This window comes from Mesocricetus auratus, unplaced genomic scaffold (assembly GCF_017639785.1).
Source record: "Mesocricetus auratus isolate SY011 unplaced genomic scaffold, BCM_Maur_2.0 Super-Scaffold_100014, whole genome shotgun sequence".
Classification (NCBI taxonomy): domain Eukaryota; kingdom Metazoa; phylum Chordata; class Mammalia; order Rodentia; family Cricetidae; genus Mesocricetus; species Mesocricetus auratus.
Window position 1 is genome coordinate 18,622,066 of NW_024429197.1, and position 71,600 is coordinate 18,693,665.

The window sequence follows — 71,600 nt, forward strand, 5'->3', positions numbered from 1 at the left end:
TTAGGGCTTTGTGATCCAGAGAGCTGGTATGTAGGATGGAAGTCTGCTCTGGGCCTGGAGTCTGCTGGACTGGCAGTCTGTGAGTGTAGAGAAGATGGGCAGACAGAAGAGGCACATGATCTTGGAAGTGTGGTTTGCCAAGGAGGTGCGAGATCAAAGCAGACCTGTCAGAACCCATGGCAGATGCTCGCCGGGCTCTTGTCAGCCTTCTGCTGCTTCTATGCTCCAACAGATCATAAGACAATACGCAAGACAGATTGGCTGCTTCACCCTGGAATTGCATACCTACCTAGTCCCGAGTTTGGAGAAGCTAGAGGGGGACATCCAGGAGAGTCTGCTCACGGGTAAGCCAGCCGCTGGGCTATACTCACAGCAACAGGGAGGCCTCACTTGAGTCCATGTAGATTGAGAGTACAAGCCTGTGTTCCACTTCCATTTTCCAGGTCTTCCATGCCTGCCTCTGGTGGCTTGACTTGATGAACCACTGTGTGACGTGGACAAGTCCTAGACCTGAGTCTCAGTTCCTTCATCTCTACTGTGAGGAATGGAGTTCACAGCATGCCCTATTTCAGTGCTAAAAACAAACTGAAAAACAAAAAACCAGAAACATTCTAGCATAGTGGTACATAGTCTAGTTCCAGCACTGGGGAAGCAGAAGCAGGAGGATCATAGCACGTTTGAGACCAAACTGATCTACATAAAAGATTTGAGGCAAGAAAGAGGTGCATAGAGAGAACCTGTATTATAAAAAAAATCAACAGCTGAGTAAGGGTGGCACACACTTTTAATTCCAGCACTCAGGAGGCAGGTGGATCTTTGTGAGTTCAAGGCCAGCCTGGTCTACAAAATGAATTCAGGGCAGCAAGAACTGTAACACAAAGAAACCCTGTCTTAAAAAACCAAAAATGAATAAGTAAATAAATATTAAAAATAATAAATAAAAACAAAACAATCAAAATAAGAAAAATTAAAAAAAAACCCTGACCAAATAAAAAAATTAAAAACAAAGAAAAGCAGTTTGCCACAACAACAGCAAAAACATCAAAAGGGAAAACAAAATTAAATATTAGAAAAGAAACAACAGCAAAAAAGAGGCAAGTAGCCACAGTGACCTCCCTCTTCTCCCCTTTGTATGCAAATAGTGGACATGTGGTCTCCTTGAAATCAACCTGCAAGTGCCCAGGGCCCCAGGACCACCACATGGATGTTGTCAGGATTGGGACAGGGCTCGGTGTGCTCAGCAGGCTTTCTGAGTTACCGTCAGCCTTTGGAAAAGTGCTGTCTGTCTGAGGTCAGGAGGATGACTGGCCAAGGGTCTCTTCCTCCGGGAGCTGTCTGGACTATGAGGAATCAGCTGATTAACAGTATGGAGACCTGGGGAGGCAGGGAACGGATGCTGCTGAGAGTCTGTTACTGAGGAATGAACCTAGATGGATCTGGGAAAGGACAGTCAGAGACAGGGAAGGGCTGTGATGCTGCAGTGTGCTTACGGTCCTGGGCAGGGGAGAACAGTCACAGTTACCATCTGTGTGTAGGGCAAGTTGGGGAGGGGTGCAGCAAAGAGTTAGCTGTCTGTGGTGCTGAAACAGCAACCAGTGAGGCTCAAGACTACAAAACTGGGGGATCACCCAAAGAGGAGCCGCTGTCTCTGCAGCGGGTGTTCCTATAAGTGTTTCTGGGGGATCCCCAAGGGTTTCTGTTGTCCTTGACATTTTCTGTCCATACTGAGTACTTGTTAACCTGCCTGGAGACCTCCCAACTCTCATCTTCATTTACTGGTTCTTAAGCTCCAGGTTGGACCTCTCTGATTCTGTCTGCTCAGGGAGAGTCCTCTAGTCTAGGGCTGTCAGGAGATCCAGGCTTTTACTAGTGGATAGGGTGATCCAGGGGGGCACTTCCAGGTAGCTACTGGCTTCCCACACAAACCAGCAAAAGCTACAATGGATCTGCGTACACTTCATAAAGGAAGATCTAACATTTGGTCCTGAGACCCCATCAGCCAAACCTCCTCCATCTTCTGTCACATTGTTACCATTTTCCTCTTCCCAGAACTCCTGGTCCATTCCCATATCTCTCAGGTCCTTTGGAAACTCCAAATTCTAAGCTCTGTCCAATCCTTTCTTGACATTTGTATCCCTTTCCAGGCCCATTGTGTCCCAAACAGGATTGGTGTTTCCCCCCCTCCCTGCCCCTTTTTCTTAGAAGACTGTTATGTAGCTGCTTCCTCTGAATTGAAGTATTCCCTCCTGAAGGGAGGGACTCTCATAAATCTCAGGAAATTCCTGAAACTTACAGGGTCAAAAAAATCTGGCTCCAATGAAAAAAAAATGCTGGACAGAGGAGGCATTCAGTGGTACTTTCTGCAAGTTGTAGGAGTCCTAGGATTACAGTTTTTATGAGTCAGAGAGACCTACACTGGAGTAGGCTTCCTGGTGACATATATGACTTTGATTTATTTAACTTTTAAAAAATTGTATGTGCATTGGTGTGAAAGTGCCAGATCCCCTGGAACTGGAGTTATAACTGTGAGGTGCCATGTGGGTGTTAGAAATTGAACCCAGGTCCTCAGGAAGAGAAGCCGGTGATCTTAACTGCTTTGCCATCTCTCCAGCCCCCACAAATGCCTGGAAGTAACCCCTCATCTATGCTCCTTTAAATAATAAACACATTGGTTCACTAAGTTAGGCTTGGGTGCCTTGTGTATGGGGAACAAACATCTGCTAACATCTCCACAGAAAAAGTATCACACAAACAAAACCCCCCCAACTTCATATAGAATAACTTTGTATAGACTTGTTTTTCTTTCTGCTACACTAGTTATAATCACCAGATGGGTCTGAAAATTAAGTATGATAATTGAGATACTTACAACAAAACCGAAAATCCTTACAGGTACACATTGAGATTTTGTGCTGTCAATGCTAGGAGTTCTGTAGACACATTGATCATGTGTGTGTATATGTATATGGTGGCACAGTTGTATTGCTTGTGATAAATACAGATATACCCTAATTCCCAGCAGTAGAGGGAGAAGTGAAATAACCTCAGAATATGTAGATGATACACTTGTGTATGCTGACCTAGAAAGATGTTCACAACATCATCAACTGAAAAACTGCAAATAGATTATGTGTATAAGTACAACCCCCCATACACAATCTTCCTCCCTCCCTCCTTTCTTTCTTTTTTAGCGAGACAGGGTCTCTCTGTGTAGCCTGGCTGTCTTAGAACTCTCTATATAAACCAGACTGGCCTCAAGTTCAGAGAACCGCCTGCTTCTGCCTCCTGAGTGCTGGGATTAGAGGTGTGCACCACTATGGTCCAGCTAAATTTAAGATCTATCTCAGCCTTCTGAGGGATTACAGATTAGTGCCACTATGACATTAGGGAAAGACATTAGGGAAAAAAAAGCTTTTAAGTCTATGTAAGTGTGTGTGTGTGTGTGTGTGTGTGTGTGTGTGTGTGTGTATTTATAGATGTAGAAAAAACTTCAAGAGGACTGACTTTAAACTGTTACAGGTAGCAATCTTAGGGATACATGTCTATGGAGAGAGGGGACATGTTCCCTATATTTCTAAGCTTGCATTTCTTACCATGAGCACATTTGGTTTATCCAAATCTTTATATCTATGACTTCTAAAAAGAATGTTTAGTGCACAATGCCAAGGACAAATGGTAGAATGTGAAGTGCTTACACACAGTGGTCAGGACTTAGCAGAAGCCAGAAGCCAGTGAGAGGAACATCCCAGCAGAAGAGACGGGAAGCTACAGCAGGTGCCCAGGGATAATTCTCTCACCTCTTCCAGAAGGCTGGGGCATCTTGAATTCCTCCCAGTGCCTCCTTCATTCCACCCCAGCCCATGTTCCCATCATTTAGAAGTGGCAGTGGGTATCAACTATTCAATTATTTTCAAATAGTTGAGCCAGGATCTGGATTGAATAAATCACATTGATGCCAATTTCCAGGGAAGTCCTTTCATATTTTATGATTCCCTCCCCACCTTTCCCCTGCCTGCCTTGTGCTCCTGTTAATGAACCAGGAGACTGCGAACGCTGCTCGGACGTCCCCACTGCTAAACCCCGCATGGAGATGCCACTGCAGAAAGCAGTGTAGTTCTGGGTTTTTTCCTTTCCCTCTTCACCATCCTGGGGAAATTGATATGCAGGCAGGATTATGCTTTGTTTAAAGCTCAGCCCTGGCTTCTGAATGAATACATTATCCAAATCGGCTCATGCGGTTGAAATTCTACAAAACTCACTTGTGTCACTTGTGGCTTGCCAATAAGATGTCCAGCCAGGTCTCTGGCAGCATAAATGCCCTGGAAGAGAAAGAATAAGGGTGGAAACCCACCCAGGAGGCTCACCGCGGGAGTCAATCATTTATCCGGCTGAGGATGGAAGGTTGGCCCAGGCAGCCACTGATGAGCCACCAACACCCAGTCATGGGACAGGCTCTGCTTCTGTCCTAAGATTTGTTTAAAGAACGGATTGACTGGGAACATGGAAAACAGAGCCCCAGTGCCCTGCCCCGTTTCTTTCTTTTTGTGAACAGATTGCTAAAGAATTAGGTCCGTTTTTGAATGTGAGGCTGTGGAAGCCCAAAAGCTGGAGGTAGGCTTCCAGTACCTCCAGGCGTCTTGAATCTGGTCTGTCAGGAGTGCATCCAGGTAACCACTCATTGGTGACAATTTGGGAGTCACTCAGGTTTGTCCCACTTGCTCTTTAAATGTTAGAGTTTTAATGATTTAGGAACCAAAAGAATAGCTAAGGAGCCCAGCAGTCATTATCTCAAATAATGAGACTTTTTAATGCAAAATCAATGTTTGTTATAATGAAAATAGATTCCTGGGCTCCTGCAGGGCCAAATGTACAAATCTTTTTCTGCTGTTAAATAAAATGTGACGGCTCATTTTCAGGACGGTGGTGAGCATTTTTATTCAAGAGTAAAAATAAAATGTCAGAACTTATTTACTTTTATTAAGTGCTCATTCTCAATCAGACGCTCTGATCAATATCTAATTGGAGGTGAGGAAACGGAAAATCATTTTCATGGCAACTTGAGAGAAAGGAAGGAAGCAAGGAAGGAAAAGAGAGGGAAAAGAATGCAGAGAAAGACACTTAGTGTGTTTCTAGTTATAATAATAGGAAATATCTATCAAGTATGTGCTTCATGCCCAGACTAAGTGCTGAACTCAAGTTGTGTCTCAACACAGCAATCTGATATCCAGTGACCCATGTGAGGTCAGCCCATCAGTGGTCCCTTTGTAGGTGACAAAGCTGAAGACTCTAGAAGACACTTGTTTCCGGTGAGACAACACCAAATCTGTGTGACCATCTGGTCCTAGTTCTTGACTTACCTGCCTATTCCCATCCACATCTAACATTTTCATTTTATTTTTAAAAGATACTTATTTATTTATGCAAGTACCATGGAGTTCATATGGAAGTCATGTGACAACTGTGGTAGTCAGTTCTCTCCTTCCATCACGTGGATCTTGGGAAGACTTGGTGGCAGGTGCTTTCACCCACTGAGTTATCTTAGATACTTTTTGGTTTTTTTTTGTTTTGTTTTATTTTCTGTATTTGACCTTTTGGAGTAGGGTCTTGCACTGATTCCAGGCTCACTTCAAACTTGGGATCCTTATGCCTCAGCATCTCAAATTCAAAGATTACATGCTCAGCTTTTATTTTTTGTTTCGCATTAATTGTGTGCTCGTGTGTGCTCGTGAGTGTGTGTGTGTATGAGAATGTGCATGTGTGTGTGTGCGCATGAGTGTGCAATCCTATAAAACTCAGTTCTTGCCTTCCCCATCTGAGACTCAGTGCACTCCAGGTTTGCTACCCTGAGACCTTCTGGCTGATTCTCCCTGTCTCCCTCTCCCATCTTCCATCTTCACTTCCTCCCCATAGGAGTGCTGGGACTGCAGATGCATATCACTTGCTGGCCTTTTAGCCTTTTACCTGTGTTCTGCGGATGGGATTCAGGTCATCAGGCTTCCTTATCTACTGAACCATCTTCCTGGTCCTGTTTTATGTTTTAGACAGTCATGAGGCAATTTTTATCAATAGCAAACATTTTGCTCTTTTTGGTTTATTTGGTCTGTTTTACTGAGACAAGGGCTTAGGTAGCCCAGGCTAGCCTCAAATGTGTTATGAGTCCAGGATGACTTTGAGTTCCTCACCCTCTTGCCTCTACCTCCCAAGTACTAGCATTACAGGCGTGTGTGCCACCATGCCTATATTAAATGTTTTACTCTTATTATTAGCATCAAAACCATAAACTTTAACTAGTTTTAGAGGGTAAAAACCTTTTTCAAATACATTACAGACTTCTCAGTCATGGCAAACAATACACACACAAACACACCCAACTTGTAATGGCTTGACTACATTTTAATTTCACAGTACTGCAAGAGTGATACATATTCAGTATAAACCATACTTTAGATTTTGCATTCATATCTTTTCCTGGGCTGATGGCACATAGTCACTTATTCTGTCATGATGCAGGGTGCGTCAACTCCTGGTTGCCCCTGGGATGATGGGGTAATGACTCCCACTCTTCAGTGTGCTATGACACTCAGCAGGCTATGTTAAATACGGTGATGATTTGTATTCTAGTTGCTTCCTGTTGCTGTGATAAAACATCATGAGCAAAAATAGCTTGGGGAGGAAAGGGTGTATTTCATTTTACAGGTTTCAGTCTGTCACTGAAGCCAAGGCAGGAACTCAAGGCAGGAGCTGATGCAGAAACCATGAAGGAATATGGCTTACTGGCTTGTTCACCATTCTAGTTCAGCCTGCTTTCCTGCTTTTCTAATCTTAATTTTTATTCTATGTGCATTGGTGCTTCACCTGCATGTAAGTCTGTCTGTGTGAGGGTGCTGGATCCTGGAGTTACAGACAGTTGTGAGCTGCCATGTGAGTACTGGGAATTGAACCTGGGCCCTCTGGAAGAGTAGTCAGTGTCATCTCTTCAGCCCTCAGTCTGCTTTCTTATACAGCTGGGACCACCTGCCCAGTGATGGCACCACCTACAATGGGCTGGACGCTCCCACATCAACCATTAATCAAGAAAAGTATCCCATAGAAATGCCCACAGGGAAGTCTGACGGAGGCAATTGGCCGAGGTTTTCTCTTCTGAGGAGACTAATTTGTATCCAGTCAACAAAAGCTACCCAGCACATTTCACAACATTCACAGTTTATGATGAACTTACGGGGCATAACCTCATCAAAGGTTGAGAAACTGCCTCACAGGGAACTCGTTTCTCTGATGCAATGGATCTGTAGTCTAACAGGAAAGACCAAAGGGTACAAGTTGGTTGAAATTCTAGCCTTTTGCTGGCTACTGTGTGCCTTGGGCAAGCCTCCTACACTCTCTGTGAGACACTGGATCTTGTAATGATTTTGATTTTAAATGACATCACTTTAAGGAAGAGCCTTTGTGTATGCACCATGTGTAAATATGGAGGCCAGAGGACAGCCCTGGGTTTTGTTCCCAGGTAATGTCCACCATATTTCTTAAGACAAGGTCTCTCATTGGCCTGAGGCAAATCCTGTCTCCACTACTCCGGTGCTGGGATTACAAATGTGTACCACCATGCTGCCCTTCTTATGTGGGTCCTGGGTCTTGAATCTTCATGTTTGCAAGATATATATAGTTTCCGAGACAGAGTTTCTTAGTGTAACAACACTCTGGCTGTCCTGAAACTCACTTTGTAGACCAGGTCGGCCTTGAACTCACAGAGATCTGTCTGCCTCTGCTTTCTGAGTACTGGGATTAAAGGCGTGCGCCACCACTGCCTGGCTTGACATATACGTTTCTGACTGAGCTCTCTCCCAGTTCCAGGAAGAACCTTTGAAACACCAGAGCTATCTGCACAATGGCTGGACTGCCTCAGGGAAGCCAGAACACCCTCCCTGGAGGTGTTCAACCATGACCAGAGAAGGAGATGAATAGATAATAAGGGTTCAGATCAGCCATCTTCCGGGGAGGTCAGTATTTTTCATACATCACACTGGTACCAGCTAGTTTTATGTCATTTTGACACGAGATAGAGTCATCAGAGAGAAGGGAACCTCAATTGAGAAAATGCCTCCATAAGATTTGGCTGTAGAGCATTTTCTTAATTCTTAATTAGTGATTGATGGAAGAGGGCTTAGCCCAGTGTGATGCCATACCCGGGCTGGTGGCCCTGAGTTCTATAAGAAGGCAGGATGAGCAAGCCATGAAGAGCGAGCAGTAAGCAGCCCCCAAGGGGCTCTCCATCAGTGTGTACCTCCAGGTTCCTGCCTTGACTTCCCTCAGTGATGGACTGTCCCCTGAGAGTGTACGCTCAAGTAAAGCCTTGCCTCCTCAGGCTGCCTTGGGTCATGGTGTTTCGTCATAGCAACAGAAACTCTGACTGAGACAACACCATCCTGCCTCCTAGCACCACATGAGATCATTTCTGTTACTATTGGCATCTGCGTTTAGCAGAGAAAGAAACGCAGGCTTTGATTTATGAAGCTGCTTACCTGAGGTCATAAGTAAGAAGTGGAGCACAATTTGGCACCAAGAAGCCTAAAGCTAAATCTCAGGTATTAACCCTGTTACATTAGCAAGGCCCATTCTCTTTCACCTGCAAACCCCTCTTCAAACCCAACTCCTTGTCACCTCTATGACTCCAAGTCTGGGTCCAGATTCTTCCAAGACTCTTTGAACTAGTTTCTCCCACATTTTTTCTTGCTTCTCTACCCTTCTGTACCCCTAATTTCTCCTAAAAATAGCAATCTGATTCTTTAAAAAACATTGGCTCTACTGAGATACAATGTACATACAATAAAATTCTCAGATTTTTAAATGTACAATTCAGTGAGTTTTGACAAACGTTAACAGTTAAGTTCATTGTCTCAGTCAAGTTATAGAATGTCTCCATGTGTGTGTATGTGTATGTTTAATAAACTTTAAATCACATCATGTCATTCTTCTGCCTAACTCATTCAGATGGTTTCCATCTCTCTTAAGTGACAGTTAACATTCTTAAAGTGTCTCCCAGGGTCATGAGGAAAGAAAGGCTGTTGTGGGTTTGCAAAATGTTTTCATTTTTTTTCCTCCTAGGGCACAAAGGAAGACTCTATATGTAGTCTTTATGTATAGGTAAGGACATGTGACTAGTTCTAGACACTGGAAGTGGGTAGCAGTGATATCGATACCTTACAGACCTGGGCCTACACCCCTATAAAAATGCCTGATGTTTCTCTCCTGCTTGATTCAAAGTCCCCAGGGAGCCTCTAAGCCTGAAGGATCTTAGAGCTGCTTAGAAGAATTGAACTTCCATTGGGTAAGTGGCCTTGAACACTTCTGAGTTCTGAGATTTTAGAGGGATCGGTGGCACAGCAGCTAATGTTAAACCCTGGCCTGTGTAAAAGCTTCGCCCACCCTGACCCTTGCCACAGCTTGGACCTCATTGTCCTCTGTCCAGCCCTACACCCTCTCCCCTACACCCTCTCCACAACAGCCACACCTCTGCCCTTACTCCTCAAATGCCCAGGTGCAACCGTGCCTCCTGCCAGCATGCCTGGTGCTTGTGGCAAGTTCAGTGAGGGGCCCTCCGTCCCACAAGATTTTCCTGTTCTAGTTTCCGGCACCTGTAGATGTCACCTGTGACCATGGAAGAAACTTTGCAGGCATAATGAAGTTAAGGATTTTGAGATGGCAACATGATTCAGTGGGTCAGTGTCATCACAAGTATCTTCATAGGAAAGAGGAAGAGGGAGATTTGACTAAAAAAGAGAAGGCTTGTGACATTGGAGGCCAACATTGTAATGGTAGAGCCAAAAGCCAAGACCCCGGTGTGGTCCCCAGGACAAGCCAGATGGCTAGACCTTGATTTTACCTTTCAGAGACTCTTGTTTACGGAACTGTAAGAGCGCTGCTTGACGCCACTGCGTTTAGGCTCATTTCTTCCACAGCGGCAACATGAAACTCACTGAGTGCTCCTTTTGTCTGAAATGCTCCTCCCTGGATAACTGAGTGGTTGTTCCTTACCTCCTTTGTGGCTTTGACTGTTGTCATCTTCTTAATGAGGCTTTTTCTAAGTGCCGCATTATGGAGAGAATGCTGGGGCTTCTCTTCCCTTGTCTGTATTTCTAGTCTCCAAGGAACTTCATAGACATTGCGCATAGCACATGGTCCACAGGTTCATTTTGCTTCTGCCCTTTCTTCATTAGAGTGCATGTTCCAATAACTCAGGTTCCTTACCAGTTCTGACCGCTGCTCTAGCTCCTAGATCAATGCCTAGCACATAAATTAGCCTGCAGTAAGTACTTGTTGGGTGAATATATAAATGGGTAGAAGGCTGAGGCCTGTGGACAGGGAATGCTTGGGCTCCCAGGGCCAGCCAGGTATCCACTCTTTTAAGGCCATTTGAAGAGGGCTGAGGTCCAGGGTTCTTTTCTTGTGTCTTTCCCTGGTATGGAATTAGAAATAGCAGTTAGGTGAGCTCTGAGGCCCAATGGTCTCACTCCAAAGGGCTGCTCACTTGAGTCAGGAAAGCAGACTGGAGTTACTTTTCCAGCACTGTGATAAGACACCATGACCAAGGCTACTTAGAAAAGAAAGCTTTTAATCTGGGGCTTGTGGTTCCAGAGCCTATGATCATTATGGTGGGGAGCATGGCAGTGGACAGGCAGGTATGGTGCTACAGCAGTAGCTGAGAGTTTCCTTCTTAAGACAGCAACAGAGAGAGAGAGAGAGAGAGAGAGAGAGAGAGAGAGAGAGAGAGAGAGAGTGAGAGAGTGAGTGAGAGAGGGGGATGGGGGAGGGAGAGAGGACTAAAGGGAGGAAGGGAGGAGAGGGAGGGAGGAGAGGAGAGGAGAGAGAGAGGGAGGGAGAGAGAGAGAGAGAGAGAGAGAGAGAGAGAGAGAGAGAGAGAGAGAGAGAGAGAGAGAGAGAGAGAGAACGGAATGGCATGGACTTTTGAAACCTCAAAGACCACCCCCAGTGACACATCTCCTCCAATAAGATCACACCTTCTAATTCTTCCCAAAACAGTTGCACCAATTGGAGACCAAGCAGCCAATTGTATGAGCCCGTCCCGGTGAGGGACATTCTCATTCCAACCACCTCAGGGTTGCTGATGGACTTCTGCAGAGTGAAGTCAGAGCTACAGGAAGGCCTGGCTGGGAGCTCACAGAAGGTCAGCCAATCCCAGGAGAGGGTCATTCGGATGGGCTGGGAAGGATCTGAACCTGAGGATACTAGGCTGCCAGGCAGAAGCCAGTGGCAGAAAGGATCAGAGTTGAAAATTCTGGGGTGTCTGTCCTTCTGCAGAAATAGAGAGTGGGTTAATTATGAGGCAGAGGCTGGGAAGGTAGGCAGGTGTGTGATAAAGAGAAACCTGGGTGTACCTGTCCAGCAGACATCATGCCAGGGACTGGAGCAGTTTAGATTAGCAGAGAAGCACTGAAAACAGGGAACAGCTTACTTGTAAGCTGTTGGCCTCGGACCATCTCGACTTCTCTGCTGGCACTCCCTGGCACGTACCTGTACACGTGAATGCTCCATGCAAGCCCTCAGAGCTTTACAGATTCCCCACCCTTTGACCAACACCCTTTTGGCTCTCCCTCCCTCAAGAGGAGGCTGGACCTTTGGGGACCTCAGTATTCAGAGTGAGGAAACTGATTCTGGGCTCAGACAGACTTAGCGTGACCCGTTTGCACATTGACAGAATCACTGCCCACCAAGCATACACTAGGTTTCAGGCACCTTGTAAAGGGGTTGGCTCACTAAATATGCCTTTAATTTCCAGAACTACTGGGCAATGTCACAGACTTCCCATTTTCCAGATGAGGAGTCTGTCACCCAGAAAGGTCACAAGGCCAGTGAGTGATAGTGCCTGGACTGGAAGCCAGGCTTCTGATTGCAAAGTTCAGTTTCTCACTACAGTGTCATATTCCACTCTGCACAGGGCTTCTTCATGTGGGCCTCATGGATACTGGAGGAGCCATGGGTAGATGCAGGGGCTTCTGACTGGTAATGGGCAAAACAACAGTAATTTTTTATGTCAGCAGCCTCCACTCTGAGCACTTCCTTGCATTATGAATGTAGGCAACACACTACTGTAGAACTAGTCATCCCACAACTTTGTCAACAACAAAGAGTGCAGATATCACAGTTCTTACAAAGTACAGTTTGTACAGGTTGAGCCCTAATTTGGAATGTTTGGGAGCAGATGTGTTCAGATTGTGGGGCATTTCAGATTTGGGGGTTTAGGGGTTAGAGATGGTTAGTTTGTACCTCCCAGATGTCACAGTTGTCAAGAACACCTCTAGATCATGTTGCTTAGTGTGGGAATAAAGTTACATACTTTTTTTTTTTGCAAAGCTGGGATCAAACCCAGAATTTGGCACACTGTAGGCTCTACCACTCACTTAGCATTTTTTGAGAGAGGGAGAGCAAAAGTCTCACTGTGAGGCCTGGGTTGACCCTGGACTCTGAATGCTCCTGACACCGTTTCCCAAGTGATGTGTTTATAGATGTGAGTCACTGTGCATGGCACAGACTTGATTCTTTGTAGTTTGTTATTTGGATTTCAAAAACTGTTGTCTCTTTCTATAGATCTCATTTTCTGCGTTTTAAAACACCCCAAGTCTCAGGTACCGTTGGAACTTGTGACATAAAATGGCCAAGAACCCCTGCATGGGGCTTCTCTGACACTTCACAAAGTTCTTGGTTCTTCTTGATTCCTGTAGGCCCGGTTGGTGATTTTCCTATGCTTCATTCTACTTGTGTCATGGTCACTGAAAGACGCATTGATTCTCCTCGATTTGAATATCCCCCGTATAACTGTTCAGTGAGGAATATATGTACACAATATGCTCGTAGCTGTACTGAATGAGTGAGGATGAATCAGGAGGGGTGGGGGATGAATACTGAGCAGTGGGGGCATTACTCACAGTGGGGAATGTCAGCATGCTTTGAGCCCCCCCATGCCAGTCACTACAAGCTTTCCTACCCATGATCACAGCTAACTGCCCAGCACTATAGCAGATATCCCGGCGTGCGTTTTATAGCTCCTGAGGAGCCCAGGTTTAGAGACATTACACTCAGTAAATATCACAGGTGAGGTTTCTTGGGTTCTGTTTGCTGCACCGCCTAGTGGAATGCTGGGGAGGCAGGAGGTGGCTCAAAGCCAGGCAAGGTAGAGCTGGTGTTACAGGGATGTCTGTGACTTGTACGTGGCAAAGGAGACTGTTCTCCGTTGCTCTCAACTGAAGAGGTCATTCCCCAGGTCACAGCCTGCATGGTCTAGTGTCCTTTTCCTGCTGCACCAAAGAGCAAGGAAAATGGAGGGGAAGCCATTTGGCGATGACTGACAACTGCATCCAAGGTTTTGTCAATGAGCTCTCTGTCCATTATGGTCTAGTCTAGAAGACAAACTGTTTTAGGTCTTTTTAATGGATACATGAATGGGGGAACCAGAGGGCTATGTTGCAGCTTCAAGAGATAAGCAAGAGCTGGAAGCTGCTGTCATTGCCCAGGAACACAGGGACAGTAGGAGGAGGTGGTCTCCAAAGCCTAGAAACCATTGCTAATGACGGAAGATGAGCCCCAGTGGGAGTTCAAAGGTGGGCACAACCTATCAGGAATTCTAAGGGTGTTACAGTCACTGCCAGAGACCCTCCATAGCCAGAATGCAAGGGGAAGAGAAATACCTTGGCTTCCTTTCTCTCACTCCAGTCTTCTATAGGCATCTTTCATTGAGTAATATAGCAGAGAGCTAGAGGGTGTGGGAGCTCGGGAAATGTAGTTTCCTGAAGTAAGGTGTTTCCTACTGTTGACACAGAGGCCTACAAGCGTAGGTCCACCAAGTGTGAACTGAAATCTGGAAACCATGAACAAAAATAAGGCTTTTCTATCCATATTTATTATAGTGACAAGAAGCTGACCAACACACTTCTAGACACCCACAAGTTTCCTTCTTTCACTCAAGTCTTACCATCATACCTAAGAGATCACCCCAGTTGCTGGGGCCCATAGAAATGGCTCTGTTCCGTCTTGACTTAAGGTTAGAGTTCAAACCCTTTCTTGTTCTTTCAAGGTTAAACAACAGAATATTTGACCTAAGGCGTGGCTATTGCCTGTCTTGCCTTGACAACAGGATATTTGGTTTAAGGTGTGGTTACTTGATGTATTGAGAAGGTAATTATGCTTGCTTGTTCTTTGTATCTTGGTAAGGAAGTCTTTTGTCCCCTCCCCTTTTGATTGGGATATATAAGAACTTTGAGTAATAAACTTGGGGCTGATCCCAGTATTCACTGGGTGCCCTCCCGACTCTATCTCCATCTCTAGCCTGTCTCCTCAAACCACACTCCCCTTCTCAGATAACAACTGGACAGGTCAGTTGGACCTGACAGATAGCCCCTCGATGTGGGCTATGCCACCCGGTCATGTTGCCCCCCCAATCTCAGACTCATTGTCTTAACACTCATTAACTACATTAAGTATACTAAACATCTTTTAACATCCTCCTTTCCTGTTAGCATACTGTCTCCAAGAAGGCGGGAACTGCTTATTTTCTGGATTCTGCACGCATGATGGATAGTTAGTTAGGCTGGACTGACAGTCAGTAAATCAGCACTGTCGTCCTTTGCACATTTTTGTATCCCAGGGGCTGGAGCCTGAGGACTACCTTCTCAAAGTCTCTCCCTTGGTTTTGCAATCTCATGGTTACAGCATTTAGAGAGTCAGCCTCTATGCTATGGGGACTCCAGCAGCAATGGGCTGATGCAGGGGCTGTGTCATGGTCACTGGGAGATTCCCTGAAAATCATTCACCTTTTTCCCGGAGGAAATTCCAGGCACTTGGGCGATTTCTTTTAAAGGAACTTCTTATGTAGCTTCCTCCTTAGAACTCGAGCAGCAGTTTCTGTCTTCTAAACAGAACTGTCTGAAATAAATCCCGGCACACAGTTGGTACACAATAAATATTCTCTAGCAGTTTCCTTTGACCTACTCATCTCCTTTCCATGTGCTCAGGCACAGTCTGAACAGTAGATGGGAAATTCCAGAAACAAGCAATTTATGTTGTATTTATTTCTTTATTTTTTTAGCTCTTAAGTTTCAAGGTATAAGATGTTCTCAGCAGTGTGATGACATCATGCACCACCCAGCTCTGTCCTCACTTGGGATGTATACATGTTCATCCTGCCTAAGCTACCCACCCGTTTCCCACTTAGCAGTTGCCATATGCAAGTACACCACTGAACTTCTGCCAGGGGGGGCTGATTTTCCCTAGTAACTGTCCCAAATGCAAGAGTGTTTTCTTGCCAGCCTGGTCATGCAGCAACCTCAACTAAAAATAAACACAGAGACTTATAGTAATTATAAAATTGTTGGCCGGTGACTAGGGCCTCTTATTGGCTAGCTCTATCTTAATTATTAACCCATTTCTATTAATCTAAGTATTTCCACATGGTCTTATTTTACCTGAGAAGGGTCTGGACCTCTAACTCCTTTGGCAGATCACATGGTGACTCCTGGTGGTTTCTCTCCACCTCCTCTCCCAGAATTCTCCTTGGCTCCTGGCCCCACCTATCTTTCTGTCTGGCCAATCAGAGTTTTATTCATCAATCAATAAGAGAAACATGTATACAGAAGAACATCCCCCATCACAGGAGTGAGGATGCTGGTGATTCAGCAAGCTAGAGAGTTGTGATAAAGTGCTCTTCTAAGTGAGAAGGTAATCATTTTCTACTTTAAACAACTCTTTACTGATGTTATGCAGATCTGAAGTGGTAATGAGTCTCCTGTCCATGAAACTGTGAAGAGGGGAAAGGAGGTATGTCCTCGCTTTGCTCTCAAAACTCTTACATCCTTTGTGTGATGTGAACTCAGCTACAAAGGAGGGGGCATTAAAATTGCATAGATATAAGCACAGGATATGCAGGGTTTGGTGCCATCCGCAGTTTCAGGTCTTCACTGGGGGTCTTGAATTCTGTCTCCCTTGCAGGGGTCCATTAACAAGCCTGCATGAACAAGCCTGAGTACAAGGATATGACTAGACTAGACTGAACTGTGGTGATATATTATTTTAAATATTTTAAACTGGATTTGTCTTTGTATATTGTATACAAATTCTGTGTATCTTTAATTTGGTTAAAACATACTGTATGTATGTTTCTAATCTTGTTCAAGGCATTGTACCTATACAGTCCATTTAACAATGCAATGCAAATTTCTAGTTCTTGAAAGTTATTATTGCCAACTATATGGGATGATAAGGAAATTCAGGTGAGCAATTAGTCAACTATTACAATTGAACTTATAGTCATATTAGGCATGTGATCAAGGTCAAACAGAGATATATTTTAGATAGGTTGTTTTCAAATACTTCAGAGATCTACAGAATACGGCATTTAAGATGTTTTAATAACATAGGTTCTTTTTTTATGACAATGAGACATGTCTGCTCCTGGCAGCACCAATCTACTACAGAGACGACAATGGGCATTAAAGAAACTCCATACAAGTTTTACTTTCTTTTTGGCAAAAGTTAGTCACTGATCAAGAAAGTGCCCTTACCTCAACTGCTGACAGAATGCTGTCCAAATTGGACAAACAGGACACAAAAGAGAGTGGCTGCAAACCTCGTCAAGACAAGGAGGGACAGTCCTTCAGAAAAATCATGTTTCACAGAAAAATCTGTTAGATATGCTAGGATTGTAGGCTGAAGATGGGTGTCCCAATATTGCAGCGGAAACTTGGATGACTGTCCAGGAAGCCAGCTGTTTCTGTCATTTCTCACAATTTTTGGAAGTCGATTGCTTGTACTTCCTGTTTACTCAGTTAATATTATTTTCTTCTTGGGTCTCTGAGGGAGTTGAAGACTGAATAATATAGTCATAATTTTCATTGTATGCCAGACTTAAAAAAGAAACTCACTAAAGTATATAAAGTTGAGAGACATAAAGATAATTTGATAATGCAAATTAGAATAAAAAGTAAATTAGGTACAAGACTTTGGACTCACCAAGATAGAATAGATAATGGAATATTTTCTCTGAATTCATCAAATGCAAGTGGACTAGACATTGTTGATGAAGACTGTATATAGTGTATATACTTACTATATTTATTGTATATAGTTTTTCTTATGTTAGTTATAGCATGTTTGTATTAGACAAAAAATAGAAATTGTGGTGATATAGTATTTATGATTTAATAAAGATTGCTTGAAATATCAGAAAGCAATGCGAACCACACTAGTTATCTGTAGAAGCTAGGCAGTGATGGCACATACCTTTAATCCCAAGACTCAGTTCAAGGCTACCCTGGACTACACAAGAGTGAATCAGTCTAAAAGAGAATTAGAGCTCACGCCTTTAATCCCAACCCTAGAGAGATATAGAAGGCAGGAGCCCAGTGTCTCAGGCTACATTCAGAGATTTAGTCTCCAGTCACACTGAGTTGAGGCAGCAGTCTGAGACTTGGAAGAAAGCTTGTGGAGACAGGATGAACCCTTTTGGTCTGAGGTAGAGGTAACAGCTAGTGGCTGGCTGCCTTGCTTTTCTGATCTTCAGCTTGAAGCTTGAACCCCAATATTTGTCTCTGGGTGTTTTATTTTTCATGTTACACTAAACCTATATTGAATACAAAGGAACATCCTCAGAAGTTGGCAACAGCGACTTCCATCATTTCTGTCTGGTGGTTTACTAAAGCTCCCATAAGGAGGGGCAGGCAAATTCTTCAGATGAATTGTTTGAAGAGTGTGTCCTGTCTATAGTAACACAGAAACCCCTGTAGTTCATTTCAGAGGTTGGTTTCATCCTTTCCCAGCTTAGGCATTTAAAAAAAATATTTAGGGACTGGTGAGGTAGTGCAGTGGATAAAAGCACTTGCTCTATGAAATGACAGACTATGGACACCCCCATGGAGGGCCTCACCCTCCCTGGGGGAATGAGGGGATAACGGGGGGGGAGGTTGGGGGGGGCACAGGAGGAGGGGAGGGAAAGGGAGAGGGACCTGGAACTGACTTGTGAAGCAACCTTGTTTCTTATCTAAATTTAAACTGGAAAATAAAATAAAATAAATAAATAAATAAAAAATAATTAAAAAAAAAAACCACTTGCTCTGCAAGCAAGAGGACGTAAGTTCAAATCCCACATAAAAGTGAGGCATGGTTATGCATACTTATAACCCCAGTTGTTGTGGGGAGTGCCATACAGATGGATCCTGGGAGCTTGCTGGCCAGCCAGTCTAGCCAAAATGGCAATGTTCTGTCAGAGACTGACATCTCAAGGCTATAAGTTAGAGACCAATAGGGAAGATGCTCAGTGCGCAGGAAGCATCTGCATACATGCACAGACACGAGCACACACCATGACTCACCACCTCATACCCACCTTTTAAAAATAAATGAATAAATAAGCAACAAAATAAATGTTCAGAGTCCAGAGAACTCCATCAGACACTGTTGAAGAAACACAGGTCAGCACAGGGCAGATCTGAACTCTACTGTCAAGGTTCTGGGTCAGACAGGGTGGGTCATGTCCTCAACCGTCTGAAACAAGGAGTGCTTGGTAGGAGTGGTGACGCATGCCCTGTGTCCTGTGCCCTGCTCTCTTCACCCTTTCATGAAGGAAGATCAGTACTCCATTTAAGATGAGGCTTTGAGAGCCTCGGCTGCCCAGCTCAAAGTCACCCAGCCGAGGCAGTCTAAGATGTAGATTCAGGTCTGACCTACAGCTCATAACTACCAACATCCAGGACTTCCCACCTGTTCTTTCTGATCCTGGAAATTAGATGATAGCCACCAAGTCTGTGTGCATTTGGTAAGAGTAAAGAGGGGAGCTTAGATCCCGTGTTCATCAAAAGTTCTTGGCCAACTTCTCCTACCATCTGCCTGGGAGGTCTTTCAGACTAAGCTCAACGTGCTATTTATTTGTCTATTTATTTACTTACTCACTCACTCACTCACTCATTCGTTCATTCATTTCTCCCTTCTAGAATATCCTTTCTCCTTTGTAGTCCTCATTTGGCCCTGTATGCTCCCAGGAGGAGATCACCAACACTCTCCTTTTACAACTTATGAGAACTTTCTACTGTTAATCAACAGCAAAACACTGTATATCCTCACCCTCAACCCTTGAGCCCCTCTGAGCCTGCTTGCTCTGCTGGAAACATAGCCGTCCCCCTCCTGCTGCCATGCCAGGATGTTGTCTACTGTGCTTTCCAAGTAGTGGCTGCTCTTGTTTCTTCAGCTCTGAACCACTAGGCTTGGGGTGGGTCTAGTGTCCTCCTCACTCCACCATGATGCTCTCGTGACACTCATTCCCATGCATTCTCCCAAACCGCTGCTTTGAAGCCACCAGACCCTTTGAGGCTTCTTATCCTTGCATTTATAGACCTCTAGCCACTCTCCTTCACTTTTCCTGAAGATGCTTAAGCCCTGGGAACTCTTTCTCCAACACTGCCCTGGCCCGGTTCCTGGTGGTTTCCATAGATGGAGACATGACCCTTCTCATAGCCTTGAGTCTCACTTCCCTGGTGTCCTGGGTTGCCTTCTAGTAACTCTCAGGTCTCAAGCATCCTGCTTTCTGAATGCTCCTCATGACAGTCTCTGCTGCGGGTGGTGTCACTTCATGCTCTCTGGGAGGCTGTTCTCAATTGACAAAGGGGAAGAGCTGTCTCTTCTGCCATAAAGGGTGTAAGAGGGACCTGGAGTTCAAGGCTTCCAGGCTTTTCTATATGAGTGTCCTCATGTACTGTGGTCAGGGTTTCAACTTTTACCTGTCAGAGTCTATAAATCATTTGTGAGACTAGGCATTCATTTTCTTTGTTGGGCTATCCCTTATAATTAGATTCTTGGTCCAAGTTTCAGCACATCCTACCTTGTGGCTCCTGGCAATGTGTATTTTTTTAAAATGTCATGGGATCCTCCCCCTGGTCTCCTAAGTATGTCCTCAATGATTAACTTCCCTACATCCACCATTTTTACTTTTGCGAGGCTTTTTAAGATTATCAAAAGTAGCCATTTCCCCTCCACAATCATTATAATTTCTTCTAAACCAACAAAAAATGAAGCCCTTCAGCTGTTGTGGAATATTATGTTAACTAGGCAAAGATGTGTCACATTTGTTTATGCTGCATTTGTTTAATTATGTAAAGATGTGTTGCATTTGTTTCACCTTGCCTGCCTAAGGCATCTGATTGGTCTAATAAAAAGCTGAATGACCAATAGCTAAGCAGGAGAGGGATAGGCAGGGCTGGTGGGCAGAGAGAATAAATAGGAGGAGAAATCTAGGCTTGGGAGAAGAACAGGAGGAAGGAACACACATGGGACCAGAAGCTAGGCAGTTGCTAGACAGACAGACAGACAGAAAGAAAGAGAGTAGGAAAGTAAGATATACAGACAGAAAGAAAAGTAAAAAGGCGCAAGCCAAAAGGTAGGTAAAGAGAAACAGGTTAATTTAAGTTAAAAGAGCTAGCCAGAAATGAGCCTAAGCTAGGTCAAGCATTCATAACTAATAAGAAGTTTCCGTATCATGATTTGGGAGTTGGTAGGTGGCCCCAAAGGGAGCCTGGTAAATTCAGCCTCTGCCAACCCATTTTTTCACCTCCCTCCATATGCTAATCAGATTTTTCATCCGGCAAGTACCGGAGAGGAACACTTTTACAGGAAAAGGTTAAGTTTAGCTTGTATTCCCAGAAGTTTCACATCATCATTGTGAGCTTTTTGTAAGATGGACAGCCAGGGTGGGAAGGGTGTAGTGGCAAAGAAATGGTCCCTCATGGTGGCCAGGAAGCAAGGATAGGGACTGAGAGGGGTAAGAGCAAGATATTGTTCCTGAAGACATGCTCCCAGTGACTTCATGCAGTTAGACCCTTTTAATTAAAGTTGCCAGCACCTTCCAAAATAGTGTCACCAGTTGGAGACCAAGCCATTAACATGAGAACCTGTGGGGGGACATTTCATATTTAAATCATGTACCTCCTAAACCTTATGATCTACAGTTAAGTATTTGCGAAACTGCATTCATAGGCAGTCACTGTCCCACCATCTACCAGCAATAAGGTCCTTTCCGTCTTTAGATGGATGGAAGAGGCAACTCCTAAATCTTATCTCTAAAACTACTCTCTAGGATGCTGCCTTACTATCAACTACATTAATCAAGATTCTCAGAAAAGAGGCCCTGGCTTTGAGCTTATTAATGTTTTTTGTACCTTGATAGTGTGTTTCTCTGCCGACATAGTAAGCCAGATCAAGCTGAATTGGAAAAGTAAAAGAACAGGTTTATTTTGAGCAAAGAAACTCCTAGGTGAGTCCTCCAGCCCCCAGAGAGTGGGGGTAGGGGGGAAGGGGCAGGAGAATCATGCCTCTGAACTAAAGCAGGGAGTTTAAATACCCTGTAGCCGAGGAATGATGACATGTCCTGTATAAGCTGGGTTTGTGCCCACGTGTAGTATGCTTTAGGTGGGCTCTTGGGCTGCTGGCAACATCAGGGGAAGAGCCACTGCAGCCAAGAATTCAGAACTGGACTCTTGGCACCTTTTCTTTGCTGTAGATTCCCTTGAGAGGGCTGGAAGTTTCAGCCGAGCACTTACCATATCACATTAGTGGGGTGTGTAATCCAGGGTAGTGAGATGGAGGAGAGTGAGGTAGGGAGAGCAGGTGAACAAATGTGGTGAGCGCAACACTGAGCCTGATTAACCCACGGCTTTGTAGTAAGTGTAGGCTTGGTCTCAGCACTTCTTCCAGGTGCCATATCTGAAAAGATAAGAGAAGAGCTAGTGACAGGGCAAGTCGCAGACAGAACTTATCCCCAGGTTTTCGTTTATCCGTGAAAGCTCGCCCCACGGCCTGCCGGCTCTCCTGCCCTGGTGGATGGTGCCGCTCATTCATTTATTTAGGGAGCCTGATTGCAGAATTCAAGCCTTTGGGTATGACATGCTGGGCACAGGCAGGGTATCCAGAGGCCCGGAGGAGTCTTAGGCTGCAGGTCTGGTGTGCAGCTCACTTGGAGCCTGTCAACACAGCAGAAGCTGGGGTAAATGAAACAGGAGTGGGGCTCAGGGAACTTGAAAACATGCTTAGGACATCCTGTGAGGGAGGGGTCATAAAGCATTGCTTGACCCAGAACCCTACAACCTCTCAGGAGCCTACAGCCCCGGCCTAGTCTGATGCCCTTTATTTCACTAACCATTCTCCTCTCAACAAGACCAGCTTTTTTCTAGTTCCCTGCATTTCCTCAACCATCCTTTCATCCAGGGATGGAGTACAGGGGTAGAGACTCTCAGCAAGGATCCCCAAAGCCAGCAGTTGGAGTTCTTGTCTTTAGGGGTTGGAGACACAGTTCAGTGGCTTAGAGCAAATACTGCCCCTGCAGAGGACCCAAATTTGGTTCCTATCGCCTATGTGGGGCATTCCCCCTCCTCCATACTCACTCTGAGGAATCCTTCTGGAGTCCCCAGGCATATGCACTTATGTATACTCAAGCTTTCCCACCCATGTACACATAGAAAAAGAGAATAACTCCTTGATTCTCGTCTTTGGTCAGAAGCCAGAGGTGTCTTTGGTTCTGTGTTGGCCCACGGCCGAGAATGCCAGAAGGCAGCTTTGGTTCCTGATCTGGTTTCTTGCCATTTTTCTTCTCCTCTTACACAACCTGAAAGATCTCCCCTGCCTGGAAATGGCGTGAGGATGTGACAGTCACAGAGAAACTCCAGGACACCTTGTGGAAGGGTGACTGGACCAACCAGCTCATCCTTCATGCTCACCTTGCCTCCTGCCTCCGTTCAGCAAAAGCCTTACTAAACCTTAGGTGGGGACACTTGATGGTGCCCCATTTCCTGGGCCCTGCTCCTTACACACAGGGAGGGTCTCTGTCTTCTTTTCTTCTCTCAAGTTCCCGCCTGTAGTTGTAAGATAGAAACCTTTATACTCATCCCCCTGTTCTAGAATTTCACTCTTTGAGGCAAGAGCACGAAGCCACTGACTCCAGGGGACATTTGTGTGATGTTTGTGTGACCATGACCTTCTGGCGTTCACCCATATTAAAGCCACCAAATCCTGGAAAGCCTCTGCCTGGTTAAAGGATCCTTTCTGCCATTCACCAGGGCGTGGGAACTGCTTCTCTCTCAGCCTGTAGCCCCTTACATACCTGAGTGTCCGTCTCCTTCATTTTCTTCAGGGTGCCTTCTCTGGCTACCGTAGAGAGGGTCATTCATTCCTGTCACCTGGCATGTCACTCTTTGCCTTTGCCGCACAGCCAGTGTTTGGGATCCCTGACTTCTTGTGGGTCTCTCCCAGGTAGAGAAGCTTGGGTGGGCGGAGCCTGTTGTAGCCCTCTCACTGCCTAGAGCAGAAGCACTCCTCCAAGCACTCCTCCGATGGATTGAATGAGCCTGTGGTGAGTGAGCCAAGAGCTGCCACACAAAGCCCAGGCCTGGACCTGTGCTGAGGAGACCAGATAGCTCTTGAGCTTCCCTTGGCTCCTCACATTTCCAGGGCATTTAGTGGCAGGCTTCAGGGATGGTGAGGTTGCCTTTTGGATCTGTAGATTTGGGGTGGGGCTGGTCTTCAGAGGCACCTCAAGGAGCCCTGTCCAGGATGGAGAGAAGTTTGTGCTGGCTCCACATTCCTCTGAGGTTCTGATATTATTCCAGGATCTTGTCATACCCTCACCCCAGTTTTTACTTAGCCTAAATGAAGTGGTTTTGTTTTAGCTTCAGTTGAATTCTTAGATCGTAAACTACCATGGACTGAATATTGTGACATGCAGCGTGGAGCGCAGTGCTTTGTGAGACCTGAGTGGGTCCCTTCTGCAGAGAGCCCCTGCACAGGGCAACCGGGTCCCTCACAGCACCGTGGCTAACACACAGCCCTGGTTACAGGAGTCTTCCCTCATTTCCAAAGCAGCAGCTCCTAGGCCGCCTTGCGGCTTCTTCCTGGCACCCAGGGTGTGCCCCAGCTGCCCCAGTGCCCCAGGCCTCTCTTCCTCACCCTGGCACATGGCACTCCCCCCCACCCCAGCTGTCACCACAGGCCCCCGGCTCTTTACCACCTCAGTGCCTGAGGCCCAGGTCTCAGCAAGATTGGAGCCTGGGCCTCATCCTTGCTTGCTGTCTCCGACCTCTGCATCTGGCTCCTTCCCTCCCCAAGCCTCCAGAGCTAGCAGTCCCCTCCCCCCACGCCTGACCTCAGAGCACAGAATCTATTGTCCTCCTCCATCCCAGCCACCCCCCAGCCCTACGTGACAGCTCCTCAATTACAGATGCACATTCACAAACAGCTCATTTACATAGAGCACTAGGAAAACTGCTCTGTCTTCAGAAAAAGAGGAGACTCCCACTGCAGAAGACCCTGAGGTGAGGGAGCCTCCTGCCCCTCTCTTCTTTCTGAAGGTGGGGGGGGGGGGGCAACAGAAGCCAGAGAGGTAGGAGGGCAGAAATCAGGTTGGTGTCTGTGGGTGAGGTGCTGAGCACATACTATTTAGTTTCTGTACTTTTTTGCTTTGGAGTAGTTTATTTTCTATCTATATATGTCATTGTGAAATCTTTAGGATTTGTGTATAACATTCTGCTCAGTCCCCAGCTTGCATTGTTATCCCTGCTCCCCCCCCATCACCACACGCGCGCGCGCACACAAACACACAAACACACACACCATCACCACACATACACACACACCATTACCACACACACCATTACCACACACACACACACACACACACACACACACACACACCATCTAGTTTTTATTCCAGTGACCAGCTGACCAAAGGTTCCATAGCTGAATCTCTTCCAGAGCTTAACCCTTGCTGAGCTGCAGAGTGGGACATGTGGACATCTGGCTTCATTTTCCCATGAAAAGTGGGGTGACAGTGAGTGGTCTGGAGGACGGCACCATGAGCAGCATGCTCCATGCACAGTGCTGGTTGCACTCGAGGGACCTGGCAGAGGTGAGCACTGATGACAAGTAGGAAACAGGGAAGTGAGGACAGATGCTTGGCCCACTGGCTTTCCAGGACCCCCAGTTCTTTTCTGATGCAGACAGTTACAGCCCACCCTGGCTGCAAGCAGAGGAGAAGGGTCACTTGTTTTTGTTCCCTTGTGAGGTCGTGTCCTTTTCTAGAAATGGTCCCTTGCCTTCTTGTTCCATTCTTAATCTGTTACATTCATCCCCCCACCACCACCAGTTCCACTAGGTGACAGGGTGGGGTGGGGCTGGATACGCCAGGGACCTTGTAAAGCAGCAGTGATGAATATGCCAGGTCTTAGGCTGAGCTCCATGATCCATTGTCTGACTTAATCACCCACTTTAGACTGTCAAGGTAGGCAGTTCCAGCTAATCCCAGTAAAGTTCTCCGAATCATGGCATGATCCATTAATGATGTCTGCCTCGGTGAAGCCAGGGGATCATCAGGACCCACTTGTCTTCTTAGCCAGGCACTGTTGAGAATAGGCAGGAGGAACTCTGAGATCAGGCTGGGGCTTTGGTGGGTTTCCAGGGGAAAGGACCCCTCAGTGGGCATCTGCAGAATGAGCCTGCTGAAGAAGGATAGGCAGGGTGCTCTGGGCAAGGAAACAACATGGGCATGAGATATGAAACACTGTGGTAGGCAGATGGGTGTTAGGAGCTCAAGGATGGAGGCAGAGAGAGATGAAAGCTGAAACAGAAGAAAGAGGCAATGAGTTAGCACATATGGCGTCTAGAATGCACCGTAAGGGACACTGCTACTGCTGCAAATGCTTCTTGACTGGCAGGCAGAGGGCAACACCCAGTAAGTACCTAGTGGATATGGCTCAGTAAATCCCTCATTGACTTATTGGCAGAATGATCAATAATCAGTCGATTCAGGGAGAGTCCAGACATAGCAGGTGACAATATGTCAGGGGGAAGACATGGTGGCAGGATGAACACTCTACCCCAAGCACAAATTCAGGTCATCTCTGCTTTTTATTGCTCTGGGTAGTCCTGTAGGTCCTCTCCAGCATCACCGAAGGACTACCCAACTAGGTTCTGATTCTAGTAGCCTCTCTCTGTCCATATGCTGGAGGGGAGGCTGCCTCCCCCACACAAGTGAAAACACAGAAAGGCCGAACAGAGCTCTGTCCACTTGTTCCTCCATCAGTCCCGGTGCCTGTATTGGGGAAGCTCAAGTTGGAACTGCATGGCCCTCTCTGCTTTCCAAAACCTAAGGACAGGCCTGATTATTCCAGGCTGAGGGGAGTGACACTGGGGCCAGGGGACACTTAGTTGAGTCATGGTTGTAAACCTTCACTTCTCTACCCCTATTCCAGTGGCTTAGTGTTCTCTCTCCAGTCAAATGGTAGGACACTGTTGTCCCCCTCCTCACTGAGGAGGGAGCACACAGCCTAGGACAGCTCCTGATACTGCCATTTCCTGCCTCCTCTGCTCGCTCTCCCAGGGCCTGCCCTGGAACCACCCCAGCTAGGTGCCCTTGGCTCCTTAACTTTTCAGGATGGAGCAGCTGCCTTTCCCCAGCCTCTCCAGGCTCTTTCACACAGGACGGCTTTCTGTCTCCTTCCTTCACTCCTCAGGGTGCCTGTCTCTGCTCCCACCCACCTCCCTCCCACCCTAATTGAAGAGGTTCCACCAGGCAAGGAAGATGAAAGCTTTATCTTCCAAGTCCATCCAGGGGGTGTGAAGATGATGGATGAGTTTCCAGACCCGCTTGCTCCTCCCAGTAGCATTAACAAAATTGGCTTTCAGGCTCCCAACTCCCACATTGGAGAGACGGGCTGCACGCAACGGGATGGGAGACCCAAGCTTTGGCACTTGAAGGTGAGCATTAAAATCATTTTAATGCTGCATTTAGACATCGGATTCACTGTACGTGAGTCACTCCCACTGCTGGCACTGCAGAGGGAGAAGAATGATGTTTGTTAAAAAGCTCTTTGGTGTAGTCTGGTTGGCCATTAGTGCTCAGTGTGAGCTGTAGTGTATGGGCCCAGAGTCTTTGGCTAGATGGGACTTGAGAGAGAACTGTCACTAAATCCCTACTGGATCACGACCAAGTCCCTTAGGTCCCTCCAACCCTGACTAAGCTCAGACTTTCAAGAGTTCTGAGACAACGTGGGTTTGAGGGTCCTGAGTTGGAGTTCTTCTGTTACTCTACTCAGTTGCTGGCTGAACTATGCAAATCTTCTCCTCTTTAAGGGGATACCTGGCCGTTATGGGTTGAATTGTGGCTCCCTAAAATTTGTTTGTTGAAATCCTTTGTTGTTGTTGAAATCTTAGTCCAAAATATCTTAGACTGTGTCCTTACTGGAAGCTTGGGTCTTTATAGAGGTAATCAAATGTAAATGATATTGCCAGGATCAGTCTTAATCTAATTTGACTAGTGTCCTGTTAAAAAGGGGAAATCTGGAGAGACAGAAACACACATGGATCTTGTACAAAGATGAAGGCAGAGGTTGGGGTGATGTGTGCAGGAGCCTAGCATTGCCCAAGATTGCCACGAACTACCAGAAGCTGGTGGAAAGGGGCCTGGAAGCTGCCCTAAGGGCTCCCTCACCATCCCCTAAAATCTTGATCTTGAACTTTGGTTTCTAGAAGCTGTCATTCAAGCTGTTCTAACTGGGTGCTTTGTCACATCAGTTCCAGGAAGCTAGGACACTGGCTGGAGCCACACTCATGAGAGCCTTCCTGAGTTCCATTCTAGGATCTAGCATTAGGGACCAGCAAGAATGGCACAGTCAATGCAGGGTGGTGGTGGTCTCTGCGGCTCTGTTGCTCCTGGGAAGCTTGGAAGATGAAAGCCAGGCTGATGGGACATGGGGACAGAAGCCACTGGCTATCTCTATCACTGTATGAAAATGGCTGTAAGGTCCCAGGAATCTGGGAGAAGCTGCTAGAATCTGAGGACAACTGGGTGAAGGATGGATGACATCCCAAGCAGATAAGTCTGGGCGGAGCTCTGGTGCTGGGTTTGGTGTCATCTGTGGTTCAAGGCTAAGGACCAGGATCCCTGACTTAGGAACTTAATTAAAATATCAGGTATGTTTGCCTTGTGCCAACGGGGAAAGGCTGAGCTGGGATGGGCTGAGACAGCCTCGGTTTCTCCATCCTTCCAAGTCAACTCTTTTCCTCCCAAACAAAAATTTTTCTCCCAAACAAAAATCTTTCTCCCAAACAAAAATTATTCTCAGATGGGCAATGGTGGGGCATGCCACACACCGGCCTTTAATCCCAACACTTGGGAGGCAGAGACAGGTGGATCTTTGTGAGTTTAGTTCCAGGGCAGGCTCCAAAGATACAGAGAAACCATGTATCGAAAAACTAAAAGAAAAAAAGTTATTCTCACTGGACTGGGTAGATAGTAACTTGTACAAACATGACTCATGTTTAATCCCCAGCACCCCTGTAAAAAGCTGGGCAGGGTAGCATGTCCTTGTAATCCTAACTCTGGAGAGATGGAGAGAGGCAGATTGCTGAGGTTCACTAGCCAGTCTAGCCTAGGCTAACTGGCAGCAGGTGGGGGGGGCAGTCTAATGATGGAGCCTGTCTCAAAAATAGAGATGACTCCTAAAGGAGCAACACATAGGTTGTCATCTGGGATCTACACACATACACACACACACACACACACACACACACACTTATCATTATAAGCAGACTTTCTACTTGAAGGGTGTGTCATGGGAAATAAAGTCAGAATTCTCCTACCTCTGGATATGTGGAAAGAGACCCATCAAACTGTTAAGCTCTTTGTTGCCTTCGTTCAATCAGTCCTGCTGACCCTTCTGTTTCTGAGTGTCTCCACTTACAGAGGAGGAAATGGAGGAGACACTGAGAAGCAGTCTGATTTATTCAAACAGACAGAATGAGGTGGTGCTTGCATTTGAACTTGAGGAGTCTGATCGCAGGTGTTGAAGTAGCTAAAGGCTGGCATCAAAGGACCTAGCAGGCACAGGACTGCACTTCGCGACAGGCTAAGATCTGGGAGAAGAGATGACATCACAGAGCCCCCTAAAGGAATGAGGGGTGATCATGATGCCACTGGAGGCTTGGTCCAAAGTGGCTTGGTGATTGCAGGCGGTACTTATCTGTGGATGCTGTTTATTTGGCAGAAGTTTGGGGGGCTGAGCAAGAAGAATATGCTCTTTGAGTCCCCAGAGGTGAGCTAGAAGTCAGTGTCTGCTTGTGGGGACAGGAGACGATAGGACTGGAGGGTGACTTCTCTGCCACCCCTCCCCCCGCAGCAGGTAGCTCCAGGTGTATTTGGCAAAGCCAGGAGGAGAGGCCAATCAGCTCAAGTGAGCTGGGCTGCGCCGGGGCTGGGGATTGCTTGGGATTGCTCTTGCAATCAGGGCATTTCACACAGCAAATTGTGGTCATTTAGGCTCCTCTACGGCGAGCTTAATTTCAGGCCCAAGCATGGAGGATATTCAGAGACACAATGAGGTAATTTCACATTTTAAAGCAGAGAATGCAGCGTAAATTAGTAGAAAAATCATGACACTTATAAACCCGTTCTAAAGATGCATTGTTCCCTTTTCTTCTGGGAGAAAAAAAATCAGCGTCTATTAAGATTGAATTAACCACTGGAGGAGAATTCCTCAGACGGCCAATTCATAAGGAGAGATCTATTTTAAACTTGGTCGAAAAGGCTTTTGCAGGAAGTGGTGGGAAGAGAGTTCCCAAGGAGAAGCAGGTGTTCTCACAGCAGGCCCTGCACCTGAGCAGGGAGCCCAGGGCCTGCTCAGGCCTAGGAGCCTGGGTTGACCCCCTCTGGGTACTACCTTGAGTGGCTCAACTGCTGAGTTCAGGTGCCCCCTCCCCCTCAGGATGAGGATTCAAGAACAAACAGTGCACTTGGGAGGTGAAGGAGGAGGGGGTGAGGATGCTGAAGGAAAAGCAGCCACTCCAGGCTGCGACAAGCCAGCTACCTCTCTCTACATCAGCTGCAGCTTTGCCCCACAAGACAGCCTGGGATCCTGCTGCGTAGATCATGTATCCAGTCCACAGGCCTGGTCTCACACCCATCCCAAAACCTTTGAGGAAGGCTGCCCCACCTGGATTTACTTCTTGACTTGACCTTGATGGTGTGAAGTAGGGGTGCAGCAGAGTTAGGGCTCCTGGAAAGAGGTTCAGGGAAAGTGTGCCGTGTTGTCGCTATCCGGGCTCCAGCCACAAGGGTCTTTCTTGGGGTCTAGCATTTCTTTTATTCTGGCCAATAGGTGCCATGTGAGCCTTTCATGTCACTGAGAAACAAACTCTAGAGTTTAAGTGTCAACTCCTTTTTCTAGCAGACTGCTGCCTTGAGCTCTTGAGTCTGTCTTTGGGTGTCTGGGTATTTGGGGGAGGCTTTTTTGAAGTTTGCACTGGAATGATGGCTTAGATGGCAGAGGAGGAGGGGAGGGGAGAGGTGATGGGCTCAGTCTGATTCTCTTGCCTTCCCCAGTGCTCAGCTGAGGCTCCCAGGCCTACCTGTTCAGTCATGCTTAATGAACAGAGCTGAACGTGGGGCTGAGAAGCATCGATCTGGACAGTCAGACAGGTCAACACCTGGCTCCTGAGAACCGGCGAAGTCAGCCTGTGGAGTGACTTTTCTCATCCTGAGTGGTGAACAGATAGTGGGAAGAGAGACGGCCCCAGGCCTTAGCTACAGTCTCAGGGCCTGGGATACCCGAATCTTGTTTTATTTTAGGATGATGTCTATCTTAAGGTGAATCCATCCCAAACCTGGTGAGTTTATTTCCATATGGCAAACGTTTGTACATAAGGCAGGGTACTCCTTCACTTCCCTGCTCTATTTTATCCAGTAGCTAAAATCAACCTTCTTAGTCTACAGACCTTCTCATGGGGAAACCCACAGTGCCAGACATTTCTTGACATGCCCCCTCCCTGCCCCTTTACAATAAGTTTCCAAGTCATATTTTTTTTTTACGATAAGTAAGTTTTAATGTTGATCAAAGGGTCTAGATGATAGAGCCCTGGAGCCCATTCCCAAAAGTGGGATGCAGAGGCCACCAGCTATCGGGTATGCAGTCCCTCCTGAATGCTACCTGTGCCTCCGCATCTGCCTAGCCAGCAGCCTCTCAGGGTCTCGTCCAGCCTGCTTGACAGCCAATGGCAGGGAAATGGCTTCTCCGAAAGCCGGCTTTCTACAAAGACAGAAATAATCAGGTTGACCAAAGGGGAAAAAAGGGAAAATTGAGCATTATGAGGGTGATAATTCAGTAGGTGTCAGCCTCAGAATAATCGAATCCGATGACATTTCCTGCTACAGGAAACAATAGCAGCTAGCCCGCTGCCCGTCTGATTCATGTCTGGTTCATGTTTAACAAAACAAGGGCAAGGGTCACGCAGCCACGAGCCCCATAAATAACCCGTTAATGGGATTTCCAAACAAGCTGTCCTCAAAGTGGCTTTCCGTCTCACTGAGAGAATATTAAAATGCAAATGGATTCGGGCTGTGTCTTCATAAACAACCGTGTTCATTTAACCTCCGACCTCCCCGCTTAACTGCCCATTCCAGCAATTTGTACGGGGCTCCTCGGCCGCCGGCTCCTGCGGTAATTCAGGGAAAGTGCATTAAAGGAAAGGGTTACAATTTGCGATGCTCAGTTAATCACGCTATTGAGATGTTTATGGACAGAACCTCTTCCCTCCTCACACTTGTCTCAGGCCTTCTGCCCCTGCCAGACCCAAGGCAGCTGGTCGTTTGCTTTTGTTGTTTGAGGAGCTGTTGGGTGGGTGCAGCATTGGCATGGGGTGGGTGGGTTTCTCAGCTCAAAGAGACTCCTCCTCTGTCCTACAGTTGGCCTGCTCCCTCTTAGATGTTCTTAGATACTTGGGGTCTAGGTCAGAGTCCTCAGTTAACTGCCCCTCCCAGTTGACAGTCTCCAGAATTAGTTTCCTGGGTAAAATGGCACAAGCACTCCTAGGCTACTGCCTGTCACTATGTGTTCCCTCCAGCTCTGCCCTGGCACAGGTCTGGCAAAGGGCTCTAGCCTTGAGCAGATCTCTGAGATGCTCCTAGAAGGTCTGCTTCCTCCCTGGGTCCTGGGCATGGTTCCTGAGCCTTGCTCTCCCCTCCATCTGCATGGTTGTATGGAAAGATGAGTCTTGCCCAGAGAGAACAAGGGTGAGAGGTGTGAGACAGTGAGCAGGGCATAGGAGGAGCTAAGCACTAAGTTGGCAGAGCGGCTTTGCTATCTCCTGGGGGCCTGGACAGATCACTTGTGTGTGCTGTTCTGATTGTGCACTTCTCAATCAGATGGTCTCAGCTACTCCATTCAACTCTGACACCTGCTGTAGAGCAGCGCTTCAACATTTCTGATGAAGAACGTTAAGATCCAAAGGAGCAAGGGCTTGTCTGGCATCACCTAAGAAGTAGAAGGTGGCATGAGCCTGTGAACCTGGTGTGCAGGAGATCCCAGTGCCTGTGACCTTTGTCTAGAGAGCAGGGAGAGTCTGTTGGAAGCTGGAGAGATCACTCTCTTGGTAAGAGGAGTGCTGAGGAGGGGGAGCTGTGGTAGGAACGGCCAATGGCTGTGGGGGGAGGTGCTTGTGCCAGGGTAACCTGGGCGGATAGCCTCCCTTTGCAAGGCTGAGCGTTTGTGTGGCTCTCCCAAGGCAGCATGCTTTTCCTCAGGTCTTTCCACGCTTTATAAGAAAGGGAGGGGCACCCGAGGCCGCTTCTCCAGGTTGCTAAGCAGGCTCCCACATAACAGCTCTCCCACGCTGCCCTGCTCTCCTGCTTGGTCAGCTCCAGCCTGCGTCCAGCCATCATCTATCTGCGGATACCAGGAAGAGGGAGTGGGCCACCACGCCACTGGGGGCTGGCCTGGGTGGACATGGCCCTGCCTTGCTCTTTCTCCCAGACCATGTACTCCTTCTGTCCTTTCTCTCTCCCTGTCTAACTCCCTCCCACTCTGTCATGCTCAGCACCTCCAGGTACCAGGAAAGATTCCTAGGAGGGAAGCTAAGCCCATTCTCTTGTTCTACATTTCCTGCTTACCTTCTCTCGGGCATTTTCTGTCTTTTGCTTCCTTTTTTTGACTCTTATATTCTGTTTTCTTTGTATCTCTTCTGGAATGCCGTGTGTGTGTGTGTGCGTGTGTGTGTGCGTGTGTGTGTGTGTGCACGCTGTGGGTGTGTACTTGTGTGCATGCATGCAGCAGCCAAAGGAAGTCATCATGTGTCTGACCTATCACGTTCCACCTTAATCTCTTGAGATATGTTCTGTCACTGAGCCTGAAGCTTGCTAGGTTTTAGCTGGATGGAAACCCCCAGGAATGCTCCTGTTTCTGCTCTGCCGCTGGAGGAATGGGTGCCCATGGTCACATCCAACTTTAATGTGGGTACTGTGGATTCAAACTTGTGTCTTCTTTGCTCTTAGCCACTGGGGCATCTCAACTTGGATGCTCTCTTCTTCTTGTTCTATTGTCTCTTTCCTTTTTGTCTCTAACCAGTTAAGTAATTAATACTTCGTTGCATTATGCTGTACAAGCCAGCCATGAACTCATGATCCTTCTGCCTCAGCCTCTTGAGTGTTGGATTTGACTTGTGTAATCCAATGCTAGCTCTCTTTAGAAACACTTTTATTGTATTTTATTTATTTGTTCTGTGCGTGTGTCTGTATCTTTATATACACATTGTGTATCTTGGGGGTAGGTGCTGAGATGGCCCAGTGAGTAAAGGAGCTTGCTTTACAAGCCTGGAGACCTGAGTTCAATCCCTGGAAGCCAGGTAAAGGTGGAAGAGAGTGGACCAACTCCACAAAGTTGTCCTGTGTCCTCCACACATGCTCTGTGGCACATGTGCCCCACCCCACACATCATTTGCAAACAATAATAATAAACAAAGATTAAAGGCAGGGGCTGAAGAGATGGCACAGAGGTTAAGAGCACTGACTGCTCTTTCAGAGGTCCTGAGTTCAATTCCCAGCACCCACATCATGGCTCACAAAAAATTAAAGATAGAAGAGCATCCCACTGAGGAAGAGCAATGACCCTTCATGCCATTTCTGTCTCAGCCATGCTTCAGAGGAAGCAGAGGAGGGCTGGTGACAGTATACTTGTGAGAAAGCCACCTAATGAGGTTAGACCATTTCCAGAAGCAGCTTCAGGAAGTGTGGGAAGTAAGAAAGTGAACGCTGGGTCACCAGGAATGGGTTTCTTTCAAGGATGGGATGGAAGGATGAGGGTGAGGACAGCGTGACTGCTGGTGGTCCTAGGTGGGATTGGGAGAGAAGGAGAGGCAGGAAGGGCAGAGCAGGGAGACGCGGGGAGAAAGCTGACAGTGGTGTGAACATGAAGAACAGTGCTGTGGGGAAGAGGGTGAGGAAGAGCAGGGATGGTGGCGCACATGCTCAATTGCACCACTGGGGAGGCAGAAGCAGCCATATCTGTACGCGTTCAAGGCCAACCTGACCTACATAGCAAGTTTGGGCTAGCTAGGGCTACATGGTGAGACTCTGTCTCAAAATCAAACAGACAGGCAAGTAAGAGAGTAGCAGAGCTCTGGGGCGTGGTGACAGCGAGGGTGGAGAAACTGTGTGTTTTGTGGGCATTGTACAGAACAAAGACGCAGAGCTGGAAGATCAGGGCTGTGCCCCAATGCACCCAAAGACCCAGAGACTTGAAGCAACCACTCTTGGTCATCATTCCCAGGTCTAGCCCCAGTTGGAGGGCTCTGAGCTCAGCTGATGTTGGCTACACTTGCTTCTGCATCTCAGGTATGCTGGCATGTTGCTTGGAGCTGGCTAGACTCAGTGTCACTCAAGTTTTCTAGGGGGCAGACTGGCCACTGACTGAGCTGAGGGTGACAGACATTATGTGTCACCAACCAGTTCAGCTCAATTGAGAATGTGTGTGGTATCACTTCTATCTCATTCCCAGTGAGTCTGAAAGCCACCTAAAAATAAAAGGAAGTGAAATAGACCCTCCGTCCTGGGGTGTAGAGCCTTGAGGTACCCATTTTCCCATGTACAGATGCTGAGGTCCTGGTGGTCAGGTAGACCATTGTTCTCAGCATTGAGTCTTAGAGGACACAGGCAAGCGTGAAGGTCTTCGCGGAGGGAAAAGAAATACAGAAGTGACAAGAGCAGTCAAGATGACATTGTCGAAGGGTGAGGAGAGGGTTCAGTGGGTAAAGGGCTTGCAGTGGAAGTGTGAGGACCTGAGTTCGGATCCCCAGCATCCATATAAAAACCTGAACACAGCAGTGTGTGCCTACAATACCAGTGCTGGGGTGACAGGGACAGGGCCCTGAAGGACCCTCTGGCCAGTCAGTCTAGCTGAGCTGGTGAGCTCTAGGTTCAGTGAGGGACTCCTTCCCAAATAAGGTGAAGTGGTTCAGGGAGACACCCAGTGTCAACCTCTAGTCCCCACATACATGCACATACATGTACACAGACCCAATCACACATGAGCGCACACAGACAATTTTTTTAAAAAAAGATGACCATATTGGTGGCTGAAGCCCTCACAGGGATATGAGTGTGCGTGTGTGTGTGTGTGTGTGTGTGTGTGTGTGTGTGTGTGTGTGTGTAATCTGGGTGTGTGAGTGGAGAAGGAAATCAACCTCTGATGGGGTGGGGAGGAGGAGGCCATGACAACCCTGGGAAATAATTTCCAGTGCTTTGCAGATTCCTGCATTAGCCATTCAGTCCCTTCTTCCCCGTGCCCCTTCCTCCCTGCTGGTAACTGACAGAAGGTCAGGGCCAGTCATGAGGCTGCCCAGGGGAAGGCTGCCACATCAGCTCTTTCTTATTGACTAGACTGTCTTCACTTTCTTTCACTCAACAAGTAATTATTGAGCATCAGTCATGCACCAGGCTCTTTGTGGGGGACAAGCCAGAAGACACTGTCTCTGTCCTTGGGTTACTTAAAATTTAGACATGACAGCTATGGGACACACACACACACACACACATACACACACACACACACACACACACCAGCACCCACATATATTTTCTGAATGAAAATATATTAACGTATCTCTGGCTGGAAAAAACCCACAAACTTTGAAATTGTCTGGATCATTTAATCTTTTTGCCTCAAATTCCGATGAGCTTGAGATTTTTCTAGAATAAAAATTTTTAAGTAGTTATAGGCTGAGGAGATGGCTTGATTCATAAAGTGTTTTCCACACAAGCATGAGGGCCTGAGTTTGGATTTCCAACCCCCACATAAAAGTTGAACAAGGTGTCACTCATCTGTTATCCTAATGCCGGGGAGATGGGGACAGGTGGGTTCCTGGAGCGTGTGGGCAGAGCCAAGTTGGGGAGCCAGGCTTCCTGTTTCATGCTTTCGGGGGCAGTCAGGATACTCTCAGCTTCTCCAGCCATGCACCTAGAAGCTGAAGATCATGGCCTCGGGTGTGCCCTGCGTTGACGCAGATGCAGAGATTGCATTGTCCCTTTTCCAGCAGCTCTGCTCTGAGGTAGGTGAAGGGCTACGCTGAGGACAGCCGGAAGTGGACACATCCCTGCTGCACAGAGCTCAGTTTGCTTGGGGGAGGCAGATACTGCAACAGATGACTGTGATGTAAGGGGCTATGAAAAGGACGAAAGGAGGAGATAGGGAGGAGACTCGCTGGGTAAAATATTCGCTTCATGAGTACAAGGACCTGTATTTGGCCCCAGAACAGGAAAAAATGCCAGGTATGGTGGCATTTACTCTTGTAATCCTAGGCTGGAGAGATGCAAAGAGGAGGATCCCTGGGACTCACTGACCAGCCAATACAGCCTAATTGGTGACCCTGTCTCAAAGCAGTGTTCCTGAGGATGACACACCTAAGGTTGTCTCCTGGCCTCCGCATACATGTAGACATACATGCATGTGATTTCACACTTATGTACGCCTTCATGAATACACACAAACATACATACACAAAAGAACGAGCTCCATATGGGACACCTACGTCACCCCCTCTGACGCTGAGGGAATATTTGAGAGGAGATGGCAGAAGGACTGAAGGAGTTGGAGGATGGAGAGAAGTGTGGTAGGATGCTGTCATTTGGATGCGACATTACTACTGCAGTCATGGACACACACACGGGCGACACCGGAAAGGGTGGGGGGAAGGGACGAGGGTAGGACAGGAGCTAGTTGGAGGGTGTTGGAAGGGATGCGGAGGGTAGTGCTGTGAATGCGATTACAGCAGATTGTGCACAAATAAGATATTATAAAATTTTTAAGTGGCCTGCCAGGCCCCACCCACCCACTCGGCACTGACAAGTGCTAGTCTCAGCCTTAGCGAGAGAAGCTTCTCTTTGTAATGAAAGGCAGTGGGTGGGGGGCCAGTGGCGGCGTGTGGAATGAGAGTTCTGGTGGTTGGGTGCTCAGTCTTACGCCAGCCCCTCTGAGACTCAGGAGCATCTTAGAAGAAGGGGTGGAAAGAATGTAAAAGCTGGGAGATACGCTGAAGAGCTGCAGGTCCTTTCCTCAGGGCACGACACAGCTGCCCGGTCTCACAGGAGCTGTGACCACCTGTGCGGGGTCTATACAAAATGGGGCCTGTCAGTGGTCAGTGACAGACATGGATCAGGGAAGGGCTCATAGGGACCTCATTCCTCACTGCTGACTACTGGCTACTGATGGATTCTGGGGAAGGAGAAATCATTGTCTTTGGTTGTATGCCTGCTGGGGAACCCACCAGGCTCCAGTGGACGGGTCCAACCCCAGGGTTGTTTAGACGGCCCTAGTTCCAATCAGTGGCTCATAAAACAAAACCAAAAGATATAAATGTGGGGTTGATGGGACATTAGAGAGTGTTAGGGATGACAGTAACAGACAAAGGACACATTTAACAAAGTTACTGAAATAGTTAAAAATAAAATCTTAATAATAATAAAAAAACAGCACTCAGGACATAGAGGGAGGAGGGTCACTGTGCATTCTAGGCCAGGGAGAGCATATAGTGACACCCTGTTTCAAAAACAAATAAATGACACAACAGCAAACAAAAAATAAAATGAGAGAAAGGAAGGTAAGGGCTGACCTGTAACAGAAACCAGGGGCCGGGAAGGACTTCATTTAGATAGGAGTGCCCTGGGCTGCACAGGTGGGCAGTCTGGCCAGCTGCCCACTAGGCAAGAGGATGAGAGTGATAAGCATGCTCAGGAAGGCGCCTGCATCAGGACATGCAAGCAGTCACGGCAAGAGAGGAGGCCCGAAGGGTAGGTCAGCGTGGACGGACAGCAGGCTTTCATGAGACTGGCTGACCAACCTGGGCAGCATCCTGACTAGCCACTGAATGGTCGTTCAGGGGACTCTAGAGCACGCCACGCTAAGCATGAGTTTGGTATATTTGATACAGCTGTTACTTAAGTGGCATCCATTGTGGAAGCACGGATCAAGATTCACGGGACAAAATAGGTTAATGTAACTTTATTCGGGGAGAATGCATTTACACAAGAAGCGGGTGACGGCCGCAAGTTCCAGCTCCAAGGATTCACCCAGGCTGCCCTCTGTGACCTGACTGGAAGCAAGAGAGAGCTATCTGTCCCAGACCCACTCTCCTTCAGGTCTGCACCTGTGACCACGCCCAAATGGGCGTGGTCGATGCTACAGGTGCAGGCTGGGTGGATATCTCACTAATCCATGTGACTGTCAATAGTTGGTATTGCTACATTGGGTGACTTCCAAATACACTCCACTGAACCTCCTCTCCTCTTCAACCCCCAGGTCTCTCCCATCTTTTCTCAGTCTCCCCCAGCCTTCCTTCTCAGGGAATGGAGCCCTGAGCTGTCCACCACACCCATTGGTTGTTCTGTAAGCCACATCGAAAGCCCCTCTTGGGATGGCTCCATAGAAACACGAGTCTAAGCGTCCTGGGATGATCGCAGGCACCAAACAGTTGCTACAGTCTGAGATGAGTTGCTGTGATCCATCTTGGATAGCTTCTGCTCCATCGATGGACAAGGGACCTGGGAATCTTACTCACTTCTGTAGGAGAATCTGATGGAAGGGGTGAGGGTGCCAAGAATGAACACCTAATCCAGCAGAGGGGAGATGGCCATCTTAGGTCAGGCTCCCTGGAGGTGAACTGTGAGCTGGAGATCTGCTGGGCTTGGGGTGGGGGGTGGGAATGGAAGTGGGGGTGGGGATGGAGGTGGGGGGCATTTCTGTGAGTCATGTGGACAACCATACCTGTGGGAGTCCAGGGAAGCAGGCTGGAGGGAGAGACTTGGCTACTATGCACCCACATCAGAACCCCAGCAGATTCCGCAGGGGATGACCTGAGTCAGGCTTTTATGTCTTATACTGCATGGCCCTTGGACAAGGGTGCATGGGTAAGAGGGCATACTCCAAGGGGCCTGCTCCTAGAGGCTGGGGGGGGGGGATGAATGCTATTGTTGTTTAGACCCTGAATGTCCCCTAAAGTCCCATGTGTTAATGGGGGAGAGAGATTTTAGGTCACTGTCTGCAAAGGGTACTGTGGGACCCCAGTCCCTTCCTCTTCCTTCCCATATTCCCTCTGGGGTGAATGGGTTTATCCTCTATGCAAGTCCAGGGCGTGCTGTCTGCCAGCCTCATGGGAAGCCTGAAGCCTTGAAAGGCCTCATTGAAGAAACCAGCTCCAGACACCTCACTGTCAGGAGAGGATACCATCTCAGTCATCTTCCAGGCCCACGCTAGTCATCCAGTGAGGGTGACAAGACCAGAGCAAGCAAGGACAGATTTTTGCAGTCCTGAACTTGTTATAAACTGTGGCAAAATAATGGCAGCAAGGCAAGGGCTGAAACAGGCAGTGAAGTGCAGTGGGTTTAACTTTCCTGACTTTGTACGTATTAGCCCCCCCGCACGGTTCAGGGCAACCTTAATATTACCATTACTATCTCTGTTTTTCAGGTGGGGAAACTGAGGGCTGAAGAGACGAAGAAACTTTCTGTGGTCACACAGGTGGCAAGTGGCAGAGCCAGGATTTAACAGATTTCCTTTTCAGTTTCTGGCTTGGTCAGTTGCGTAGATGAGTAATGGTAGCGTTTTGAGAGATGGTACATGCAGAGGACCAAAGTGACATTTGCTTTAGCTGGGCTGACCCTTAACCCCTGGGCACTGTCTGAAAAACCACGTTCAAAGGGCATTGGGCTACTTAGATCTGGCTCAGTGTCTGAGAGAGAATTGGGTTGGTGCCCTGGAGGTGATGGACAAAGCCATGAGAAGGTGGCTCAGTCAGGACGATGCTTAGGTGCGGGGGGGGGGGGGGGTTAGTCATCGTGGCAGCAAAAGGAAGGCTGTCGGCTGAGACAAAGGCAAATGAAGAAAAGACTCATGGCTGGGTGATGGCGGCGCACACCTTTAATCCCAACACTCAGGAGGCAGAGGCAGGCAGATCTCTGAGTTTGAGGCCAGCCTGGTCTACAGAGTGAGTTCCAGGACAGCTAGGGCTGTCACACAGAGAACAAACAAACAAACAAACCAAAAAAAAAAAAAAAGAAAAGAAAAAGAAAGAAAGAAAGAAAGAAAGAAAGAAAGAAAGAAAGAAAGAAAGAAAGAAAGAAAGAAAAGACTCATGGCTCTAGAGGAAACTAGAGTGTTGTCCTGACACCAGAGACGGTTGTGTGGTAGCAGGCTGGGCCTGCCATATGCTGCAGACAGTTTCTGCCGTGGGACTGAAAATCAGGCTCAAATCAGAGAGAGACTGATCATTCTCTACACCCATCGTCCTGAAGAGAATGGAGGCTGGAAGCTCAGATGTAACACTAGCTCCTTCACTATCTGTCTCCTGGCAGAAAGAGAAAGGGGCTTTAGTCAGCAGACCACAGATCAAAATGATCAAAGCCCAAACTTAGAAGACAACAAATGCTGGTGAACACAGAGAGGGGGCAGGGATAACTCTTCTACACTGCTGATGGGAATGTAAAATTGGTCTAGCCACTGGAGGTAGTGTGGAAGCTTCTTAAAAAATTAGGAAGAGAATGAACATATGATCCTAGTGTACCACTTGAGTATAACCCACAAAAGCAGAGTGCAGTAGAGACACACATGTGTTTATTGCAGCATCAGTCGCTATAACCAAGCCATGAAATCAGCTTAGGAGTCCATTAATAGATGAATGGACAAAGAGAATGCAACACACTCACACACACACACACACACACACACACACACACACACACGCGCACACACACAGTGGAGTACTATTCAGTCATAAAGAAGAATAAAATCATGTTATTTGCAGGGATGGATGGAACTGGAGGACATTATATTCAGCAAAATCAATCAGGCACAAACATACTATTGATGTATTTTCTCATGTGAAGTTAATAATAACAAATGGCCTGACAGTAGTAAAGACAGTACTAGGAGAGATTAGGGGATGGAGGCGAGGAGAAGAGTAAGCTAGGGTGGTTAGAGGGTACAGTCAAAGCATGATACATTGCATGTGTCATGTAAATGGCGCCACAAAGCTCATTGACATGTACAATTCATATGCATTAATAACTATGGAAATGTTATTCTAAGTATTCTTTGGAAAAAAAGAATTGAAGGACTTAGGAAACACACTCTTTGGAGACCAATGGGGCAAACTTTCTGTTTATCAATTCATCCTGGGATTTCCCGAGCACCTCTCCCTGAGATAGAAATCTGAGCCTTGTCACCAGAAGTAGGGAAACAGAGCCTGTCAGCCTGCACCTGGAGAGCCCTGGAGGTGACAGAGAGCTGGCGGGAAGGCGGTTGAGGGAGTGACCCCCCACCATGTCTGCTACTCCTAGGCTCCTGCAGGCAAACACCTGGAGCCCTCCTTGCAGGCCTAGGGCTGTCCCAGGACAACCCGGCCCCCAGTCTGATGCAGATCAGTGTGGCTGCACCAATCTATCCTCACCATGCATCCCCCCTCCTGAAGACACAGATGTGCATTCTGGGCTGCTGTGTTCAGGCTGAGTGGGTGGAGCGGGGGAGCGTGCTCTTTTTAGACCGACTCGCAGACTTTAGGGTAGCCAGCCAAGGGACCCTCAGCTTCCATTGGCATCTTTGCTTTCTTTCTGACCCAACAAGGACCCATTTGTTTCGTGCATCTGATAGCACAGTGGGGTCAGTTACAGAGCGCTGGGGACCAGGCATGGCCCACTACACACACGTTGTCACCCATCTGCCCCTCGCCATGGCGCTCCAGGCAGGCTCTAGCCTTGCTCCCGGCTCACGGAGAGAGGAGCCGTAGTGTCGAGCGGAAGTCTCTGCAGCTGGAGTCTCACAGCTTCTGTCTGAAAGAGCTGTGATTTGAACCCTGGTCACTGGAGCCTATGCTCTTAGCCACTTTCTTCTCTGGTTTTCTTTTCCAGCCCAGTGCTCACCAGGTGGCTCCTTCAGTCACTTATCTATCTGCCTTTGCCCAGCTTCAAGCACTGGCTGGCTTTTCTTCAGCTGTGTGAAAGGCAAACGCCTTTGGGCCTCTGAGTCCTCACATCTTGGCCCGGCACTCAGGCCTGGTGACTGAGGCTGTTGAACTGAGCCAAGGTGGCGTGTGCCCACGTCTAGGACAAAGTGGGGGTCCTGAGGTGCTGTGTTACTTTATACCTGAGCACTTCCTCCAACTCCATCTCCTCTCCCACCCTAATACCCAGGGAATGCTATGCCATGAAGAGGCAGTGGGAATGCCAGGAACAGTTAAACGGGACAGCAGTCCAGTCCTGGCAAAGGGCCACCTAGGAGATGGCAGATACTAACCTGTTTTGTCTTCATACCAGCAAGGAGCTGCGGCCTAACCATCAAAGCAAGAAGAAATCATGGTTGACCCCCTGAGGGAGGTGTCGTCTGCGCTGAGTCTCTAAGAGCTGGGGTGAGAGAAGGCATTCTGAGGCTGGGCAGAGAACACTTGAAAGTGCTTTGATGCCTCCCAAACGCCTGCCTCCCACAGACCCGTCCATGCCCACTCTGGACCTTTGCCAACCCTGCATCCCGGCAGGTGGGACTTCCTTTCATTGCCAAGGACTGGCTAGCCCCCGAGGGCCCTTCACGCTTACCCTGAGCCTCCCTTCCACTGCTCCATGCTGGTTCTGGGCCCCTGCTTGCTGTTCTCAGGGCCCCTCTCCCCAGGGTGACTTGTCAGGTTCTCTGGCTACGGCTTAGGGCACGCTTTGCTGGCCCCACAGTCTAGGCTCTGTTTGTCCTGCTTACAGTGGCACCCCCTACACACAACAGGTGCTCCATAAATGTCCATGGAATGAACGCCTTGAGTGCTTGATAAACAGCAGCTAGTCTTGTCACTGTCTTGTACACCCTGATCAACACCTCCTCCTCTGCCATTGGCTCCTGCCCTGGTTGACTGCCTGGGTTCTAGTCCCAGCCCAGCAATGAAGACCAGTTCTGGGATGGGCCCCAGGGACACCAGTAACGTCTCCAGCAGGGCTGTGGAAGCCACAGTGGACCTGATCTAGAGTGCTTGTCCCTACTAATTACTACGGACAAGCCTCCTTATTGAACCTCGTCCTCTTATTGACATTCGGATGCATGAGCCCAGGCTGTTGTTTTAAATGTGCTCATTAGCCACACAAATCAGTCCTGTTGACAGAGCGCCTTTGAATTAAGCATCCCGCCGTAGTCATTGGACAAGAAGCAATTTATAATGCCATTAGCAACGCTTTCGAAGGTTACAGGCATCAAAAATTGTTCAGCCGTAATTATTCTTAATGGATACAAGGAATAAACCGACGTAGGACAGCTTTTTCATTAGCCTTCAATCAAGGCTGATGGCTTTGAGAAACGTACAGTAAGTGGGTTTTGGGGAGAAATAATGATGTTCCGGCACCTTTCTCAGGAAAATGCTCTTGGTACACAGCTTAACTTTTAATGGCCTTAATTTGACATAATTAAAAAAAATTTGAATTTGTTTTTTGAAGATCTCGAAATAAATTATTTGGTTCCCGTTTTTAACCCTTTGGGGGAACTGGTGCCGAAGAGCACTAAAAGAAGGTGGGGGCAGTCTCCGGGAGATGCAAGGCTGGAGCTAGGACTTGCAGGACAAGGGACCCAGGAAGCCCGCTTAGATTGCAGGTGTGAGGGCTGAGTGGGCAGGCTTGGGTCTACCTCTGGGGATCTTGCTGGCACCTCCCAGGGAGTGGGTCCTGATGGAGAGGGCAGGGAAGCTGATCTCCAAGGCACTTAGTGGACCAAGAGAGGCAGGTCGTGAGCTGTGGAGTCCCAGGAAGGGACGGTAGGCTCGGTCTCGGCTCCTACATCAGTGAGCTGAGGGTGAGTAGTTCCCAGATCTTGGGGCCAACGGGTGCCTGGTGTGCAGCTGGTTTCGGAGGCATGCTCCCTCCCAAGGTTAGGCTTCAGCCATCTCACTGTGGTAGCACTGTTGGTCAATAGTAGGTCACCTAGATATCATAGCGTGGAGTCATTTTTGTTTGCCAGAACTTGTCAAGGGAGAACACCGGATATTACCGAAGGAAGCTTCTTTGGGGACAGGGAATGGGGAGAAAGTTCTCTATGTACCGACCTCCTGACACCACGGGAAGGACCAGGTGGTCTCGTCTAAGAACACTTCAGTGAGATGAGGGGCTTTCTCTTTGTTGAATGGGGGTTCACAGGTTTGGGGCAGTGCTGGGTTGCTAAGCCTGCGAAGAAGATAGCACAAGGAGAGGGAATGGGACATCTGTCTTCTCCTTCCTTCAGTAGGCTGGGCTTAGCTTTGCCCCAAATAAATGAAAAACAAATCATTGCAGACCATCCGGTTCAAGGCAGATCTAAACATAGTCTGCCTGGAGTGTTCATGTGGTCCACGCCTGTATCGAGAAAGTGCCTACCCCAAGGCCTGTTGAGCAACAAGGTCAAGGCATATTCATAACATAATTGAGGCCCTTCAGCTGTGCCTCTCATACTGACAGACACAATAGAGTACTCTGGGTCAGACCAGCAGACCTGGTGTCTAACCTTGGCTCTGCCACTGCCAGGAGTGTGACCTTGGACACCGTGCCTCCTCCCCTTGCGGAAGACACCTCACAGGTAAGTGCCAGGACTGCTAGACGGGTCCTCTTCACACACCAGGGAAACTCAAGCATGGGCCCTCGAGGCGGCCTGCCAAAGAGAAGACTGAAGCCCAGGAAGGTAGGAGAGTTCAGGGCTGTGACTGGGAGTCCTTCTGTCCTTCAGCTTAGCTTTTGCTGGGATTTGGGGAGGTGGCTGTTGTTGCATTGATAGACTGTGGGGAATCTGTGGTCAGCAGATGTTTAAAGCAGCTTGGATGCTTGCAGGTCTACCTCTTGGAGTCTCTGTCCAAGCTTCGAAATTTGGCCTAGATGTTCCTTAATTTCCCTCTTTTCTTCCTCCTTCTGTTTCCTTCCTTCTTTCTTTCCTTCCTTCCTTCCTTCCTTCCTTCCTTCCTTCCTTCCTTCCTTCCTTCCTTCCTTCCTTCCTTCCATTCTCCTTCACTCTCCAGCCTCTTCCCTCTCATTTTTTACTCTGCTCTCCTTAACTTCATTTCTCTCCCCCTCCCCCCCCAACTCTTTCTCTTTCATTCCTTCCATCTTGATAAATCTGATTTTTGGGAGTCTTACACAGATATCTAGTATATGAAATAAAGATGGAGTTTTTAGGGTTAGAATGGGGTGGACTCCCTCTCTGCTGTACCCTTCAAGTTCTTCTGCATACTGAAGGATTCCTGGTAAAGTCTTGGTCTTCTCTTGAAGTCTTACCCAGTGCTGTCTTCCCTCCCCTTTCTCCCCTCCCCTCCCCCTCCCCTCCCCTCCCCGCTCACTGGACCATTTCCCAATTGTGCTGAGTCCTCTTTGCTTTCCTCTAGGGATGCCCACTTCTGGAACTTCTTTTGCCTTCATTTCTGCCTATGAGAGTCCATCTCATCCTTCACGACTGATGTCAGAGGCTCCCTACCCGGGAAGCCTTGATGAGTGCCACGCAGCAGCCTCGGGCATATCTTGAACCCTACAGGCCTTTATCTGCTTATTTGATTGTTGAAATATAATCCTGACTGAGAGCTCATTGTGCAGACAGGCTGGTCTTGAATTTGTGATCTTTCTGCCTCTGCCTCCTGTGTGCTTGGATTACAGGTGTGCACCACCAAGCCAGGCTCTAGGAACTTTTTTTTTTTTTTTTGGTTTTTCGAGACAGGGTTTCTCTGTATTGTTTTGGAGGCTGTCGGTCCAGCCTGGCCTCGAACTCACAGAGATCCGCCTGCCTCTGCCTCCCGAGTGCTGGGATTAAAGGCGTGCACCACCACCGCCCGGAGGCTCTAGGAATTTTTATAAACCAGCTGCCTGGCTAGTGGCTTCCAGGGTATTTTGGTTATCAGGGTCATGTCGCCCTTCCTGAACACACTGTAAACTCCTATATGGAGCGGACTGAGCTTCATGTCCAGCACTGGGCACTGAGAGGACATTCTGGGAGGTGTCTTTCTCTATAGGACCTGGACTTCAGCCCTTTGGGGTTTGGAATGTTACAGGTGTCTGCCTATCATGAGACATGCCTAGGCCCTTGTATATACAGGGGACCACCAACTTAAGGCTTCACACAGATAACTGTCATATGACATTAGGCATACAGTGGGCCTAACCCAGCAAAGACCCAGTTCTTGGTGCTCCAAATAGAGAAAGGGATTTCAGTGGATTAGAAGCCCCATCGGGAAAGCAGCTGGCCCCTCCCCAATCAAAGTGAGTGGCATAGTCCCTCAATTTCCCACCAGTGTAAAGGGGAAATGTAACCTAAGCCCACCAGAAGTGGGCACGGGTGCCAGGTGAGGTGTCTGGATCAAGAGTGGTGGCTTTCTTATCAGCATTGAGTGTCCTCAAGTTATTAGCCCATCACCCCCTGGTTCAGCCTCACTTGAACTTCTTCTGATAAGCACAGTTATCTATGAAAATTCTCAAGGCTGTCTCCCCCCCATCCTCACCCCAGGAGCAGCTCTGACAGAGCACCAGGCTTGTGATAAGGTGGGACACACTCCCAGTTCACTTTTCACATTTTCTGACAAGATGTAGGCAGATCTCCTATGACCAATAACACCTTCCCTTCAGACAGGTTTGGAAACCATCCATGCCATTGCTAGGCTCTGGGTACCTGCTCTCTGTTGGCCTCCTGTTGTTGGAGGCCATTGGAGGAGCCCAGAGTACTGAGACAGTGCAGCGTTGGGGACTCTGGCAAAGGCAGGGACTGCACAGCTCTCTGGGTGCTTAGGACAGGACAGGTCTTCATACCACTGTGGGCCTCAACTTCCACATCTCTCCTGTGTCAGGGGATGGTGGTGGTTTCAGTGGATTATGTCATGTCTAAGGAACTTTCTGGATCTGAGACCTATTTTCTTAGTTTTCTGCTGTTAGGCACACAGGAGAGTAGTCTCCTATGGTTATGTACAGCACGGGAGGTGGCAGACTCCAGAGAAAAATTATTTTTTGTTTGGGATGGAGTCTCATGTATCCCAGGCTGGCCTCAAACTTATAATGTAGCTGAAGATGATCTTGAATTTCTGATCCTCCTACCTCTACATCCCTAGTGTCAGGGTTATAAGCATGCCCCACCATGTCTGGTTTATGGGGTGCTGGGTACCAAACTCAGGGCCTTGTGTATGCTAGGCAAGCCCTCTGCCATCCAAGCTACAGACACAGCTCTCCAGGAAAAATACAACAGGGCCTATATTCAAAGGCATGGTTGTCATAATGTGTCCTTGTCACGAGTGACATTACTTTTGTATGGCTCTGGAATCAGACAGAGCTGAGTTAAAAATCCTGTTGTCTCACTCCCTGGTGACATCACCTCAAACAAACTATTTTATCTCTTTGGGTTTTGGTCTCTTTCCATGAAATGGACAGGTGACAATGATTGAATAAAAGTATACAAAATTCAGAGAAACCCTATCTCAAAAAAAAAAAAAACCCAGAAAAAAAAAGAGGTCTGTAAAATCCTTCCAGTACAGGATTTAGAGCCCTGGATGTGCCAGGAAGAGTTGCCTCTTTGGAGCTCAGTGTTAATGATCTTTCTAAGCTGGGGTGTAGCTCAATAGGCAGAGCACTTGCCTAGCGTGCTTGAGACTCTGGGTTCAATCCCCAGCATTTCGTAAACTGGCTGAGGTGGCACATGCCCATAATTCCCAGAGGAGTAGAGGCAGGAGTGTCAGAGTTCAAAGTCAAGGCATGGGGAGATGGTTCCGATCCTAGAAGCCATCTAAAACAATCCAGACATGGCAGCACACTTGCCAGCAAGCCCAGAACCCTTATGAGGAAAGGAACAGTGGAGGCAGCAGAATGTCTGGAAACTTGTGAGTCAGCTAAACTGAGCAACGAGACCCTGACTCAAACAAGGCAGCGGTCAAGGAGTGACATCTGAGGTTGTCCTGTGACCTGCACGAGCATACAGCGCCACATGCACCCGCCCAACAAAGACAGAAACATTCAAGGTAATAATGCTTTGCTACACAGGGAATTTGAAGTCAATGTTGCCTAGGAACCCTGCCTCAAAGAAAACAAAAATGTCCTTTTAGCATTCCTTGGGAGGCAGTGAAGACAATTCTGATGAAGGACAAAAAGTACAGAGCTTAAACAACCTTCCAGGAGGTCAGAGAAGGCTGGTCCCCAGACCTTCCTATCTCCAGGTTCTGTGCTACAAAATGGGGAGCAGGCCCCTCAATCCTTGTATAGCCTGCTCTTTACTCAAAACCACCTGGCTAAGCCAGCTGGTCCTAGTGTCTATGGAAATAGGGAGGGACGGGTGCAGATTGGTATTGGGTAGGATTGTGGGGAAGCAGCCATTGTATTTGGGGACTCGGAACCCAGAGGAGGTAGGTGGACTGGGGCCCATGCATGGAAGTCATCTGGTCATTGTAATTTGAACTTTTGGGGGGAAAATGAGAAGAAAATAGATTGCAGTCTGTTACAGACCTAGTGACTGCAAATCATTCTGAAAATTAGCTTTCTATGGGAAAATCTATATACTAATTAACTCCGTGGCCTCTCTAACGAGTTTAAGCACAATAAGGCCTCTGAAAATATCAAGGCATTTTGCAGCCGCCTTAAATTCTACCTAGGGAGACATGCCCATGGTTTTGGGCTGCTCTCAGGGTCTAGGATGGAAGGGGAATCTTAAGTGATTCAGCTCCTAGGGCAGAAGGAGGTAGCTGTGACTTTTGTCCATCACAGCGGGAGGCACAACAAGCTCTTGTCTGGTCAGGATGGATGGTGTCCCCACCTCAGTGACCTTGGTTGCCAGCTGGCTGAAGCCAGGACTTCTGGTAGTCCCACTGAGGGTCCCCTGTAGACAGGGCTTGCAGTGGGGCAGTACCAACATTCCTGTGTGTGATGGAGAGGGCTTGCCCAGTCAGGAGCGCCGCGTCACCCTCCACTCCCAGACTGCTCCTCCTGGGTGGTGCCTTCAAACTTATAGAGTTTGCCTATCATGTCTGGTAGACTGCAGGCTGGGGAAGGAGTAGTTTGGCAGGGTATGTGGTGTGCGTGTGTGTGCTCACCCCAGAAGCTTATATGAACAGTCACATGTGTGTGTATATGAAGAGAGTACATATGTGAAAACACACACCTCCGTGTACCCCTACCCACAGCTCTGAAATAAGGGCCATCAATCCATTGCTTGGAGTGAGGATAATTTTTGGAGTATATACTTCAGTGTGTCACTTTGAGGACAAGAGTTCAAGATCCCTCTGCCTTCATCCCCTTCAGAAGATACATGTGCCTCTATTCCAGACATGATTCTGAGCAGAGCTCCCAATGGTCCCTCTGGGTTTCTCTGTCACTGTGAAGTAGCCTCAGGGGGTAAATTACCAGAGAGAGCAGACTTTGCAAACCTCATTGCTGGAACCAAACATCTAACAGGCAGAGGCTATGGAGAGGAAGGACTTTTTTTGACTCCTAACTCAACAGGATACAGGTCATCACATGGGTTAGACATGGCATCAGGAGTGTGAGGGGGCTGGTCACATGGCACCCAGGATGCAGAATCAGAAAGGGGACAGGAAGTGTGGCCAGGCTAAGAAACTTCAAAGCCTACCTCCTACCAGTGACCCGCCCACTTCACTCAGGCAGGCTCCACCTCCAGGCCTGTCCTTCGGGCCCACTTCCCCTAGGCTCCGCCTCCAGGCCTGTCCTTCTGGCCCACTTCCTCTAGGCTCTGCCTCCAGCCTCACTTCCAGCTGTTGAGACACTAGAGCCTGTGAGGGACATTACATATCCAGATCGCGACAGATGTACTCCACCCAAATTCCCAACCCTGCAACTCACTAGGATGAGCATGCTTAGGCAGGTGGCTTCAGCAACCTGAGTTCTCTTGTATAGCTCCTGGTACACAGTGAACACTGGAAACCCAAGTATTCATGACAGCCATTAGAGTCATAGTTTGAGAATGGTGTTCTCCACAGTGGGCATTCCCTGCTGTAGACATCCCCTACTATGGACACCCCCACAGTGGGCATCCCCTGCTATAGACATTTCTCACTCTGGATGTCCCCCCCTGTGGGCATCCTCAGGTCTGACTCTTTCCTGTTCTCCCTCCCTCTTCCTAGCGATTTCACAGGTCACCCTTCCAGAGTGACTTGTAAGATGGATGCTTCATGTTCAACACTGCTGCTGCTTGAACTCTTCTGGCTCCAGGAGGCATGATGTGAGGCCTCCAGTCTCTCTGGGAGATTCCTGATCCATCACAGTCCTGTGACAGGTTCCCTAGGAAGGACTTGCTTGTTGTGTTCCTCAAGCTATGGACACAGCTTTAGACTGAGATGTAAGGAAGCCCAGGCTCTCATAGGAGAAAACAAACAGAGAGAGAGAGAGAGAGAGAGAGAGAGAGAGAGAGAGAGAGAGAGAGAGAGAGAGAGAGAGAGAGTCTGAGACTGTAATAGCAGGAAAAGTCATAGAACCAAACAAAGAGAAGAGAAGCTGGTGGCCTAGTGAACAGTGACCCAGACAATATCAACAGTAAAGGAGAATGAAGAGCACCAAGTCTCACCATTTACTCCATCACAGAGCTTGGGATCTCAGCCCCTCTTCTCCAGGACTTGGCTTTGCAGTTCTTTTGAGGTCTGTGCATACAGTTTACACAAACTGTCCCACCACACCGACACACATGTGAACACACACACACACACACACCACACACTCAGCAGTAAGTCGGGACTGCTGGTCTATAACAATACAATCTCTTTCCATTAAGGGGGACAATAAATCCAAAGCAAAATTTCCTAAAGCTGCGCAGTGAGCTGGAGTCACCGAGGTAGAACTCGACCCACGAGGAAAATTTCTTATTCTTCCCTGCCCTTCCCCTCACTTCCACTTTCCTTCTCTTCTCACCCCTCCCTACTTCCCTTTCCTCTCCCTTCCTTCTTCCTCCTTTCCCCTCTCTTTCCCAAACACAACAGACTTCTCCTAACTGCCTTATAAGATATAGGTCAAACTAGGTCAGATCTTTTGGCCCCACAGAAGACTGTGCATGTGAGCAACTCTGTCTGTGAGAGGTGCCTGGGCAAGGCTCTGTAAAGGCCAGGAGGAGGGCAGGCCTGGAGGGAAGCATGGATGGGGTGTGAGCAAAGCCTTCTAGGAAAGAGAATAACACTGCAAAGTCGCTGAGGTCAGCGTGTACATCTGGGTGGGTGAGGCTAGGGAAGGCTGCCCTGCCCTCTGTCTGGATCCCCTGCAGGAAATGAGGCCTTGGTATGGAGGGTAATTCCTCTTTGGGGACCTTGGTGTGGGAAGGAAAGTGTGCTGGCCATGACTCAGTTCCTAACTGGACAGGGACGGGCTCTCTCCTCTACTGGGTGTCTCAATCCTTGGGCGGCTTAGTACAATATGCTGGGTGCCCAGCACTTTCAGAACACATGAAATCCACCCATACGTCTTGTCATTAGAAGACCTGGGAGATTTCATTAGATTCATTAGTAGGTAAGGATTCCCCTGGGCTGACAGCTTCCATAGTCAGGGAGCTGGATTTTCTTGGTGGACCCTGATCCTCGGGGATGGAGAGATAACCGCACCAAAGCCCAAGCTCTGGAAGGGCTCAGGCAAAGGCCAGCACATTCTGAGACCTCTGGGACTGGGTCTGAGGCTTGCCCACTTTCAGCAGCTTCTGTGTGATGGATGGCCCTGGGTGGTCTGCCTTCCTCCCTGATCTGACCCTGTGGTCTGGGCAGCTGCTGCCAGGGTTCTGAACCTGGGAGCCGCTGAGCCAGGTGTGGTGGTACACACCTGTAGTCCTGGTACTCCAGAGACCGGAGCAGTACTGAAAAGATGAGGGAGATGAGTTCTGTTTGAGGCAGCAAGGGTGACCAGCACAATCTATGGCCATTGTGGCAGTGATGAGTCTGGAAGGCTCAGGGATAAGGGCTGGAAGGAAGCTAAAGTAGCCTTAATAAGCTCTGGTGGATGAGAACAATAGACTTGATGTTCATAGGTCTCCATCCTTTCTCTGTTGTCCCATAGAATCACATGCTTGGTCTTGGGAAAGGTGTTGAATGACTGAATGACTGACTTAATGAATGGCTTAATGACATTTCCTCCAGTCCCTCCAGGGAGCCTTTACCATGATGGTGCTGGCTTGTTTTTTGTCAACCTGGTACAAGACATTTGGGGAAATGCCCCTCATTTGAGAAAACGCCCCACCAAACTGGCCTATAGACAAGCCTGTGGGGGCATTTTTCTTGATTAATGATGGAGGGTCCAGCCCACTGTGTGTGTGGGTGTCATCTTTGGGTAGGTAGTCCTGGTTGGTGTTAGAAAACAGGCTGAATGAGCTATAAAGAGCAAGCCAGTAAGCAGCAACCCTCTACGATCTCAGTTTCAGCTCCTGCCTCCAGGTTCCTGCTTGAGTTCCTGCCTTGGCTTCCCTCAGTGATGGACTCCGACCAGGATTATGCCAAATAATTCTTTCCTCCATGGTTTTCATTACAGCAGGAGTCACTAAGACAATGACTCAGGGCCTCAATCCCAGCATGCTCTGCTTCTCTGGGTTGCTCAGCACCTGTCCTTTCTCCCACCTCTCTATTCAAAGCTGATGTCAAGCTCGCTTATCCCCACAGTGCACCTGTCTCCTCTAGCAGACATTAGGACACTGAATAATGGGCTCCTTTGTGGGCACCGAGCCTTATGAGACCCTGGATTGCCCTTTGGTATTGGAGAGTCCAGCCTTCCCAGCAGGCTGGGAACCCTGCAAGGTGTCTAAGTGAAGTCTGATGTTGAGGACCAGAGCAGCAAAAGCATTGGCCCAGGAGATAGATGGTGGCTTGCCCTGAGCCACAGTAAGCAGCGACTGCTCATCTTGTTTCCATGTCCAGCTACTGTGGAGTCAGAAGCCTGAGTCTGGAATCTGCCTCTAGCACCGTAGTGCCTGTGACCTTCGTTTCCTTATCTATACAATGGGAACAGTATTTGCTACTCCAGAGACCTAGCTGGCAATTGATTCACTGAGTTAGTGTGTGCCAGGTGCTTTGAAGGAACTTGGGGAGCTAGAGAGTGCTCATTGTCTATGGCCCAGATCTAGTGCTCACCATATCACTGGAGTATCTCAGACCAAATCAATGATATCCCGTGTACAAGACCACAGAATCCTCAAGAGATGGCATACCTCAAGCCCCAGGTGGTTCCCATACAGTGGGGCATTACGAGTCTCAGCCCCTTTTGCCTCTGGAGTCCACCTTACCCAGTGCTTAATGGGGAACCTCATGTTCCAGTCCCTTTCTCTGCAGCACCCCCAACCTTGTCTGCCCATGGGAGTCCCACTGTCGATGAATGACAAAGGCCAGTGACCAGGAAGCCACCTGTCATCCTCTGCGGCTGCAGAGCCCAGGCCCACCTGAGCTGAGCCAAGGCCCAGACTGGAGTTCTGGAGCAGAGCCGCCCCTCCCTGCAGCAACAGCACTTCTTTTAAGTCAAATGTTGCCTGGAAGTCATTGCTTCAGCAATTACCTCTGAAACCCATTGTTTCCTCAGCCCCATTAACATGTCAGATCCTGGCAGCAGCTGACGGGGCAAACACCCCTCCGAGGGCTGCAATTCAATTTAAGGATCACCTCCCCTGCACAGACAGCCGAGGAGCCGGCCCATCTCCAGATTTCACCAAATCGAGGAGAGAGTCTCAGGGCGCAGTTTGATCATGCTGCTTCCTAAATTAAAAACAAAATTGTAAGTGTTAAACATCTTTAACAAGTCATTAAGCCCCAGCCATAATCCAGAAAAAGTCCCTTAATGAGTAATGACATATGTTGTGAGCGCAGTTATCTCCTAATGTTGGATGCTGAGACGGTGTGATGAAATGGCACGGAGCTCAGAAGGGATGGATCACCACTAATGGCAGGATAATTTGAGGCTGTTGGGCTGAGGGCCCTGGAGGAATGGGGAGGAAGCCTGAAGTGGGGTAGCCAGGCTACCTGGCCTGACCATGGTGGTCCTCAGTCTCCCCAACTATCCTAGCCCTCAGAGACCCCTCTTTATGTTCAGGGATGCTCTGCTTACAACACAGGCTCAGCTCTGCTACTGGCTGTGCCAGAGATGGCTCTGTAAGGCCCTAGAGAAGGAAAAGGCCCCATTCACTATCCTATGGGCATGGAGCTTCCCAAGCTCGCCCTAGCTCCATTCCTGGCTTTTTCAGGAGACAGAGATTTCTTCCCAGGCTTGTCAGGGGGCTGTCTCATTTCTGTGTCCATATTGACCACTCTGACTGCTGTCCACCCCTCCTCTTGGCTTCCTGCATCCCTGTCTACAGTGTTGTGAGGCCTTTTATCAGCTGACGTTGGACTCCAGAGTCCTCTACTCTGGATCCTAGTCCACTAGCAAGGTGAGAAGCAGTCCAGCTAATAGGGCCTACTTTTCCTGCTTGGACTTCCATAACCTCAACCCACATAGTTCATTGGCTAGGCTCACTGCTGGATCTCCCCTTCTCCCCTGCTGACTCTTACTTGGGTGTGGCTTTTACTGCACTGGTCAGTGACTGCAGGGCAGGGATACATCTCTAATTGGGCTTCTCGAGACCAGGAGTCTCAGAGAATCAAGAAGTGGATTCCCAGACCAAGCACTCCAGAGGGTTGTGGGGGTGGGGAAGCAATGAAGAAAGGGGAGAGACAGGACAAGAAAGAGGACACAACATAATTCTAGAAAAATCTTCAAGCTGATCCCAGAGGGGCCATCTGGGGTGGACGTTAATAGGAGTTACATCCCTAGGTCACACTTACTCTGCAGGTACCAAGAGTTGGGATCAAAGCATCCCCAACCCAGGTTCCTCTTTAGTTAAAAAAAAAAAACAATCACCCTTTCTTTGTTCACTTTGAGATAGGGTCTCGCTGTGTAACCCAGGCTAGCCTTGAACTTGCTATGTAGGTCAGGCTGGCCTTGAACATACAGCAATCTTCTTGCCTTAACCTCCTGAATGCTGGGGTAGCTGGTGTGTGCCACTAATATATATATATATATATATATATATATATATATATATATATATATATATATATATATAAAATTGTATTTTGTTCATATTCAACCCCATTGTTTTCCTCACCCCCACCACAAACACTGGTTCCCTCTATCCTAGATAGTGACCCCCTTCTTCTCTGAACACACACACACCCTACACACCAATTCCACATAAGAAAACATACAATATGTTTTTCCCTCTTGACTCATTCATTCATTCACATATTTAACACATATCAATTATCATATTCTGCTCTTTTATAATTTACTGTCTGTCAAACAGTGGCTGAGAACATTATATGTGTTTTACATTGAAAGCCCAGCCAGGAAGTGACACAAATACTGCTATTAGCTTTCCCCTGAGAGAAGGAAAACCAAGGCTCAGAGAGGTCCAGAAAGTGCCTTGTCTAAGGTCAGCCAGAAAGCTGAGTCAGGACATGAGCCCTGGGCTACTGGCTCTTAAAGAAAAGATATGGAGAGAGAGAGAGAGAGAGAGAGAGAGAGAGAGAGAGAGAGAGAGAGAGAGAGAGAGAGAGAGAGAGGGGGGGCACGTCTATGAGTGCATGTACACAGATGTGCATTCCTGTGGAAGCTGGAGTCAGTGGTGGTCAAGTCAAAGCTGCCTTGAGTTCTTTCCACCTTCTTTTCTGAGGCAGAGTCTACCGTTGAACCTGAGGCATTCACTTTACCAGGTTGACTGTCCAGTGAGCTCCAGGAAGCCCCCCATATGCTGGAGTTACAGGTGTAGGTTGCTGGATCCAGCTTCGACATGTGTATCTGGGACCAAAACTCAGGTCCTCATGTACGTGTGTGGCAGGCTCTTAACCAATTGAACCATCTCCCCAGTCCCATCTCCCATTAATTTAAAAATTAATTGGAGTTATCCTTCCCACAGAATGTCAGAATGGGAGGAAGCTAAGAGAGCTCCTGGTTAGTCCCTGTACTTAGCAAATGAGAGAACTGTGTGAGGTCCCTGAGCCAGTGAGCAGAATTACTACAGGGTTAGGACTGCCCAGACGCAGCAGGAACCGGGACCCCTGCTTCACAGCGGCGTGCATGCAGTGAGGAACTGGGACCCCTGCTCAGCGGCGTGCATGCAGTGAGGAACTGGGACCCCTGCTTCACAGCGGCGTGTATGCAGTGAGCACAGCAGAAGTCCTCACTCTGAGCAGTTTGCTTAAAAACAGCAGAGCAACATGGCAGGAGCGGATCAATTCCTGACAGTGCATTCCAGGTTGGACTCACGGGGCTTCCTGAAGGGTACTCTTGATTGATGCCAAAGGGGAGCAGCAGTGACCATCAGTGGCTGAGGCGGGTGGTTATAGGACCATGGAACGCCTGGAGAAAGCAGAGCCTGCCTCGGATCCATGGCTTGTTCCGGATTCCACCAGGACTGTCTGTCTTCACCCCATTCATGCTTCGTGTCCCTTTGTCCACACAGTTCAAGTCTGAACCGTATCCTTGACCTTTTCAACCTGGCGACCTCCTTCTGTACCAGGAGCTTCCTAGCTGTCCCCCTAGCCTTAAGGAATTTCCAAAGCTTTGTCTGGGCCAGATGTTTGAAGGTCATACTGGCTACATGGCCTTCAGCGTAAGACTCTCTCTCAGGTCCGGTGGTGGCAGGATGGGTATCTGGAAGCCGCTTGTCTGCTAGTGCCATTAGCTAAGGTGTATGGGGCTGAAACACAGCTTTCTGTGCTTTCAAGGAGAGTAGGATCTTGGCTGTGGCCCAGATGGAGAATTGGAGAAAACTGCCAGGTCCCATTTGAGCTGAACTTGAGCTGTGAGCTGAAGACAATTCCCGCCTGTCTATCGGAATGTTAAGTGCCATGGGCCAGGGTACTGCTGTGGTCTGAGTGTAAAACGCCCTTCAGTAAGGCTCATGTGTTTGCAGCTCTTGGTCTTCAAATGATGATGCTGTTCTGGGATGCTGTGGAGCCTCCTGGACCTTCTTAGCTGGCAGCCATAGGTCTGTAAGGCCAAGGCTTCAGGTTTATAGGCAAGCCTGGGCCCAACTTGTGCTCTGTGCTTCTTAGTGTCACTAATAACCTGTGCTGAAAGCCTGACCCCCACACCTTCCAACTGCTACCACGCCTTTCTCACACACCATTCTTCTTCTCTATACCATACTTTCCTCCCGCCGTGCCTCACCCCCTCCATACCGTGCCTTTCCCTGGTACCATGCCTTCCCCCATATTATTCCTTCCCTCCATGCCATACCCCCACCACCATGCCTTCTTCCTCTTCCATATACTATGCCTCCCCACCCCGTACCATGCCTTCTCCCATACCATCCCTTTCCCCCATTATCATGCTTCCCCATACCATGCTTCCCTCACCCCTGCATCATGCCCCTCCCCCACACCATGCCTTCCCATACATGATGAACTGAATCTCCTAAAATAGAGCCATAGGAAATCCTTCTCATAAGTTACCTCTCTAAGTTTTTTTGTTTTTGTTTTTGTTTTTTGTTTTTGCCACAGTGACTAGAAAAATAACTAATCTAGGCTCTATGGGGCGCACATCTTTGATTCTCTGGACTGCTTTCTATTCGTCGTTATCCTTTTTCATTAATCTCCCTTAGAAACAGGGCACTCCAGGCTCCAGATGGAAAATGCCACCTAGGTGTCTTCCACAGGAGAAAGTGTGGGGTTAGATGGCTGGGATGATGCAGGCTTCACTTAGACACTGATGTTCACAGCCCGCTGGCTACAGGGTGTGAGGGACACTCTGGAGCATCCGCCCAGCCTCCGCCCTAGAGCAGCTGCTCCCCACACCACCCTGGGACCCAAAGAGGGCCAAGAAAGCCCCCTTTGTTCTGGGCAGACAGTGCAAAGCCTCGTTGCCATAGCAGCCACTGGTACTTCCTCCACTCATCCAGGACAGCAGCTCAGCTGGCTCTGGGTTCAGGCCCTGAGAAGCTGGCAGCAGAGGTCAGCCTTGGACGTGGGGGGTCTGAGTCATTGAGGCCCTGGAGAGGAACAAGAAGTTGACAGTCATCAGGACTGCCTTCCTGTGTCCTCATCTGAAGCCGAGCTAGGGGCCAGCCACAGACTGGAGATCCGGGCAGGCTTTGGGGACCCAGCTGCTAAAACAAAGTTGCCAGCTGTTTAGATCGTTTGAAATCAAGATGGCAGAGGGCCCTGAACTTGGAAGGACCCCAGAGGAAGTGGGAGAGAGGATGGGGAGGAGGGAAGAGGTCTGTCAGCCCAAGGAATTTAAAAGCTCTTTAACTCTGCCCAGAAGTAGTAGCTTCATCTGCAGGACTGAGAAGCTAATCTTAAAGAGCTTATTTTTTGTTTTTAAATTTTATTGCATGTGTGTGTGTGTGTGTATGTGTGTGTGTGTGTGTGTGTGTGTGTGTGTGTGTGTGTGTGTGTTTTCTGGTCAGAGGACAACTCCTCCACTCCGTGGGTCCTAGGGATTTCACTCAGGTCATTTGTCTTGGTGGCAAGCACCTTTATTCACGGAATCATCTCACTGGCCCTTTTGAGAATGAAAAGTTAGATAGAACCCGAATGAGCACCAAGGGCAGTGTTGCCGACACTGTTAGTAATAGTATAGTATAGTTAGTAATAGTATTATTAATCTAACTTGACAAAAACGTGAAACTTGCAAGTCAGAAGCGGCCACCAATCAGTCATTTCCTCCAGTTCAACCTGACATCCGAGTGTCACAACTTCCCTGTTGTGGAGGCTGCCTAGGTCTCACTCTAGCCGGGTAGAAGCTCGGCAATGTGACTGGGTCCAGCTGCTGGTCCTCAGCAGGCTCCTGCCCTGTCTGGCCTAGCTCAGCCTTCCACTCTGATGGAAGTCCATCTGTCTGAAGAGTCAGTTGGTCAGCTGCGGAGCCAGACATGCCCCCGTTAGTTGTCTTACTTACCTATTGGTCTCCCCTTTCCCTCCCCCATCTTTTTCATGAACCCAACTTCTGTTGGATGCTTGGACTGGGTGAGATGAACTGGAAGCATCTTTCCAAAAGCAGGTTTATTGACTTTGTTCACTTTTTTCAAAGTTCTGACTGGCCACAAACTCGCAGAGACCCATCTGTCTCTGCCTCCTGAGTGCAGGAGTAAAGGCATGCACCATCACACTTGGCCTTCATGCACTCTTTTACAGACACAGTTGGATGAGTGGTGACACACTCATGGGATGGTGACACTGTCATGTAGGTGCACACTCATCCACTGGAATGCACCAAGATGTCTATAGCGTTTCTCAGATTCCCTCAGCCCCTTGTAGTTAACCATACTCCTTATCTCTTCTTCTTCTTCTTCTTCTTCTTCTTCTTCTTCTTCTTCTTCTTCTTCTTCTTCTTCTTCTTCTTCTTCTTCTTCTTCTTCTTCTTCTTCTTCTTCTTCTTTTTAAAGACTGTTTTTGTTTTACATGCATTTGTGTTTCGCCTGCATGTATGTCTGTGTGAGGGCTCCAGATCCTCTGGAGCTGGAGTTACAGACTGTTGTGAGTTGTCATGTGGTTGCTGGGAATTGAACCCAGGTCCTCTAGAAGAGCAGGAAGAGCAGCCAGTGATCTTAACTGCTCAGCCATCTCTCCAGCCCCTCGGGCCCTGTTCTTGATAGCTACTGCTCTGCTTTCTTTCTCACAGTTTTGCCTCCTTGCAAATGAATAGGAATGGAACCGAACAGGGTGAAGTTTCAGGGGTCTGGCTCTTTTCACTGGGGTCTGAGCCTCCCAGATTCACCCTTGGAGTGTCGTGGGTCAGCAGGAGGGGATTTCTTTGCTGAGTAATATTCCATTGTTTGGATATACTGTTTATCCACTGAGGGACACTGGGTTGTTTCCACATTTTAGCATTTTAATTTTTGAATGTGTTCAACTGCTGTATAGTCTTACAGGGTTTTGTATGAACGTAAATTCTTTTTTTTCTGAGTAAATACCTAATAATGAGATTGCTAGTTCATAAGACAGTTATGATTTTTTTTTTTTTTGGTTTTTTGAGACAGGGTTTCTCTGTGTAGCTTTGGAGCCTATTCTGGCACTAGCTTTGTAGACCAGGCTGGCCTAGAACTCACAGAGATCTGCCTGCCTCTGCCTCCCGAGTGCTGGGATTAAAGGTGTGTGCCACCAAAGCCCGGTCAACTGTTATGATTTTTAAATTTTATTTTTTAATTACTTTAAAAATTATGTGTATGTGCATATGAATGCAGGTGTCCACAGTGGCCAGAAGAGGGCATCAGATCCCCTGGAGCTGGAGTTACAGGAGGATGTGAGCCACCTGACATGGCTGCTGGGAACTGAACCCAGGTCCTCTACAGGAGCTAAAGGAGCTAGTCACTGCTGAGCCATCTCTCTAGTCCCACACAGACAAGTTATATTTAAACCTATAAGAAAGTGCCAAATTGTTTTCCAAAGTCATTATCCCATTTGTGTTTCCATGGCAATGTATGAAAGTCCCAGTTGTGGTGTGTTTTTATCAGTGCTTGGTGCTACCTGCTTTAATTTTTCTTTTTAGCCATTTCAATGAGTATGTTAGAGTATCTTATTATGGTTTCAATTTATATTTCCCTAATGATTAATAATGTTGAACTCTTTTAATTAATATTTTCCACCCACACATTCTCTTTGGTGAGATATATATTCAGAATTTTGCTTGCTTTTAGTTTAGATCAGGTTTCTTTATTATCAAGTCTTAAGTTCTTTATATATTCTTTTTTCCTTTTTTTTTTTTTTTTGGTTTTTCGAGACAGGGTTTCTCTGGATTGTTTTGGAGGCTGCCCTAGAACTCTCTCTGTAGACCAGGCTGACTTCTAACTCACAGAGATGTGCCTGCCTCTGCCTCCCGAGTGCTGGGATTAAAGGCGTGTGCCACCTTTTTTGGAAGTTCTTTATACATTCTTTATCAAACACAGTTTAAAAATATGTCCCCTCACTCTGTGACTTACCTTATAACCTTCTATCAGTGTCCCTTAAACAGTAGAAGACTTTAACTTTGCTGATGTCCAATTTATCAGTTTTTTTATGAATCATGTTTTTAGTGTTCCTGGTATGGGTCAATTTTTTTCTTTTCCTTCCCTCCCTCTCTTCCCTCCCTCCCTCCCTCCCTCTTTCCTTTCTTCTCTTCCCTCTTCACCCTCCTGTTCCTCCTTTTCTTGGCTTATGGATGTACAGTTGTTCCCTGCTACTGGCTGAAAAGACCATCCTTTCTTACTGTGTCGCCTTTGTACCTTTGCTGCAAATCAATTAATTGCTTATGTAGGGCCCTGTTGTTGGACATTGTTCTTTTCTGTTGAACACCCTACGTTACGCTTATTCTTTACCAACACCACACATTAACACTAGTCTAGCTTTGTAGAAATCTTATCCTCGGTCAGTGTGAACTCTCTGCATACAAAGTTTAGAATCAGCCTGTTGAGTTATACTACTTTTAAATACTGCTGTGATATTGATGGAGACATCTGAATCTGCAGGCCATTTTGTGGAAAGTTGGTGCCTGTTATATAATGTCTTTCTATTTATGTAGATTCTATAAAATTATTTTCATAAGTTTTTATATTTGTTAAGATGTAGACATTCCATTTGGTTAGGTAGATTTATAACAATATTTTAAGTTTACAAAATTTTAATTGTCCATTGCTGGTATATAGGCCAACACAATGATTTTGTATACGTGATCTTGCTATTTGTTCTAGTAGCTTTAGCATAGTTTCCTTGCAATTTATGTGACTTTTCTATGTAGACAATTGTGTCATCCACCTACAGTGACAGGTTTGTTTATCCTTTTTATTCTGCATGCTTTTTGCTGACTGTTTTCCTTGTCTTATTACAACGGCTAGTATTTCTAATCAGTGGTTAATAGCCGCTTTTGATGCTGCCCTTGCTTGCACACAGCTGCTGTGTCTCCTTGCTGGTGCACCTGCTGGTGTCTTTATGATCCTCCCTGCACAGACCATCCGAAGTAAATTTTGTAGGTCAATCAGAATAAAACTCAGGCTTCTAATCAGCCCACAGAACTCTACAGCAGGCTGCTCTGCTCACCTCTCTGACCCTCCCCCTCTCTTGCTGCATCTCAACTACTGGATAACTTCCTGTTGGTTCTCAAATATGCTGAACACACCTCCAACCTGAGGCTTTCACCCTTGCTTTTCCTTTGAGTGCCCAGTTCTCATGTGTGGTTCTGTTTTTACCTCCAATGCCACCCACCTGTTTCAGGGAGCCTTCTCTGGTTCCGAGCTGATAGCACTAATTATCCTCTAACGTATGCTCTCTATTTTACCTCACACATAGCACTTATTTGTGGTGCCTAAAACGATCTCTTTACTTATGTGTGTATTTTCTATTTCTATCTGTGTTATGCACTAGATTAATGTCCAGCTAAATAAAAACCTAGGTTTGACTTGGGGCAGCTCAGTTAAAAATACTTCCTTTACTACATCCTCAGAGTGGACATGGCAATGACTCTGACAAGGGGGGTACAAGTGGAAGTTGCTGGGGACATCTATAAAGGCTAATTAAAGAGAAAAGCCATCTGGGACATGTCTTCTGCTCTTTGTCCTTCTTTGTGTCTGGAATGAGATGGAGAGATGGGAGGGAGGCTGCATCCTGGAGATTATGGGCATCCATTGACTCTTGCCACAGAAATGCTGCAAAACAAACCACCCCAAACACTGTGTACCAGGAATCTCCCTGTTGGCTGCAATTCAGCAGTCTCGCCTGGGCCAGGCTGCTTAGCTTTGCTTTGTGCAATGGCAGCTGAGGCCTCACTGTTTACGTCTCATCTTCCCTCTGGGGTATGCTCTTCTAGTGGAAGCCAGGGGCAATATGCAATGCCTTCTAAAGCTTGGGCTTAGAGCAGCACACAGACACTGTCTGCCTCAGGCTGCTGGCCAATGTGGCTAACCCCCTCCCTTGGGATGGGACTGGATGGCACACCTGCAGGGTCCCATAATAGAAAAGCATGGCTGCAAGGAAGTGTTAGCTTTCTGCGGAGTGGCCGAACTTCTGAGGAAATGAATTTAGAAGAGGAAGGACTTATTTTGACTCACAGGTTTGGAGGTTTCAGCGCGTGGTCCCATTGGCCCTGTTGCTTGGGAAGTGTGTATCAGTGCAGAGCTATTTGCTCATGATTGCCTAAGAGGAATGGACAGACAGAGAGGGAGAAAGGGAAAGACAGAGACAGATGAAGACTATCTCTCTCTATCGCTCTCAAAATAAATCCCTCTCCAAGAGCCCTCCCTGCGTGATTCCCTTCCTTGACCAGGGCTCAACTCCTAATGCTTCTGCCCCTGCCAACACAGCCATCAGCTGGGAACCAAGCCTTTGGCACATGACCTTTGGGTGACACTGCAGATCAAATCATAATAGTAGTGCAGTTCATAGCAATGGCTGGGGAAGTGCCTCCAGACATGGCCAGGGTCTTGGTGCCTCCGAGCTCTGTCCTGTTAGAAGAGGAGAAAGGTATTGCAGTGCGGATAAGCCACTGTGTTTAGAGTACCATGGTAGGCAACTAAAGAGTTTCCAGTCATGCAGAGAGGTTAAGGGTGGGAAGGAGTGGAACAAGGCTAGGGGTCTAAATGAGGTCAAAGAAGTGCGACAGTGTGGGGGGGAAACTGGATTGGTAAGAGTTTTGATGGGAGAGAGGGCAGTTTTTATTTGTCTGTCTAGCTCTAATCTATCTATCTATCTTGATTTTGTGACTCAGGGTTTCTCTGTGTAACAGCTCTAGCTGTCCTGGAACTCACTTTGTAGGCCAGGATAGCCTCCAACTCACAGAGATCTGCCTGCCTCTGCCTACCAAATGTTGGGTTAAAGGTGTGCATCAGAATCGCCCAGTGAGAGGGCATTTTGAAATGGGGACTTCGGAGGTGCTGCAACTTGTGGTGGTGATAAGCCTCAAGTGATGGAGACAGTGAACGGGAGGCTGGGGAGGCCGAGGAAGAAAAACCCTGAAGTGAGAAAAAGCAGTCTGCAGGGCCCTGCACCTGTGTAAAAAGCTCGACTGGGCAGTGTGATCCTGTTGTCCCAGCTCTGAGGAGGCAGGTCCTGAGGTGAAGTCCCAGCCAGTCTAGCCAGGTGTGTGAGTTCCAGGTTCAGTGTGAGACCGTCTTCTCATACAATAAGGTGGAGAACAATAGAGGAGGATCTCTCTCTCTCTCTCTCTCTCTCTCTCTCTCTCTCTCTCTCTCTCTCTCTCACACACACACACACACACACACACACACACAGACACACACCTTGAAGAAGAGGAATTATAGGGTGTGTGTGCGTGTAACTAGAACTCTGTCCCCCAAAGCCAAACATAAAGAAGTGTTTCTCTTACCCCTTGCCCATCTTTATATGTAAGAGTTGGCCAAAAAGACATTCTCTCATTTCCGAACAGTTCTGACCCATATCTCAGAGGAAGGAAGGCTACAATGGAGCGGCAGGTCTGCTCAGACAGGATCTGCAGAGTTCCCCAGGGGTCCTGGGTCACAGTTTTCACATCTCTCTCAGGCTTCATCTCTCTCAGGTCACATCTCTCTCAGGACACACCTCTCTCAGGTCACATCTCTCTCAGGACACATCTCTCTCAGGACACATCTCTCTCAGGACACATCTCTCTCAGGTCACATCTCTCTCAGGTCACATCTCTCTCAGGCCACATCTCTCTCAGGTCACATCTCTCTCAGGACACACCTCTCTCAGGTCACATCTCTCTCAGGTCACATCTCTCTCAGGACACATCTCTCTCAGGTCACATCTCTCTCAGGACACATCTCTCTCAGGACACATCTCTCTCAGGTCACATCTCTCTCAGGTCACATCTCTCTCAGGTCACATCTCTCTCAGGACACATCTCTCTCAGGACACATCTCTCTCAGGACACATCTCTCTCAGGCCACATCTCTCTCAGGTCACATCTCTCACAGAGTGCATCTCTCTCAGGTCACATCTCTCTCAGGACACATCTCTCCCAAGTCATCCTCACTTCTTTGAAGGTAGGCATAAACAAGGCTTTTTGGGGCTTCACTTAGAAGGACTCTGTGTCACAAGAACCTGCAGGTAAGTAGGTTTGTGCTGTTTTTCTCTGGCTCTGGGGTGCTGACTGTGACCTTTGAGGTGGGCGGGAAGGGGACCTTTTCTCTCCCGCTTCACCTTCTCTTTTGTACCCCATTGTAGGATTGTACCACCCTTCAGTCCTTATTCCTCTGAACACACACCTGCCTCCTGCTTCTCCCCATGAAATCCATTATATAACACCTCAGGGAACCACTCCGATGTTGGCGGAATCCAAAATCACACTCTGTGGAGAAGCCAATCCTGACATACCTGCTTTGTCTCTCAGATGCATGAATACGAAAACGGATTCCTGAAGCCAGCAGGGTGGCAGGTGGGGGGAGTGGGTACCAGGGATAGAGCTCAGGTATCCCCAGGAGGTGGAGGTCCTCCTAGGGGCGCTCAGGCTTGTCCCATTCAGGGGGGGTTAACTCAGTGGGGTCTTGATGATGTGGTTTGTGGGGGATTGCAATGCCCTGGCCTGACTCCCAGCCTCGGGTGTCCCCAGGGTTTTGCAGAGTGGATTCAGAGTGTTGCGGACAGGGAGTGGATGGTGAGTGAGGGGTCTGGGGGAGGGGAGGCCAGATGGCAGAGGGGTGTCGGGAATGGTGAGGAGGGCTTGGCAGCAGCTGGGAGGAATCAATGTCTTTTCCTTCTCTGTGTTTGCATGTGTTGCTATCCCCGCTCAGATGAAAGAAATTCAAATCATTATTGATTCTCGCTGAGGGGGGATGTGGGGATCTGGCTTGGCTCCCTCACAGCTGTACCTAGGCCCTGCCCAGCTTCATTCCCACCCCAGCTTTTCTGTCCCAGGCAATCCCAGCTTCTGCTGCAATTGACACCTCAGTCCTTACGGTCCTTACACTGGGTTCTGCCTCCAGCTTGGTCCCAGTCCCTGGGTACCCATCCTACCCTTGGTTTGGAGAAGTCAAGTGCTCAGTTCAAAATATTTCCATCCCAAGCCACCCTTTTCTTTAGAGATGCCAAACACCTTCTTCCTTAGTCCCAGGGGACTAGTCAGACCAGTGGGCAGTAAACTGTAGGACCTGTGGGTTAATCCCAACTCACAGCCTGACCCTCTGTTTTGTAAAGCAAAACAAAAAGCAGTCTGGGATAGGGACGTGAGCTCCAGTCTGAAGTGCATGAAGTGTTCCCTATTAGGCTTTTGCAGTGCAGCCTGTTCTCTGACCTCAGCTTTGGTGAGAGGTGTGTTGCCTGCATCTGAGCACCAAGAGTAAACAGGCCACCTCTCTGTAGGCCTCAACACGATCTGGAATCTCTACCTCCTGGGGTCAGAAAGTAGGCCTCTGAAGAGCCCAAGATGTCTTTGGCCTCAGTGCTCCATCCCCTAAATAAGTCTTGACTATCGGGTGAGGTCCAGACTGACAGTAGCTAAGGAATTATTGTAGGGATCAGTGACCCTGGGCTCTTGGTCCAGTCGCTGTGTGTATGTCTGGGCACTGCACCCCTGGCTGGAACAGCTCCTGACATGGTCGCTATTGTAATGCTGCCTCCAGTTTTGGTGGCCAGGGCTGTGGAACCCTGATCCCAAGGCCCTCGGAGGACAGGCAGTCAGTTCTAACTATCTTTCCCATGCAGTCATCTTTGTTGAGTGGCCTTGGAGGCTGCTACCAAACTCCTCTACATTTCAGCTCTCTTGGCTTTAAAATGGGCTGACTGTAATTAACTGTGAGCACTGTTTCATGTGTTTATTGTAACACCATTTTGTATATTTAGCAGAGAGAGTCAGAAAGGCAGAGATACAGAGAGAGACAAGAGAGAGAGAGAGAGAGAGAGAGAGAGAGAGAGAGAGAGAGAGAGAGAGAGAGAGAGAGAAAGAGAGAGAGAGCAGGGGTGGGTAGGGGGGTGTGGTTTGTGCTGCTGAGGCCGGCCCAATACAGTTTGTGTCGGTTTATGGCTCACAATGCAAAACAGAGCCTGGCCTGAAAGGTGGGAAACTTTAGTTGGGTCACCTGCTTTTTAGACTTAAGTTTCCTCGGGTGGGGCCCCTAGAGCTCTTTAGACGGTAGAAATGTTGTTAGAGTTTGTCTGAATGAGGAATGGGTTGGTGATGGCTGCTATCCATAGAGACCTGTCTTCTTCAGTGAGTTTCCTCTTGGGCCAGGTGCCTTGAGCAAAAATTGAGGCTAGGGGGGTTGTGGTCCTAAGATCTCTCCCCTGTTACACACACACACACACACACACACACACACACAGAGGATGCTCTGGAATCAGGAATCAGCAGGAAGAGGCATCGATCGTCCCTGGGAGGGGCCATGTGGGCTGCCTATCGATTAAAAGCCTGCGCCTGCCCAGCCCTCCCTCCCCCAGTGCTCCCCCAGCAGGCAGTGTGAGACCCTCTTACCTTCTGCCTCTGACAACTCAGTGGAGAGAGGTAGGAGGGGGAGCAAGAAGTCTCCCTGATCCCTCTGGACAAAGAGACCTGACAGCTGCACGTAATTCGGGACTGATAATCCCTAATCCCTAATCCGGTTCCATTTGCACATAAATGCAGTGCCTGGCTTCTGACCCCAGGGGTCCTGGGAGCTCTTTGGGGGTCTTGTGTCTCTTTATTTGCTGGGTGAGTTTTCATTGGTTGGAAGGCCCCTCTGGCCTCCTGATCACCAAAAAAGATTTCCCAAAGGCACGGCTTTCTCTGGGTGGAAGAGAATTTCTGCAAACTGGACTCCAGGCCCCCTGGAGGCTGAGGAGGTGCCCATAAGGCTGACCTGCCTGGCTGTGATGTGGCTGGGAGGTCTTGGAGCTGGTTTGTGAGGCCTGTGGCCTGTGAGAGTCCTTGGGAATCTTGATGGAAACACAAAACAATACTGAGAGCTTGCTGTAGTGTGAGACAGGCTCTTGGTGGTCTTGCTAAGCTAGACATAGAAGTAGCATTCCCTAAGAACCTACTGTGTGCCCAGCACCACACCCAGTGTTTACCAACATTATTCAACTCTTTGAACTGCACATCCCCCACCCCACTGTCATGAATAAAGAAGCTGTGGGGCAGGTGGTTGAGGGGAGTTCCTCACAGCTTGGCCCTGGGAAGGGTGAGTGCAGAGTGCCTCAGGGGTGCAGGCTGCCTGGGTGCCTTCATTTCTGGCTCATTCTTCAGAAGAGAGAGGATGCCAGACACAGGCTGAGCCATCTCCCAGGGCTTTCTAGTGAATGTATATGGAGTCAGATTGCCTGGGTTTCCTGTGGATTTCATTGGTTAGAAAGACCCTTTGGCGTCTTGGTCTAAAAGGATTTCTCAAAGATGCTGTTGTGCCCCTGAGTTGTGGTCCTTTGCTCTGAGTTAGGAAGGCCCTGAATGAGTTTCTCTGTATCCCTTTTCTCGCCACACCCCCCCTCTGAGGTAAGGACTCCTTGTTTCTGGGTAGGTAGGCCTGGAACTCTGCTTTTTTTTTTTTTTTTTTTAATAGATGAAGATGTTCCAGATTCTTGTGACACCAAGGATCCCTCACCAGATGGCCTCTCCCTGGGGTCATTCCCTCATTAAGAATACAGATACCTGTGAGTGTTGGGGTACCTGTGAATGTTGGGGCCTATATAGAACACATGTTTGTCAGGATACGCCATGCATATTTTAAATGTTCAGATGTTCAGGCTAATGGCAAACAGCCCTCTATTTGTGTCTCACCTGGGGCCTTGCAGATTTATGGGGTGACCTGACTTAGACACACAGTCAGTCAGCCTGGGTCCAGATTCTGGGTTCTGCCCCCTTACTAGCTGTGTAACCCGGAGGAGATTCCTAAGCCTCTCTGTGCCCCCTATTCTTCCATCTGTAAAATAACAGTTCTCCAGGGGTGTTGTAAGTCTGGGCAGAGTACAGTCAGGATGCCTAGAAAAGACTGGATTGGGCTCTCATCCCTGTTTTTAAAGGGCTTATCTCCCTAAACATAGGTGTATGGAGGGCAAGGTCAGGAGAGGCATTGAGCAGCGCAGTTGAGATCCAATCACCCCCTCCAACTGTGCAATCTTTTTCCTCAGCCTCTCTGTGTCCCTTTCCAGATCTCCAGGCGGAGGTGAGCCTAGAAGTGAGGACTCTGTAAGCAGGTGTCTGATGGGGTCCGCCACACCACACCACCCAGCATGTTTTTTTTTTGGTTTTTTTTTTTTTTGTTTGTTTGTTTGTTTTTTCCAGACAGGGTTTCTCTGTATTGTTTTGGAGGCTGTCCTGGAATTCACTCTGTAGACCAGGCTGGCCTTGAACTCACAGAGATCCGCTTGCCTCTGCCTCCCGAGTGCTGGGATTAAAGGCGTGTGCCACCAACACCGGGTCCACCCAGCATGTTTTCTGGTCTTTCCGTAGAAGACTCCGGTTTCTTTCTGTTGCTCTCCCCTTCCTGTCTACTTCTCACTCAGACTTATAGGCGCTTGTTTTATTTACTCTGCACACCCACGTGAGGGAGGTTTGCCCCTGTGGAAAAGTGAAGCTTTTGGAGGGTGCAGGCTTTCCCACGGTTACACAGTGATTGGTGAAAGAGCCGGGCTGGAGCTGTGTGTTGTGTGTGAGGGAACAGAGAACTCCCATCTTCTATCTGCTCCCTAGTGCTGTGCTTGAGTATCGGCTGTGCAGTGGTTACAGACATCTGCCTTAAGGGCGGGGAGCCTTGCACACCTCTGTTTTACAAGTGAGGAGTTGGAACTTTCCAGACATACAGCATCTTCCCAGTGGACCCCTCTGGGGCCAGCTGGCTGGTTTGGGAAAATGGGATCAGATAACAGATATCTTCCAAGCCATTCTTCACTCCTCTGTGAGGAAAGGACATAGGACAGAAAGATGTGTGGTACCTCCCCTCCCACAATTGGACACCAGTTTCAAGAATTCCCTGAGGGGCTAACCTCTCATTTCAATATGTTAATGTGTGGAAACTAATGACATATTTATTGCTTATGTAGATGCTAGTTATTTACATGGGAAACTGATTTATCTATTAGATAATTAGTAAACTTCAATAATTGCAAAAACCTTTTAGCAATCAGTTGACATTTAATTAACATACAATAACTGTCTTATTAAATCTACATTAAATGCCTATTGGAGTTAATTAAACTCATACCTATGACTCCACGTGCTTTGGGAATCCTCATTAAAGCCCACCAGTAAAAATGCAGACAGGGAAGTCCCCAGAAGGCAGTTTGTGCTGGAGTGGCCTGGATGGTACTCACACATTTAATCAGTGCCTACTATGTTCTTAAATAATAGCAAACCAAGCAGAAATAGGCCTTGCCTTCAGGGAACTTGGAGTCTGGTGGTGGTGATGTGGGCATAATCAAATGGTTATACAGATAAATGATACCTGGGGCTCTGACAGGTGTAGAGAAGGGCAGGGAGGTGCAGGGAGAGTGAGGAGGATTAGCCTGGTCTTAAGGGTTAGACTAGCTGCTTGAACTGTATTCTGAAGGTTGAGTAGGAGCTTTGTAGGGAAAGTGGGGAGACAAGGTGCTTCAAGCATAGGAACAGCAGCTGCAAAAACTAGGGCGAGGTGGGAGGGGTAAGACCAGCAACACAATAGGGAGCAAAGTGTGCTAGGGCATGACGTGTGTGTGTGTGTGTGTGTGTGTGTGTGTGTGTGTGTATGTGTGTAGGGCCTTCCCTATAAGGACAGGAAGTGGGGACTGGAGAGATGGCTCAGAGGTGAAGAGCAATGGCTGCTCTTGCAGAGGCCTAGGATTTGGTTCCCAGCACTCACATGGTGGCTCACAACAATCTGTAACTCCAGTTCCAGGGAGTTTGATGCTCTCTTCTGGCCTCTTTGGGCACCAGGCATGCATGTGGTACACAGACACACATACAGACAAAACACTTATAAATAAAATAAATCTCTTTTAAAAAGAAAGGGAAGTAGACTCCTGTGTGTGTGTGTGCGTGCATACATGCACACTTGCATGCTTGTGCATGCATTCACGTGCACACACAATTGAATTTTTGTCAAAGAAAAGGACACATGTAAATGGATCAGGAGATGGTTGCCCTAGCACAGGTGAGGATGCTGATAGCTTGGACTGGATGATGGATAAAGTGAAGACAGAATGACATGAAAATCTTATCTTTGGCAGGTTCTGGGGACTAGGAAGAAGGATGGAGGGAGCCAGTCCTGGGCTTTATGAGCAGGTTGGCTGGTACCATTTACCAGGAGCAGGACACTAGAAGAGGACCAGATAGAGGAAGTAGTAGGTGTGAAATAGACAAGGAGTTGTACAGGCCCTGCACTCAGGAACTCAGGTTGGAGATTTAAAGCTTGGGCTCCACTCCAGAGGCTCTGATTTAATTGGTCTAG

At 48.0% G+C, this 71,600-nt stretch overlaps 2 long non-coding RNA genes across 2 annotated transcripts; one reads left to right on the forward strand and one right to left on the reverse strand.

Annotated features, from left to right (window-relative positions):
* The first annotated feature begins 24,280 nt into the window (after positions 1 to 24,280).
* Positions 24,281 to 40,367, forward strand: LOC121143939. Its single transcript, XR_005881267.1, has 3 exons — positions 24,281 to 24,353; positions 38,655 to 38,939; positions 39,822 to 40,367. It is a non-coding gene; the product is annotated as an uncharacterized LOC121143939 (long non-coding RNA).
* Positions 24,491 to 29,172, reverse strand: LOC110343590. The gene is made up of 2 exons (XR_002385875.2): positions 28,678 to 29,172; positions 24,491 to 25,654 (listed from the first exon to the last, which is right to left on the reverse strand). It is a non-coding gene; the product is annotated as an uncharacterized LOC110343590 (long non-coding RNA).
* Positions 40,368 to 71,600: the final 31,233 nt, after the last annotated feature.